The sequence below is a fragment of the Solanum dulcamara genome, chromosome 1 (assembly GCF_947179165.1).
Source record: "Solanum dulcamara chromosome 1, daSolDulc1.2, whole genome shotgun sequence".
In the NCBI taxonomy this organism is placed as follows: Eukaryota; Viridiplantae; Streptophyta; class Magnoliopsida; order Solanales; family Solanaceae; genus Solanum; species Solanum dulcamara.
The window spans coordinates 61903587-61975675 of NC_077237.1; the positions used below are offsets into that span (position 1 = coordinate 61903587).

General features: G+C 36.2%; 2 protein-coding genes and 1 long non-coding RNA gene across 6 annotated transcripts; 2 read left to right on the forward strand and 1 right to left on the reverse strand.

Annotated features, from left to right (window-relative positions):
* The first annotated feature begins 23566 nt into the window (after nt 1-23566).
* On the forward strand, nt 23567-26778 carry LOC129890469 (peptidyl-tRNA hydrolase, mitochondrial). Its single transcript, XM_055966034.1, has 8 exons — nt 23567-23975; nt 24065-24149; nt 24937-25004; nt 25091-25141; nt 25211-25284; nt 26104-26162; nt 26233-26309; nt 26406-26778. The coding sequence occupies exons 1-8, from the start codon at nt 23670-23672 to the stop codon at nt 26511-26513; spliced, it is 828 nt and encodes a 275-aa protein (XP_055822009.1). The 5' UTR covers nt 23567-23669; the 3' UTR covers nt 26514-26778.
* A 1687-nt stretch (nt 26779-28465) lies between these two features.
* Nucleotides 28466-30855, forward strand: LOC129893449 (uncharacterized). The gene is made up of 3 exons (XM_055968988.1): nt 28466-28769; nt 29352-29632; nt 30730-30855. The coding sequence occupies exons 1-3, from the start codon at nt 28466-28468 to the stop codon at nt 30853-30855; spliced, it is 711 nt and encodes a 236-aa protein (XP_055824963.1).
* Nucleotides 30856-38098: 7243 nt separating this feature from the next.
* Nucleotides 38099-47063, reverse strand: LOC129888372 (uncharacterized). 4 transcript variants are annotated; one of them, XR_008766648.1, is made up of 4 exons: nt 46443-47062; nt 39977-40089; nt 39521-39787; nt 38099-38789 (listed from the first exon to the last, which is right to left on the reverse strand). It is a non-coding gene; the product is annotated as an uncharacterized LOC129888372 (long non-coding RNA). The 4 variants fall into 4 exon arrangements; XR_008766646.1 differs by lacking the exon at nt 38099-38789 and having other exon boundaries at nt 39437-39787; nt 46443-46531; nt 46864-47063; XR_008766649.1 differs by lacking the exon at nt 38099-38789 and having other exon boundaries at nt 39437-39787; nt 46443-46531; nt 46828-47063.
* Between the last annotated feature and the right edge of the window lie 25026 nt (nt 47064-72089).

The window sequence follows — 72089 nt, forward strand, 5'->3', positions numbered from 1 at the left end:
TTATTATTATAATTATTATTGAGAAGCTCGAGGTGTGAATTACGGGCAGCCTATGATACATATTTGGGTTGCTATTATTACTACTACTATTGAGAAGCTGAAGGCATGAATTCCAAGCGCTTCATGATACTTTTGGAGGATATTGAGCCTTAGCTATGAGTTTATAGTTGTGTATTCTTTCGGTGTTTTCTTAGTTGGTACTATTGATGTACTTACATGATTGGTCAGGCTTACTTGACTACCATATCATTATTCCTGTGCCCTCTTTTCCTATATTTATAGTTAGTGCTCTTTACTTATTGTTATTAGTATCATCGTGCTGCTTATGATATATTTATTCTTTCTGAGCTTGGTCGGCCTATGATGCCTACTGGTTACCCCGTGTATTGGTACTCATACTATACTTCTATATCTTTTTGATACAGCTCCTAGTTTGAGCCACCCCCAGCGCGCGCCTGATCATCTGTAGCGGTGACAGATTCGGACTGTGGTGAGCTCTCGGTGTTTAGAGACTTGCTACATTTCCTCTTTTGCTCTGACTTGTATTTTGTATTTTGGACAATCAGATCTATATTGTATATTTATACATATTATCAGCTTTTGTACTTACTATCTCATGTATAGGTAACATCAGGTCTAGGGTTTAGTCTAGTGACAGTTCGTCATTTTTTTTATCACTATCGGGCCTTTTGTCTATTTTGTATAGTATTTACTATTTATACCTTGGCCCAACTTTTCTTTGGTTATATTCTTTTGCTTCAACCTTCTTATGTTATTAATTAATTAATTAGATGGAGATTTATTTTCCCCTTGTCTTGGGTTTGGCTTGCCTACTCGGGGGTTATAGTAGGTGTCATCATGGTCCGGATTCGGGTCGTGATATTTATGCAAGAAAAAACATGTAAAATAATCTAATGATCATAATTATATGAGGAAACTCAATCTTAATAAAAATATATAGAATTCAATGAAAGGAATCATGACTCATTAGAAAACTTTTACAAGAATTGGATCAAAACCCTAGCGTAAACTTTTATTGACTGAATTTAGATGTAAGGCATGAGGACGAACTTAGTACAATACTATGAATAGCCTTACATACCTGGAAGAATAAGATTCTTGGAGAACAAGCTCGAAACCCTAGATTTTCTCCTCTTGAAACCTTGCTCTCAGTCTTAACATTGATTATGTGAGGAAAAGGGTCGAATAGTACTGTAAAGGGACTTAATTAGGTATAAAACCATTGAGGTTTAGTCTTAGAAATGATGAAAAAAGACACAATTATCCTCATTAAATTTGACAAGGGTCATCTACAAAACTTTATACGGGTTATAGGAGCCTCTCATAGAAAGTTAGCTGAGAATCTGAAGTTTGGACTTGCGGACCCTTTCTACGGGTCATACACCTTTCTACGAACTGTTATCTACTTCCGCAGAAAAGGTGATGAGACTAGATTTCTCTTAAGTTGAGTTTACAGGACTTTCTACATTTCAAAAATTCTTCTATGGATCATAGACCACACTCATGGAAAAGTACTTGTCACGACCTGACCAAGGCCCTAGTCGTAACACGACGATCGAAACCCCGAAAGGCTCCAATCAAACCTCTTGTTCATATCATAAGCATACATAAGGTAAAGTAAAAGCAGAAACTCATAAAAGTTCAAGAAGACAAAGCATAGCTCTAGAGAATCAAGACAACATAGACTCCTTACACAATATGCCCGCATGCCTCTACATGACAACCTAGGCGGAGATTAGCACATGTTCCTAGCTCACCCTCAAAGAAAGTAATGACACCATATAGAATAGTCTTTAAACATCACCATAGTCTAAAAAATAAATAAATAAAAGAATGACTCGGATTTCCCTCGAAACATGCGGACTCACCACACTAATCTTCAATGGAACACCAACTAGCCACGGGAAGAGGATGGAATGTCCAACTCTACATTTTGATATAATATGGGAAAAAAGTATGCTTTAGTAAGTTAGAATGTACTAAGTATGTAGGCAATGCAATGCATAGAAAACCATGTTTGTGCAAATGACTATTTTAAGTAGCATCATAGGAAAAGTAGTAAAAATTTTAACTAGTCACAAGAAGGATCAATGTATAATAAGCCATAAAAGTATCATATAAAGTAAAGGATATGATTAGTCATTTAAAAAATAAAAAGGCCATACATATATGGGATAGGAACCATAACCGATAATAAGATCATGTGAGCTATAACATGGAATTCTGATATTGCCCCTACACCGAAAAAGGGGGAATCTACTTGTCAAGGTAGACTCTATCCCTCTAGGCGGGTCATAACGTACGCTATATGTGGATCTACTTGCTAGGCAAAAAAGGGAAATCCTACGGTGGCACGTAGTTATGGGACAAGAAACTTTATATAAGGACCCAATATTTCTAGCCCCCACCTCAAGTCCACATTGGGTGCTAAGTCAAATCCCACGAAATACATTCATAGCATGAGAATCGTAATGGACATATATGATAGTCATGATCATAGGTTTGAAATCATAGAGTAGCTCATTTTCATAACATAAGTGCAATGCGGGTATTGTCCTTCCACATTACAAATCATACATACATAACCATAGTTCATACTTGGAAATTTAGGGTAAAACATGAATGTATGATAAATTGACTTGAAAATATGCATGATCATATATTTTCTATCAACACATACATAATTCATAAAGATAATATCATTTGGAAGTATAAGTTAAAATACTCATAATTCACATTATGAACCCTATATATCAATATAGAAGAATTCATGGAAAAACTCTTCAATTCAATGCAATAACATCAATTTATATCAAAATAGACTCCGAATCATAATTTGAATCATAATTCATGCAATTAAAATAGAGATCATAAAACCCATAAAATCACATACTTGAATTTAATAGAAAACTTGAGAAATTGATTGGGCTTCATGGATGAAAGAATCCATGAATTAATACCGACATACCTTGAGTGAGAAGACCAAGGAATTTGGAAGAATTTAAGTGTTTTGATGGAGAGCTTGAGTGAATTTCTTTGAAGTCTTCAATGGATTCCTAGAGAGCTCTTGTAGAGAGAAATATTTAAATTGGCGAATTTGTCACGACCCAACCCCGTAGGCCGCGACTGGGGCCTGACCTGGACCCCCCGTATACCCAACTATCAGCTGTGGTCAAATTGAACTGTAAAAAAATAATATTATATAACAGAGCCCCATTGGGCGACAACATTTTTATAAACCTGTAGCCCCTTTTATTTGTATCACAACATGATAGGGCACGCAAACCTACAAGGCTTCCATAACATAATAACATATATCATATATCATGTACACCTAGCTGAATCAAACTGACATACACAACCCACATATACATGTTTGCAAACCTCTAAAAATATAAATGACAACATATGGCGGGACAGGGCCCCCGCCATACCCCCGAATGGATAACACAATGTTATACATTAGTGGACAATATCAAAAACTAGGCCCCGATACAATAGAGCCTCTTCCAGCTGAGCTGCATGGAATCCTAAGCTGACGGACTCCCAAAACCTGTATCTGTACCTGCGGGCATGAACGCAGCCCCCCGAAAAGGGGGTAAGTACGACATATGTACTAAGTATGTAAAACGTAACATAGTACAACTGGATGTATATCCAAAATAGAGAAGCAGGGGAAACAATTATCAAATTAGAAACATGTACCAGTACTCTGTGAATCACAAAAACATGCATGCTCAAATTTTCAATATAGCCGGCCCCGTCAGGGGTCCGGTGAATCATATATGTAGTATCAGTATCAAGCCCCGTGCCATCGTCACCTTATTACAACACATCATCATAGTATCAGTATCAGGCACTAGGCCATCATCACCTTATTACAACACATCATCATAGTATCAGTATCAGGCCCCAGGCCATCATATATATACATACGAATGTCGGCCCTCTAGCGAGGGACTCGGTGAACAATGCAGTGAATTGCACGAATCTGACAACCGACCCGGGACTCGGAGAAGAAGTGTTACAGTATACATGAGTAGAGTAGTGAGAAACAAAACACAGTTTAAATCATTATCTGAGACTCAGCTCTATAAGAGGACTAAGTTATTGTTTAAGAATTCGAGTAACAGTATAGTCATTCTAGTTTCCCTCTAAATGCCATTAGGGGCTACATTAATTATATGTCGAGGTTCCTAGACATATACCAAAGTAAGACTATTTACTTAAGAATTCCAGAATATTTGTCTTTGAATAGTTTTATAACTAGGAGTTTGTACATTCATACCTCTTTAACATATAAGAGTTTCCAGGGAAATAGTTTAACTACCATAGAGTTCAACATCCAGTAGTAAATTAGAGATACTTAAGAATGGAATTACCTCGGAGCTCGTATCACATTCAGCTTACAACTAGGACATGCCAACAAAAGAAAGAGAATGAGCTTTACTTACCTATGCCAAAACATGTCAAGAGAAAGCTTTACATACCTCTTTGGAGTTACTCTTTATCCTGGTCGTCTCGTCGTCCTATGAACCTATTCAATATGAAAGTAATAGGAATATCAACTACTCTTAGCTTTCCAGCATCTTAGGTTACACCTTAGTGTTAATGGAATCAATTTCCTTAGTCGTTTCCTCGATTAGTTCTTTAGTTTGTTAAGGCGTTAACGAAAATTGGGCAGCACGTCCCCTATAATGTTCCCTATCCAAATTTCCAATTAGGTCCCTAAGACCTACAGCCAACCAAAAACAACAACCTGCAGCAATTCACACCAACCATATACAACATAAACTCCAAATGACTTATTCAAAAATACGATATCAAAATAGGGTTTCTAGTTTCCATTTTTGCCAAACCTTTAACCGTACGAAGCAGGGGGTCGTGTGGATGCAACCAGCAGCTCCCCCACCTCATTTAGAACATATTTAGACCCTGCAAACACAAGCCACACCCCTACAGCAGCACCTCGCAAGAACAACACTTTATTTCGACAATAATTCAACTATAGCGACTTCAATTTAGTTTATTCCGAACGTCGAACTTTTTACGACTTTTCCCCAACTTCTAGCAGCCCACAAGGTGTTTAATAATCCCTATAATAACACCATAAATTCCAAATTTAAAGGAGAATCCTTACCTTACCCGAAATTGGCCAAAACTAGCCAAAATTGTGCCTCGGAACTTTTTCTAGCGCGACTTGAATGTCGTGGCTGCTTGCTGACCGATTTTTGCTGAACCAAGCCTTGATTTTATACTTATAATACCTCCATATCGTCGTGTTATATGCTAGATAATTAATTTACGGAATGAAATCGGGCCTTAACTAATTTCTTTCCCTTGGCCGCCCTCTTTTTCTCTCTAGCTTAGGGTTTTTAGTTCCTTTGTTGCTGCTGTAGTTTGTGATTACAAAATGAACATATTACATGATATACATGTATATTGGTGGTCCTAGGAGACGACACGTGTCATCCCCTAAGGGGGACACGTGTCCAGCCCCTATTGGGCCACCGTATCTATGCAAGCAAGGAGAGGCTGCCACGTGGCAGTGGGGCCCACCTCCCCCAAGCAGGTGGGTCACCTACTTGACCCCAAGCAGGTGGGTCATCTGCTTTCTTAGGTGCTGCCATGTTTCACCCTCCCATTGGCTGCCCCACGTAATTGTTTTTCTTCCTCGTGGGTTCATAATCTCGTTCGTAATCTCGTCTCACTTTAAGAGCCTATGAAACCCTTGCTACGTAATCTTGGTATGTAATCAAGTAAATCATGTATGTAAGACTTCTAAATTAGTAGCTTACGTAGATAAGTCGAGTCCTATGACTCGTTACTTGGCCTCCAACTCCTTTCGACTTCTCTTGACCCTATTTCCAACCTTCCCTACCATGAGGTGTCACATTCTCCCTTCTTAGAGTTGTTCAATAGGGTCGTAACTTAAGTGGCTCACATACTAGCTTCTAAGTAACTTAAGGAACCTTCCGAGTTCAAAGATGTGGGGTGTAACATCCTTCCCCCCTTTAGAACATTCATCCCCGAATGTTAAATGCAACTTCCTTTGAGACTTTATATAAATTATAGAGGGGTTCTTTTCCTTTATGCTAGCACATACATTTCCATCTATATTATTAACATACGAGTGCTCAAGAGTTGGAGTTACCTGTAGACATTGGTTACAGGTGCGAATACTTGTGTTTCATGTTCTCTTTAGTTTCCCCGGTCATCCTCTTTCTGGTTTTGGTTTTTCCACCGTATCTTAACGGAAGGCACGTCTTTAGTCTACAATCTTCCAGTTTGCCGATCTAAGAGGGCGATAGGTTTTTCCTCACGAGATTTCATCTCCTGGACCTCATCTATAGAATATACCCCGGGTGACTCGTCAGTACCCTTGCGAAGCATTCTTATCTGATGGACTGGGCGTATAGTTTCCAAATGAGGTGGTAAGCTCAACTTACCAGTCACGTTGCCCACCTTATGAGTAACTTGATACAGTCTAACATATTCTGGGTCAAGTTCCTTTTCTAGGTGACCCTATTATGAACATTCAATCATCAACTTGAACTCTGTATATCGACGTCGATTATCTATATATCATTCTATCCGACTCTGGGCTTTTAGTCAGTAGCTTGCTTAATCATGTCGAGGCCTTCTTAGCTTAGTCTTTCTAACATCTACCCATCCAATAGGGGACTTACATGTCTTACTCTACTAGTATTGTACAGAGTCATTGGGATTCCAGAGTGGTAGCCATTATGGTAGGTAAACTTAATAAGTGGTGGATGATCGTCTCAGTTATTCTTAAAGCCAACCATATTAGTTCGCAATATCTTTTCCAGTAGTTGTTTGTATGCTTAGTCTATTAAGCGGCCCGAGAAAAATGCGGTACGAAGGCCTATCTGTGCTCCCGACCTCTTCTTGGACTGAGGTCCAAACGTTAATCATAATTAAAGTCTTTCTATCTAAGATACTAGTTGGGGAAACTTCACGGAACCTTACTACTTCCTTGCCATATAACTTCACCTAGTTCTAGCTGCATAGGTAGTCTTGGTCAAAACCAAATAAGCTGATTCGTTAGCCTTCTCGCAATAACCCGTATAGTACCCTACTCTTAAAGAGTATAGAATAGGTTCATAATGACATTGTTAACTTGGGAACCGTTAGTCTCGTATCGTCCTTCTCGACTGTTTTCAAAACTTCACTGGCACTCTATCTTTTGGGTTTTGCTTTTCAATCTTTAGGGTTGGCTACTGAATAACATTATAGTCCCCTCATATAATGGCTCTCGTAGTGGTTCTGTGCTTTGTCTTGCATGATCTAGTATAATTCCGAAGGAATTTTGGCGTATATATTCACCATCCTGTATTGACCGGCTAGTTCTGCCAGTTTTGCTTAAATTCTTTCACAATTTCTCTTATCCCCGCTTGTAACCATCTAGTTGCATTATCCTGTGTCATTTTCTTCCTTACAAATTGACGAGAGGGTACAAGAAGTATCCTAGCGTTATCTCACTAGTCCTGATGTTTTACCTTGCCTTTTTCTTCCTTATCCTATATTTGATGTCGGGGGAGGTCTTTGGCCCAATCGTGGCCACATATTATTTTGCCCGTAGTATCAATTCCATCTCAATAGTTTGGCTTAACTTATCCTTGTATCTCTCGGTAGTTAATTGTAACTTAGGCTTCTCTGCCTGGTATAATAGCTATGGGGACTCCGTAAGGTCTTACCATTTCTTCATCCTATAATTTTACACCTTCTCGGCTGAGTAGGTAGCCTTTGATCAAAGGAGAAGGGGCCAATATCGTTAATCCACATGTAACATTCCCTTCAGAGTCATCTATCAATGGAGTGTGGAATAAGTCTTGTAGTCCTGGTCATATTATGGAATTTCCGACTTTAGGTATTACTTCCTGACTTCCACAATTTATATCAATTAGTACCCTTACCTTTTGGGGTTTTGCTTTTTTTTGCCCTCAGAGTTGGCTGCCAAGCGGTGTCGAAATTCCCTCGCTCACTGACCCATATAGTCATTCTATGGTTTTCCTCTCATTAACTGGTACTATGTTGAAGAGTTGTGGCATTTGAATGTGTCGTCAGTTAGCAATTAGCTAATCCTTCTTATTTTGCATAAGCCCTTGTCACAATTGCCTTAACGTAACGTATAGTATTCCAGGAACATAATCTCATGTCGTTCCTCCGCCTCTAGTTCCGATTCTTCTATCTCGCGTGATCATACCAGCACTAACACATTAAGTTCCATCAGAATTTCGAGGTTAAACGTGCTAGGGAGAGAGTAATACTGGGATGGGTGACCTCTCTGGGAAGTCTTCATGTCGCGTTTCATTGTAATCCTTGCCATAATGTGTGGGGCACTCAACTCAGCTCCAGATTTACCGTAGTGTTGTCTCGCGCGTCTTTATGTTTTGCCCTGTCCTTTCGTCTGTTATCTTGCATCCAGTATCGGCGTAGACCTTTAGCTCTAGTATCCTCTATTCACTTTGTGTTCTCCTCATTTTCTACCACGGGAGGCTTTCTATTCCTTTTTCTGTGGTTATTTATCTATCGCAACATCATTTGCGACTAACGCTATAATCAATATTTTGGCTTTTGGTCTAGCATGCTGTCATTATCCTTCGTAATGTCTCTTAAGTTGGTTGATATCCTTTCATGGTTACACTCTTTTATTTTTATACGCAGCCGCCTTCTAGTGTTATGTTGTTCAGGGTCTTGTCACAAACTTCTTAACACTACCTTATGTAGCATTCTGGCTTCCATTCAATTATTGGCGGCTTCCGGACCTTTCTAACTTGGTTCGGCAAGATATCTTAGTGAAGTTTAGACGTCCATCTCAGATATATTCCCATATCGATTGCCTTCACCTTACTCTTTCCATTTTCTCATTAACTTCCCCCCTTTAGAGGGTACTCGTACTTTCATTTGTCTGTACTTTGTTCTACATCTCTATGTCCAATCTCAATTTTTGTCCAATACCTTTCACCAATCTATTTGATACTGTATCATGTCTCCATCTATCTGCATATTTTATAACCTGACTATCCGCGTACGGAGCCTTGACTAAATTACAAAGCGATGAGAACCTTTCCATATCTAATGTGATGTCTTGTCTACTAATCGATACTTGAATAATGTGACCCAGGGGACAACTCGTCCAAGGCCACCTTCTACTTTTCCGTTTCCAAGAATTACTTAGCACCTGTAGTTGTTCCAATTCCAATTAGGCAGTGCTAATATTCCGACGATAAGGTTTTCTTGGAGTAGTAGCTTTATCCCAGCCTATATCCTGTGCTTCTTTGGGCGAATAGGAGTTGCGCCATTTATTCCTTAAGTTTGCCATCCTCGTCCCTTAAGGGTTCCACCATTTTCGGGGCGACGTTGTGTACACGCGTCATTTTTTTTGTATCTTAAGCCCCATGCTCTTACTGCGTTCTCAACGCAGGCCTTTAACTTAGTCAACGCGTACTAAGTGCGTCTTACTAGTGGTTCCACTTTGTCCCTGCATACTCGTATCACACTGTTCAATTCATACTTACATATCCCCTTTTTAATTCGTATTCGTATTCAGTCCCTGACATCTCCTTGAGATGCTTCCGTTAGGAGTTCTTTTCCCAATTAGTCGGTGGAGAACTATAAACTGTTATCACAAATCATTTTTCAATCATTGTTGAAAGAACCCAGAATCTCTGAAACATCACAGTACTCATTTTAATACTTGACCCTCCTGGTCTCATTCCGAGTTTATCTTCGAGTTATGAACAACTCATCTAATTTACAATAGGAGTTGAGGGCTTGGTATTTTTTCCAAAAAGAGTGAAACTCGTTCGCGGGACATCTTATCATTCACCCTGAGCCCTTTGTTTATATTCCTACAGTACAAATACGGCTGGAAATACCGTGGTCTGAACTTTACTACTTAAATAAGCTTTTGTTCCTCCGAAACAAATTTTCCCAAGTAAAGAGGGTGTCCCTTATCGACAACCTGAAGAGTACCTCTTATAGCTTTAATTTGGCATAATATGGGTACTCGGTATCAATTTCCAAGACATGTTATAATCTATGTTTTACTCCCTTTTTCTTGTTCTGGGAAAATTTCAACAGAGTTTCCTCTACATTTCTTACTTACCCCAAAACCTGCACGCGGAAAATACCAACAATGCCTCACAGGGCCAACATATATATATACATATCATATCACAGCCGGACAAAGCTTTCAACGTCAACAATAATATAAAAATACTGGACTTACCTCATATGTCCAACTTCAAACTGCATCTGTTGCACTTTCTGTCTGCTTTCCTTTCAAGTTTCAACTTTACATTTCAATAGTACTTCTACTTCAATACCTTACTCGACGAATATCTTCCGTGGCTTTACTTTACTTACCTGCATGCTTCGTAACTTTCCATGTCGTCAATTACTTCCTTCTATTGGTGTCGTCCTTCTGTTAAGATCCAAGGTTAGTATAAGGAATTTTTCTATGACTCGGATCTAAAGCACGATCTCAGATGTGAAGGAAAGGAAACATCCTAAATGTCCTGTAGCTTCCTGTTTATAGATGTGGTGCGCAACACTTCGATAACCAAGACTCTACTAGACACGGTCTGCAGACAATCCAAGGACGAACTACTCTGATACCACTTCTATCACGACCCAACCTCGTAGGCCGCGACTGGGGACCGACCTGGACCCCCCGCATACCCAACTATCAGCTGTGGTCAAATTGAACTGTAAATAAAACAATATTATATAACAGAGCCCCATTGGGCGACAACATTTTTATAAACCTGTAGCCCCTTTTATTTGTATCACAACATGATAGGGCACGCAAGCCGACAAGGCTTCCATAACATAATAACATATACCATATATCATGTACACCCAGCTGAATGAAACTGACATACACAACCCACATATACATGTCTGTAGACCTCTAAAAATATAAATGACAACATATGGCGGGACAGGGCCCCCTCCGTACCCCCGAATGGATAACACAATGTTATACATCAGTGGACAATATCAGAAACTAGGCCTCGATATAATGGAGCCTCTTCCAGCTGAGCTGCATGGAATCCTAAGCTGACGGACTCCCAAAACCTGTATCTGTACCTGCGGGCATGAACACAGCCCCCTGAAAAGGGGGTCAGTACGACATATATACTGAGTATGTAAAACGTAACATAGTATAACTAGAGGTATATCCAAAATAGAGAAGCAGGGGAAACAATTATCAAATCAGAAACATGTACCAGTACTCTGTGAATCACAAAAACATGCATGCTCAAATTTTCAATATAGCCGGCCCCGTCAGGGGTTCGTTGAATCATATATGTAGTATCAGTATCAGGACCTGTGCCATCGTCACCTTATTAAAACACATCATCATAGTATCAGTATCAGGCACTAGGCCATCATCACCTTATTACAACACATCATCATAGTATCAGTATCAGGCCCCAGGCCATCATATATATACATACGAATGTCGCCCTCTAGCGAGGGACTCGGTGAACAATGCAGTGAATTGCACGAATCTGACAACCGGCCCGGGACTCAGAGAAGAAGTGTTACAGTATACATGAGTAGAGTAGTGAGAAACAAAACACAATTTAAATCATTATCTGAGACTCAGCTCTATAAGAGGACTAGGTTATTGTTTAAGAATTCGAGTAACAGTATAGTCATTCTAGCTGCCCTCTAAATGCCATTAGGGGCTACATTAATTATATCTCGAGGTTCCTAGACATATACCAAAGTAAGACTATTTACTTAAGAATTCCAGAATATTTGTCTTCGAATAGTTTTATAACTAGGAGTTTGTACATTCATACCTCTTTAACATATAAGAGTTTCCAGGGAAATAGTTTAACTACCATAGAGTTCAACATCCAGTAGTAAATTAGAGATACTTAAGAATGGAATTACCTCGGAGCTCGTATCACATTCAGCTTACAACTAGGACATGCCAACAGAAGAAAGAGAATGAGCTTTACTTACCTATGCCAAAACATGTCAAGAGAAAGCTTTACATACCTCTTTGGAGTTACTCTTTATCCTGGTCGTCTCGTCATCCTATGAACCTATTCAATATGAAAGTAATAGGAATATCAACTACTCTTAGCTTTCCAGCATCTTAGGTTACACCTTAGTGTTAATGGAATCAATTTCCTTAGTCGTTTCCTCGATTAGTTCTTTAGTTTGTTAAGGCGTTAACGAAAATTGGGCAGCACGTCCCCTATAATGTTCCCTATCCAAATTTCCAATTATGTCCCTAAGACCTACAGCCAACCAAAAACAACAACCTGCAGCAATTCACACCAACCATATACAACATAAACTCCAAATGACTTATTCAAAAATACGATATCAAAATAGGGTTTCTAGTTTCCATTTTTGCCAAACCTTTAACCGTACGAAGCAGGGGGTCGTGTGGATGCAACCAGCAGCTCCCCCACCTCATTTAGAACATATTTAGACCCTGCAACCACAAGCCACACCCCTACAGCAGCACCTCGCAAGAACAACACTTTATTTCGACAATAATTCAACTATAGCGACTTCAATTTAGTTTATTCCGAACGTCGAACTTTTTACGACTTTTCCCCAACTTCTAGCAGCCCACAAGGTGTTTAATACTCCCTATAATAACACCATAAATTCCAAATTTAAAGGAGAAGCCTTACCTTACCCGAAATTGGCCAAAACTAGCCAAAATTGTGCCTCAGAACTTTTTCTAGCGCGACTTGAATGTCGTGGCTGCTTGCTGACCGATTTTTGCTGAACCAAGCCTTGATTTTATACTTATAATACCTCCATATCGTCGTGTTATATGCTAGATAATTAATTTACGGAATGAAATCGGGCCTTAACTAATTTCTTTCCCTTGGCCGCCCTCTTTTTCTCTCTAGCTTAGGGTTTTTAGTTCCTTTGTTGCTGCTGCAGTTTGTGAATACAAAATGAACATATTACATGATATACATGTATATTGGTGGTCCTAGGAGACGACACGTGTCATCCCCTAAGGGGGACACGTGTCCAGCCCCTATTGGGCCACCGTATCTATGCAAGCAAGGAGAGGCTGCCACGTGGCAGTGGGGCCCACCTCCCCCAAGCAGGTGGGTCACCTACTTGACCCCAAGCAGGTGGGTCACCTGCTTGCTTAGGTGCTGCCACGTTTCACCCTCCCATTGGCTGCCCCGCGCAATTTTTTTTTCTTCCTCGTGGGTTCATAATCTCGTTCGTAATCTCGTCTCACTTTAAGAGCCTATGAAACCCTTGCTACGTAAGCTTGGTATGTAATCAAGTAACTCATGTATGTAAGACTTCTAAATTAGTAGCTTACGTAGATAAGTCGAGTCCTATGACTCGTTACTTGGCCTCCAACTCCTTTCGACTTCTCTTGACCCTATTTCCAACCTTCCCTACCATGAGGTGTCACATTCTCCCTTCTTAGAGTTGTTTAATAGGGTCGTAACTTAAGTGGCTCACATACTAGCTTCTAAGTAACTTAAGGAACCTTCCGAGTTCAAAGATGTGGGGTGTAACAGAATTGTAGAAGAATGAATGGAATTAAGGGTTTAGGATAGTTTATAGAGTAGAATTAGGCCCTAAAATATTCAGGTTCATTAACTAACAATTAGAGAAAAGTCTAAAGTGCCCATACTTAAAAACTGAATTCGGACAAAATTTCTTATCTAGGTCCACGACGCAGAACTGCTAGTGGATAGGCCAATTTTTAGCGAACAAGATTTTGGCCCATTTTTAGCGAATGAGAGAAATTACACTACATGGAAACAAGTGGGTGACGTAGAGCTGCCGCGCACCTTACTGTTTTGTGTAATTTTTGACAAAATTCATCTTTTGGTACACAAGTCCTAAAAATCCATCGAGACCATTTTCCCACAGGGTTCGACCCCCTGATCGACATTCCAGACTTAGATTTGCCAAAAATAATAAGGATAATGTGTTACACGAGCGGCTTATTCCCAAGGCATTCTTAAGGCACTTATGAGCATTTTGAGGAATGTTACAATATTTCCCTCTTGGGAACATTCGTCCTAGAATGAGATTCAACTAATATAGGACATACATGGAAAAGGGACTAGCAACTCAACATGTACATGAGGATACTTTGAAAATGCATAGAATATGTAAACTTCATACTTCACATAAAACATGGCCTTTTTTTTTAAACAATCATTTTCATGAATCATGCATGCATATGAATGACATATGGAACTGAAATGTAGGAATTTAATCGATTTGATCATGAACAACTTAGTACCTTTAAGCTTGAGTGGAAGAAAAGAGATACGGATAACCCTTCATCATGTCCTCTTCCGCTTTCCACGTAGCACTCTCTACTTGTTGATTCCTCCATAATAATTTGGCGCATGCAACATCTTTATTTCTTAACCTCTTCACTTGCTGGTCTAAAATTTCCACCAGGACTTTCTCATAAGTCAAATTCTCTTCAACGTTCACAATTTCCAATGGCACAATATTGTTTGGATCACCCATAAATTTCCTTAACATTAACACATGAAATACCTGATGAACCATAGCCAACTCAAATGGAAAGTCTAACTCATATGGCACTTTGCCAATATGCTTCAATATCCTATAGGGTCATACATATCTAGGACTCAACTTTCCTTTCTTACCAAATTGCATCACACCTTTCATAGGTGACACCTTCAAATACACCCAATCATCCACATCAAATTTAAGCTATCTCCTTATAGTATCCGAATAGGACTTTTGATGACTTTGAGCCATCTTCAAGCTTTCTCTTATAATACTTAATTTCTCCATTGCATCAAATACTAAATCTGGACCAATAAATGTCATCTCAACATTAACACATGAAATACCTGATGAACCATAGCCAACTCAAATGGAAAGTCTAACTCATATGGCACTTTGCCAATATGCTTCAATATCCTATAGGGTCATACATATCTAGGACTCAACTTTCCTTTCTTACCAAATTGCATCACACCTTTCATAGGTGACACCTTCAAATACACCCAATCATCCACATCAAATTTAAGTTATCTCCTTTATAGTATCCGAATAGGACTTTTGATGACTTTGAGCCATCTTCAAGATTTCTCTTATAATACTTAATTTCTCCATTGCATCAAATACTAAATCTGGACCAATAAATGTCATCTCACCCACTTTAATCCATCCCACGAGAGATCTATATCTTCTCCCATACAAGGCTTTGAAAGAAGACATTTGGATGCTAGAGTAATAACTATTATTATAGGAAAACTCAATAAATAGCAAATGTTCATCCCAACTTCCTTTAAAATAAATAACACATGCCCTTAGCATATCCTCTAGAGTTTGGATCATCATTTCGGCTTGACCATCGGTTTGTAGGTGAAAATGGTACTTAACTTAACCTTTGTACCAAGACCTTTTTGAAACCATCTCTAAAAGTTTAAAGTAAATTGTGTACCTCGATCCGATATGATGGACAAGGGCACACCATGAAGTATTACAAGCTTATGTACATACAACTTAGCATAATCTTCGGTACCAGAGGGCGTCTTAGCCGGTAGAAAATTAGCCGACTTGGTCATCCGATCTACAATAGCCCAAATGGAATCATGTTGATTCTTAGTACAAGGCAAACCCGTTACAAAATCTATATTCACATCTTCCCATTTCCATGTAGGAATTTCAATAGCTTGGGCTAGACCTCCCGATCTTTGATGCTCAACTTTAACTTGTTGGCAATTTGGACACATAGCTACAAACTATGCTATGTCCTTCTTCATGCCATTCCACCAATACACTTCTCTCAAATCATGATACATCTTGATGGAACCTGGATGAATCAAATATTAGGAATTATGGTACTCATTTAATATCATCTCCCTTGAAACTCTTAATCAAGAAGTCATCAATATCCTACTACAATCACTCACATACATACAACCACACATTTAAGACTACCATTCTAACTACTTTATCTCTCTCTTGAAGTTAACATTACTTTAGGATTCTCATGTCTACCTTAGCATCTCTATATCCTCATTTGTATTAACTCCTACCAAAGGTCACACCAAATATACTCTTACCAATCTATTGAACACAATAAGGTCTTATCTAGCTCTTTCTTCACATCTATAACCTTAAATGGAATCAACATACTTCAATTGTCACAATACGGAACACCCACTCTACCCCTAATCTTCTCTAACTCATCTATCAAGAACTATGAATTTCACTCAATACCATTTATCTTAGGCCATTTACATTCAAAACTCCTAAGAAATCTTGGTAAAAAAATACTCCATCTTCCTCTTGGGAGAAAGCTTCAATTTTCTCATCAACCACCAATCTCTTATGCACTGCCAATCATAATTCTGAATCATCTCAAATAAGGACACCATCCTAATTAGGGTCACTCAAACTTACCCCTAAATATCGAATCACATCGTGGTATTAACCGAAAAAGGCCCTAGCATAATTCTGGGGAATACATCAAAATGCACAAAATATGAGATCTTTAAATTCAACTTAAAATTGGCTTCATGTGCATGTATGCATATGAAATGGTATGGAAGAGCTAAAACATAGGCTACCACTTTTATTGATACTATAACTCAACTACCTAGGTTATCAAGTCAATCATGGGACGACGAATACAAAACAAACCCTATCAATCATTACCATAACTAAAGGAAACTCATAACATACCAAATCAAGAAGCTCAAGACATCTCTCTTCCTCTTCTAGTAGCCATCGGACAATCCCTCATCTTGTGTGCCCCATATCACTACACTTGTAGAAACCCTCCTTACTGGCCATGCACTCTCCTTGATGAGTCCTACCACACCTTTCACAAAGGGAGAAGGGACGTCCTTCTTGGTTAGGCTTAGACACCTAGGCATTGCAAAAGATGAACCACTATCTGTCTGAGCCCTCTTGGACATCTCTTCCAACTTTTCTTCCTCTATTTTCTCGGCATATGTCATGAGCCTAAATATATTCATTCCCTTTAATAATATGGCCGTCTTACAATCTTTCACAACCAAATCCAAAACCCCCGATATGAACTTACTCATTTAGGTTCAAGAGTCGGACACCAAGGAGCATATTTGGACAACTTCATGAACTTGAGGGCATACTCCCTCACACTCATATCACCTTGCTTGAGATTTATGAATTCTAACACTTTTGCCTCCCTTACTTAAATTGGAAAAAAGCGATACAAGAAATCCAACCTTAAAATTTTCCCATCCGATAGGGCCTCCTTCAATCCTTTCGGCCTTCCATTAGTCAAACCACACTCGATCGACACCCCAAAGTTGATAGGCCACCATCTCCGCCTTTTCCTCCCAAGACATCCCCATAATGTTTGTAATCTTATATACCTCATACAAAAGGTTTTGGAGAACCTCATCAACCTTCGAACCATGGAACTCGGGAGGGTTCATCCTTGTGAAGTCTCTAACTCGTGAAGATGGTGTGATCACATTTGGAGGATTCATTACTCCTTGGTTGACCATCAGATGAGCTATCATAGTGATAGTGGTCCAGAACTTCATATTAGTCACTTGATCCGGTAGAGGACCATTGTCTCGAGGATCCGGGGGAGCTTGGACTTTATTAGCATTGTTTTCCCTTGGCAACACTGGTCTTCACGGAGCCATTTTTCTAAAAATCGCAAAGAACAATTATTAGGAAAAGGAAGTCTTAGAATACACTCTACCGCACGACATAGATCATGAAAGAAGTGAGAATTCCTAAAACGTCTTATAGCCTCCTATTCATAGATATGGCACGCTTCACACCCATTAATAAGACTCTACTTGACACGGTATGTTGTACACCTTAGGAAACTTGAGCCTTGTGCTCCGATACCAAGTTTGTCAATCCAACCAAGGGCCTAGTTGTAACATGGCGATCGAAACCCCGAAGGGCTTCAACCAAGCCTCTTGTTCATATTATAAGCATACATAAGGTAAAGTAAAAGCAGAAATTCATAAAAGTCTAAGGAGACAAAGGATAGCTACAGAGAATCAAGACAACATAGACTCCTTACACAATGTAACCACATACCTCTACATGACAACCTAGGCGGAGATTAGCACATGTTCCTAGCTCACCCTCAAAGAAAGTAACGACACCATATAGAATAGTATTTAAACATCACCATAGTATAAAACAACAACAAATAAAAGAATGACTTGGATTTCCCTCGAAGCATGAGGACTCACCACACTAATCTTCAATAGAACACCAACTAGCCACAGGAAGAGGATGGAGCGTCCAACTCTATATTGTGATATAATGTGGGCAAAAAGTATGCGTTAATACGAACGTACTAAGTATGTAGGCAATGCAATGCATAGAAAACCATGTTTGTGCAAATAACCCTTTTAAGTAGCATGATAGGAGAAGTAGTAAAAATTATAAGTAGTCACAAGAAAGATCAATGCATAATAAATCATGAGCGTATCATATAAAGTAAAGGATAGGATTAGTCATTTAAAACATAAAAAGGGGCCATACATATATGAGATAGGATTCATAACGGATAATAAGACCATGCGAGCTATAACATGGAATTCCGATATTGCTCCTACACTAGTAAAAGGGGAATCTACTTGCCTAGGTATACTCTATCCCTCTAGGTGGGTCATAACGTACACTATATATGAATCCACTATCTAGGCCAAAAAGGGAAATCCTACGGTGGAATGTAGTTATGGGACAAGAGACTTTATATAAGGACCCCATATTTCGAGCCTCCACCTCAAGTCCACATTGGGTGCTAAGTCAAATCCCACGGAATACAGCATAGGAATCGTAATAGACATATATCATGGTCATGTTCATAGGTTTGAAATCATAGAGTATCTTATTTTCATAATATAATTTCAATACGGGTATTGTCTTTCCACATTACAAATCATACATACATAATCATAGTTCATACTTGGAAATTTAGGGTAGAATATGAATGCATGATCAATTGACTTGGAAATCATAAAATTAACTTGAAAACATGCATGATCATATATTTTCTATTAGCCCATACATAATTCATAAAGATAATAGCGCATTTGGAAGTATAAGTGAAAATACTCATAATTCACATTATGAACCCTAGATATCAATATAGGAGAATTCATGAAAAAACTCTTCAATTCAATGCAATAACCATCAATTTATATCAAAATAGACTTATAATCATGATTTGAATCATAATTCATGCAATTGGAATAGAGATCATAAAACCCATAAAATCACATACTTGAATTTAATAGAAAACTTGAGAAATCGATTGGGCTTCATGGATGAAACAATTTATGAATCAATACTCACATACCTTGAATGAGAAGACCAAGGAATTTGGAAGAATTGAGAGTTTTGATGGAGAACTTGAGTGAATTTCTTTAAAGTCTTCAATGGATTCCTTGAGAGCTCTTGTAGAGAGAGAAATATTTGAGTAGCTGAATTATAGAAAAATGAGTGGAATTAAGGGTTTAGGGTAGTTTATAGAGTAGAATTAAGCCCTAAAAATGTTCAGGTTTATTAACTATCAATTAGGGAAAAGTCTAAAGTGTGCTTATTTAAAAACTGAATTAGGACAAAATTTCTTGTCCAAGTCTGCGACGCGGAGCTGCTCCCAGATAGGCCATTTTTTAGCAAATGAGATTTTGGCCAGATTTTGACTCAGGAAAAAATTACACTGAATGGGAACAAATGGGCGCGGAGCTGCCGCGCACCTCACTGCTTTGTGCAATTTTTGACAAAATTCATCTTTCGATATATGAATTCTAAAAATCCACTGAGACCATTTTCCCACAGGTTTTGACCCCCTGATCGACATTTCAGACTCGAATTTGCCAAAAATAATAAAGATAATGTGTTACATGAGCGACCTATTCCCAAGGCATTTTTAAGGCACTTATGAGCATTTTGAGGAATGTTACAATTTAATCTAAGGATCAAATCTACGGCTTGTACAAAGTTTCACAACCCATACACTTGGTCCAAAAATCTCAAACAGGGTTTCCTATTTTTAGGGTATTGGTTTTATGAGCCCATCTACGGTCCGTGATTACTTGTACAGGTTGTAGAACCCAACAATGTTTAGATGAACCCCACAAGAAATAGGCGAGAACTAAGCCATATGCAATTATTTACTATTAGCTACTTATTTCCAAAGAAAAGGAAAGCTTGGGGGGATTTGAATGATCCGTTGTATCAATTAGTAACTTATAACTTTCAATAATGTTAATTGAACTGAGAATTTATAAAGAGAGACTAGGATTGTGTTCACCAAGACTGTATGACTTCTTTCGAGTTAATACGGAATTTCACCTTGTAATGCTAGTATACTAGTTTATCAATATCATACTATATTTAATCATTTCTCAACTAAATTAAATGCATGTCACTTTTATTCATCCAAACTAAAAGTGTTAATCTTAAATAAATGAAATTTACGCGGAGTTGGTTAATATTGTTACAACTAAATCTTGAATCCTCGTTATTAACTCTTTTTTTCAAGATTTTACAGGTTTTTACTCAAACAAGTGAAACCTAGGACAGGTTCTAATATTTGCAACCATTAGAAATCTATTTAGACGAAAGAAATAATAAGGCATACAATCACAATACATATTTTATTCCGTATACACCCTTTTTTAAGTCAAGTCGTCATGGATTCCACAACCCTTGGTTGTGGATTTAGTCACTCATGATAATTGAAATAAGATATGTTATTGCATTCATTGAATAAGAATTTACTTACAAAAGTTAAGGCAATCTCACAAACTTTAATTTCAAAGATCATGTAAGCTCTCGATAAAACTTTCTTTGAGCGTACACTATTCTTTGCTAAAACAAAGATAACAAAATAAACCCGAGAAAATATAATTTATAGTCTCAAGAAATTTGAAATTCAAAATAAGAAATTTGTCCCTCTAAAGTTCCTTTGACGCTTCACCTGACGGTCTGTTACAAGTGTGATGGTCCATCGCTTCCACCATCATCCCACATCAGTGGATTAATTGGAAGGCCTTTAGCAACGGTTTGACTGACGTCTCGTCGCAGCTGTGACAGTCCATCAGCTGGACGGTCAGGTACCTCCCTTTTAAGACGCCACTATTTCTTGCTGACGATGGACCTGACAGCCTATTGAACTTTTGACGGTATGTCAGGTCTCCCGTCAAGGGTACCTTTTGCCAAGACTTAGCTCTATTTTGTTTTTTTTTCATTTTGAGTGATTTTCTATCTAACATAGCAGAAAACCCATTAAACGACACTATCGTTTCTTTAGAACTAGAATTTATTCATAGTTAAAAGCATTAAATGTGTCTAATGCCGGCACATCATTCAACCATCAAACAATAACTTACCTGGACCCATAAGCTTGACAAGTGTCAACCACAATTATATAATAATGAATATAATGCAACACAATCATAATAGAACAAACCACAACCTAATACACCCATACTTGTATCTATTATAGATCCCTCAATCGTAGCAACTACAACACGAATAACCTATTGCCAACAACTTGCAGCCAAGTCTACCTACTCTTGGCTCATCTTATATCACCATAGTGCCAACAGAATATTGAGACCCAGAGGCCCCACTCGCAGTTGACAACAATAATTCAAAATCGCAATACACAACCATGTAAAATCTAATGTAATTCATGTGTTATAGGTGGACACTCTGATTCCAATATCAAGGGAATAAATATATGTGGTGTAGGTGAATACCTCGGTCTCTAGCTGCAAAGGCATAAAATGGATGTGGTCTAGGAAAACGCCACAATCCCTGTCTTAAGAACATGAAATGCAATGCATATGCACCATTTGTATGTATATAGGCAAACAATAAGCAAATCGTGCCAAGACAACAATCTCAGCTGACCTAGTAGTTTATAAGAAAAGTAAGTAAATTATTATGTGGACCAACAAGACCATCATGGTATCTAAAAATATATAAATTGCTATGCATACCGACAATACCACCATGATATCTAAAGCACGTAAATCATTATGCGGGCTAACAAAATCACTATGATATTTAAGAGAAAATAAATTGTTATGCTAGCCAACAAGACCGTCGTGTTCTCTATAATAGAAAGTAAATCAAAAAGGTGCATGCATGCAAAATAGGAACCCCACGAGTAACTTGTATTTAATCATACCTCCTTCATACCACAATCATAATACCATGGTCAATCCGACCATCACAAAAATTTGATAATCATGACAATACATACAACTACCCCTTATCCCCAATTTGACATGGGACCAACATCACCCGAATATGAGTCATTAGCACTAACAATAGTTAGACGTTTATAGCCAACTCTTGATAGTATGCTAGACCTCATGAAATCTATAAACCAAGGATCATGAGGTCAAAAAAGAAAGGAAGTAGTCTCACATACCTTAATTTTGAATCTAAATATTAATTCCTTCTAGTTATCAAATATAACATCAAAGTATTTTCCTGTTAAATTCTCATTTCAACGAATAAGTTAATATATGTATATAGGATTGAAAATGTTTTCATAGAAATAGCATGATTGAAAAGCTTTTTAATTCTCACACACATATATTGGAGTCATTTGGTAACTAGTTTGGAAATGAGTTCTGCATGTATTAAATTTTGTATAAGTAATTCTACGTTCGGTAGTTGGTTAGGAGGTAAGTTATTCATGTATAGAATTAATACAATGTTTGATATGCAATTTAGAAATTATCATAACTAATACATATATAAGTTATGAAGTAATCTATGTATTATTTTATGCACGACAGAAGATCTTATGCACTTCATCATCGGTGTTTCATTACCCATTGGTGGACAGGAAAGAGTAACCTTTATTTTTTACGTGCTCCTTTTTTTCAGTTATAGGGCGGAGAGAGGGAGGCAACTGAAACTTTTAGAGTCGAATTTACGCGGAAACCTTCGTTTTTGCTGCATTCTTAAGACTTCCAAGCAAGATAGTCGGCGTCAGAAGTATGAAAGAGTTGCGGTCAATCCATCCTTCTGACGTGCGGGGGTCAGGAGTACGGTAGAACCCAGAGGTGGAAGCGGTTCTGATAGGCAGGACAAAGTACTTTCAATGGTGATGAAAGAGGGGGAAATGCCTCTAAGCCTAAGTATTCCTCAATGAACAATAGCGTACAAGTACAATTTCTGACTTAAAGACTACTAGTTGAAGTACAGCCGACTCTAACATTCGACCGACGATCCTTTGTCTTTGTGGCCACCGCCTTTTCTCCTCCTCCTCGGTAGCTAAAAGAAAAACGCTCTTTAAAGACTAATTTTTATTAGGTTTAAAAATACCTTTTGTTTACTGCTTCCTTGTTCTTTCTCTTTTGTTTTAAGTTTGTTTAAATTTTATATGTTCTTGCTTATGTTAATTATAGGGGTATTTTTTTAGCCAAATTAGTAAAAGTAGTCATTTTTTAACCAAATCATTAACGGCGAGCATTTTTTATTCTTTTACATTTTTTTAAAATATAAGGGTCACTTTTTTGAGTGAGTGGGGGAGGGGCTGTTGCAATTCCAAATTCAGCCAATCCGTTTCTGTTCTAAATTCGACTTCCAACACCTCCCTAACATATAGAAGCACAATGAAACTAGCATGTGGAATTTCTAGCACTGCATCATCGTTGACGGTCCTGTGCCGCCGTGGCCGTCCCCTTTTATCCTTCTCCTCCGTGGTTAAAACCCTAAATTCATCCTCGTATTGGAGGGGTTGGATGAGCAACACCGCCGCGACCGGCTCTTTATACCAAATATCTTGTTCAATGATTACCTCAACCTCCCCACCGGCGTTATCGGCTCCTCAGCCGGAGAAACCGAAGCCAAAGCCACAGCCATGGCTCATCGTTGGCCTTGGTAACCCTGGGAAACGATACGCTGGCACCCGTCACAACGTACGTTCTATTGATTTTTCTTCTGTGTTTTTGATGTTCCTAATGATTTTTTTATATATATGTAATGACTCAAATATTTAATTTGGCAGGTGGGTTTTGAAATGATAGATACTATAGCTGATGCTGAAGGAATATCAATGGCCAGTGTTTCCTTCAAAGCTCAATTTGGGAAAGGTTCTTTCTTTTCCTTGTTATACTTGATTCCGGAGTTCTCTTTACTGATATATACAGCTACATAGTGATCTTGTCTAACATTACAACGAATTCCGTACACAACATTATTGCATTGACTAGTCTATATGTGGTTCTAATAATTTGCATCTGTTTGCTGATTTTGTTCTAATATTCCCCAACACTGGTCTAGTGGTAACAGCGCAGCCCATGATATGTGGGGTTAGGCCCCTGTTAGGGGTTCAAACCCTGCCATATACGAAAGTCTGGTATATGTGTGTAGAAGGGTTGGGAGAGTCGATTTTCCACTGAATTTCAAATTGTGTCCACTGGCGCTCAGATTTATTGGTTATCAAATTAGGAATAATAATAGTAATCCGTTTGTTGATGATAACCTTTGCTACATAGGCAGTTCATTTGCTGTAGTCATTTCAATTATGTAGGTGCTTCCTCTACCTTCTTCAAATTGCACTAAAATTAGCAAAAGAATTTACACACGTCCCTTATGGGTTACTCCATTTAATTTAGCTAATTATTGAAGCTAGTGGGCTTGACATGTTGCATCAAGATTTTCTTTCTCATTAGACATTATACCTTTAATGCTAATATTTGGCTATTTTTTGGTGAACTGCATTGACATGCTATGTTAATAGGGAAGATTATTTAACCAAGCTTTTTCAAATCTGGACCTGGAAAGAAGGAACAAGTCTGATAAATAACTCAGTTGTTCAAATTTGCTCTTTAGTTTTTAGGATTTCTTTCATGTTTGTTGGGTTCTTTTGCTATCTAGGTTTCATTGGAGATAATCCAGTTATGCTTGCTAAGCCTCAAACTTTCATGAATGCAAGTGGTGAGTCTGTAAGTTCACTCATCTTAGCATGACCTATCTCTTGTAACTTCCATCCACAAAGTACTACAAAATTGATATTTACATTGTTTCACAGGTTGGGGCGATCGTTTCATATTATAAGATTCCACTGAAGCAAGTTCTTGTGGTAAGCTATGACAGTTTAGCATAGAACTTATCTTCGTAACAACTTCTAAGTAAAACTTTTTAACTGCAGGTTTTTGACGACTTAGATTTGCCTTTTGCAAAGTTGAGGTTATTGCCAAAAGGTGGTCATGGAGGACACAATGGGTAATTTTTATTGTTAGAAAGTTTCCTTTATCTTAGAACTTTCATCACGTGCTTATAATGATTCTGAAGTCAATTCTAGATTTCAGTTTCTGCTATTTGCTTGGATTACTTGATGCTTGAATAATGTAGATTGCTATTGATTGAAGATTTAGAAGCAAGATAATTGATGAATACCTAACATTTTATAGTTCACTCCTCATAAACTGCTTGTGGTTGATTATCAAAGTGTGTAGAAGTCGTTATGATGGATTCATGAATTTGCATAGTTTCACAAGTCAAGCGGGTCTATTGACCAAATAGTTGGGTTTTGTTAGTTTTGGCTTTCATCCTCAATTTCTCATTGTTTTACATATTTAGTTTGTAGGCTAGAGTTTTGTGGACGGAAAATTTAACATAGTCTTTGCACTCAAATTATCACCTTGAGCTGGACTCGAAACTGCTTGTTGACTGTTTTTCTCCTGGTGCACAATTCGAGCCTGTGACGTATGCCTAATCCACACATCACGCGTTGTGCTCGTAGTCTCTTACCCCTAGACGAAAGCCTTGGGGCTTGTGATACATGGATCATGAAGATACATGTGAATTTCACTCCCTAGTGAATAAAGTAAATTAAAAAAAAAATGGAGGCAATACTATTAAGACTATCTGGGAAGATTTAGATCAAGCACCATGAACAGCAAAAAAAAAGTGAAAAATGAAATAGGAAAACCTTGGTGGTCTGAAGAATTTGTTTGTACAATACTCTTAGATTAGCTATATTTCTGCACTCTCTGTTACATGAATACTGGCACGAGTAATCTCTGTTTTTTTGTTGTAAAGGATGAGGAGCATTATGAATCATCTTAAAGGGAATCGTGATTTTCTCCGTTTACGAATAGGTATTTCCTATCTTTAAGTACATCATTTCTGTATGTTATTTTAGTTTTAAAACTTTGATATTTTCTCTAGGCATTGGGAGGCCTCCTGGGAAAATGGATCCGGCAAGTTTTGTTCTTCGCGCATTTAATCGACAAGAACGCGAAGAGGTACCTTTTTTTTCTTATTATTTTAAGTAAACTTCAGGAGTACAAACAACCCAACCCCATTTGATGATGCTTTTGTTTTTATATATAAAAATGCAGTTGGACTTCACATTACAGAATGGTTTGGAAGCAGTAAGAATTTTAGTGCTCGAGGGCTTCGACAAAAGCGCCACATTTGTGAATAGTGCCAAACCCTTGACAGTTTAGGCTAGGGAATTCATTCATTTTTTCGGAGTTTGGTGATCTATGGGAGAAAGGTGCGAGATCGACTGTTTGCCTGGGTACAGAAATATAGTTCGTATACTGAAATACTTTAGTATGAGGCCATAAAATCATGTTAAATCATTTTTGGTAATGATTTTTTCAGAGTTTTATACTTATTCCTATTTTATTTTTTGGGGTTCCCCTTTGCCACGGTAAGTTTGAACTTGCATTTGTTTGTTGTAAGGTATCCAAGTGAGATGTCAATTAAGCTTGCTTCTTTTATCGTTATCCTGTTCGAAATGGGAGAAGTTGATTAATTTGGGTATGTATCTACATTTATTCCGAACGCCGCTCTTCGCACGGTTAAACTTTTTTTTGTTTTTGTAAATATAATTGGTATAATGACATAACTTTCTATAATACCATATTGAACGCAAATATATAATCTTAGGCATTGATAAAAAAAGTTTATATATAATGTATAAGCAAAACTGTATATGAAAATATAGATTAGAAAAATAAATCCTAAAAAAATTATTGCAAACCTTTCATAATTAAATGTTGGTGACAAATAGAATTACTTATTATGCTACCCAAAAAAAGAATTACTTATTGTAAATAAAATAATACAGTTGTAGGTAGGCAATCTATGCTCAAATTGATCACAAAAAAATCATACTCTGACCTTCAGAAGAAAGATTAGCGATGCCAATTTCTTGTTTGCAAAAGAGAAAAGATGAGCAAGTATTTTCGCTCTTTCCTTAGTTTTTCTTTCTTTCTGAGAAATTCATTAGTTGGGAAATGAAAAAATCAACTTGAAGGGGAGATCGGGAAAAGGTGAAGATGGGAAAAAAAATAGAAATGATATATAGTATAATATTTTCTTCACTTATTATGAAGTATATTAACATGAATTTCACGTGACCTATTATTCCTCTAAAATGAGCACCTACATAGATTTGATATGCTTATTTTCTACACATTCTTTTGCGCTATTTCCCAAACAATATAGCAAATTTTACAAATCAAAAAAACTGTTGCTCCATAAAAGTTAGAGAAAACTTACCTGGAACATTTGATGCTCCATTAACGACAGATAAAATTTGTACTTGAAAAAATCAATGCTCCATAAAAATCAAAGAAATTAAACCTTCTTACATCCGTGCTATTAAAACTTAGTGCAACAGGAAAGTTTTTTTTTTTGTTTCTTCTACAGACTTCGGTGTCTTGTCTCCAACTAGACATATACAGTAAAACCTCTTTAATGCATATTTTTGGGATCGGAAAAAATATTCATTTATCGAGATTATTAGTTTATCGATAAATGCATAAAATATTTATTTATCGATAAATAAATATTTATTATTTTAGAAAGTATTTTGTAGTATATGCCATAAGAAAGGAAAAAAATATATTTGATTAAGAATTTCAAAAGTTTAAATCTAGAAAATTAAAAAGTGTAGTCTTTGCATATTTATTATTTAAATCTAGGAAAGCTAAACGAATTTAGTGAAGTTTAATGTTTCTAATTGTATTCATGTATATAGAATATAAAGAGATTTTATGTTAACTATAAACGGAAAAACCTAGTTGTTTAAAAATCATAATCCAAGTATAATGTGTTCTCATCATTTGAAAGACGTACAAAAATCATCTTTAACCAATAAAATAAGAAATGCAATATGTGACCATAACCAATAAAATAAGAAACGCACTATGTGAGCATAAGAAAGAGAATTCAACTATTAGCCAAAAAGATTTGCAAGCATGGGTGAAACAAAAGTTTGATTTGACTATTAGTCAATCAACAATACCCCACACTCTCAAAAGGTTGGCAGATTATTTGTCAAATGAGATAAAAAAATAGCAATGCCAAGTGGCAAAAATCGAAAAAATACCCTGATTTAGAGAAAATTTTGTACGAGTGATTTCTTCAAATGCAAGAGAAAGTGAACATGTCAGGGGAAATTATCCAAGGAAAAGCAAAAAATCTTTTCCTGAAAATGTATGGTCAAACTAATCCAGAATTCAGCTTCTCTTCTGGTTGGTTAGAACGTTTCAAGTTAAGATGCAAAATCAAGTCTTATACATGTTTTGGTGAAAGTAGTTCAGTTATCATGAAGAACATTGAAAACGAATTGCCTAACATACAGTCAAAACTAGATCAGTTTGAATTGAAAGATATTTATAATATGGATGAAACTGGACTATTTTACCGATTGGAAGCTGATCATTCACTTGCTACCAAGCAGCTTGAAGGTCGCAAAAAAAGACAAAGAGAGAATTACTCTTGCTCTCTGTTGCAATGGTGATGGATTTGACAATGTACCATTGTGGATTATTGATAAGTTTGCAAATCCTAGATGCTTTAAAAATATGAACATGAACAATCTTAATTGCATGTATAGATCCAACAAGAAAGCTTGGATGACTGGCTTGCTTTTCCAAGAATATGATGGCTGGTTTGATAAGAGAATGAATGGCGGGAGGGTTTTGTTAATAGTAGACAATTGCCCAGCTCATCCAAAGATAGTTGAAGGCCTAAGAAATGTAGAGTTGTTTTCTTACCTCCTAACACAACGTCTAAGATTTAACCACGTGATGCTGGGATTATTCGAGCCTTCGAAGCTCATTATCGTCGTCGTCTTTATTTCAGCATCCTACAAGGCCTTGAGGTTGAAGCACCAAATACTGAAAGAATTAATATTTTGAATGCTATTAATTTTGCTAACTTGGCTTGAAATTTTGATGTGAAAGAAATAACAATTGCAAATTATTTTCGGCATTGTAAGATCCGATCGGAAGAAAACAATGTTCCCAAACCATAAATTGGTGAATTAGATGAAGGTATCCAAGGAATTGGTGAATTAGATGAAGGTATTCAAGAATTAAATGATGTCATCTCTAATTTAGCCTACATAAATGTGATGGATGTTGAACATCTTTTGAACTACCCTAAAGAGAATGATACAATTATGAAATCACCTATAGAGGAAGAGATTATTCAATATGTAATGAATAATGATGATGAGAATGATCCTGAACAAGATAATAGTAGCATTGTCCCACATGTATCGTCAAAGAAGGCATTTCAAGCAATGACTACATTGTCAAACTATTTGGTACAACACGAACAAAATATTTCGAAAATTGTGTTCGCTCTTCAAAAAGTTAAAGATGATATTAATTTTAGTTTTGGTGGGAAGAAAAAATAATCAACTGTAGAATCGTATTTAAAAAAAATAGTTATTGGTCTAGTATGATTGACTGATTAAATATATATAAATTCTTGATGTATTCTAGTAATTATTACTTTTTCAGGGCCTTTATACTTTATTTTTAATTGTTATCTAATGCATTTAGAAGGGGAGCCTTGGAGTAACTGGTAAAGTTGCTGCCATGTGACCAGGAGGTCACGGGTTCAAGCCTTGGAAACAGCCTCTGGCAGAAATGTAAGGTAAGGCTGCGTACAATAGACCCTTGTGGTCGGGCCCTTCCCCGGACCCTGCGCATAGCGGGAGCTTAAGTGCACCGGGCTGCCCTTTTTTTGTTATCTAATGCATTTAGCGAGAATATTACTTTAATATAACTGGCTCAAGTCGGAATCAGAGAAAAATATTTATTTAGTGAGATTATTACTTTATCGAATATTACTTTATCGAGGTTTTACTGTATGTAGGTTATTTTGTTCAATTCTATGCAAGATTTTTTACGTACCAATGTATTTAAATGTTTCCTTCCTTAATTCTGGATCTTATGACACCCTTCAGAGGTGAGACTTCGAAGAGCACCCTTCATCTCCTAGTGAAAAAAGTTTTAAAATGAAAGTCTTTGTTAAAATACTTCATGATGCTACGAAAAAAACAAGGTGGAATGGTCTAATGGACTTTTGTATTTGTATGAATTTGTATTCTGTATTCTTTTACTTGACAATTTGTCAACAGAACTTCTGAACCCATTGAAACACAATATTTTAAACACTTTTTTACTATTCAATTGTGTGTATCCCAAACACTGACACATCATTTTAATTTTTTTTATAAAATGGCACGTATGATTATAAAATGACATCTGTAAGCCACATCATTTTAGTTACACTTCTCTTTCCATTTGCCTTTGCCATCACTATCCCCATCCCCACAATCTCATTTCATTCCTCTCTCATCTTCCTTACACTATTTCCTTTTCCACCCTCGTCTACTTTCCTTCATTGAAAAAGAATATTGGTATGACTAAAGAAGACGAAGAAGACGGGTTCAACCAGGGCAATCCATCTCCGTCTCCGTCCAAGTCGAAGAAGACGGGTTTACAGCTTGAGTGGACTATGTGGCGGGAGATTGTTTGAGTTTTGTGTTGTTTTTTTTCGATTTTCAACTTATTTATGGAAGTTTTTCAATTATATTTATTTATGTATTATTTGTAGTTTAGTCTGGATTACATCTTCTCTTTGTGTCTTTGTTTGATTTGGGGGTTTTGGTCGATTTACATTGATTTTGTTAAAAGTTTTTGGGGATTTTGCTTTGTTTCGTGCCTAATGTTAGTGTAAGATGCTTTTATAGTAGTGTTATACCTTCAATGGCATGTTTCCGATTTTGATTAGATTATAGAATTCTAACAAAAATGATTTTTCACGGTGATGAAGAAGGATACAACAAGATCAACCAAAAAATTGAAACAAAAAATTTATTGAAAATGCATGGAAAAAACAGCAGTATAATGACGAGAAAAAATGGAAGGGAAATTTGGTAGGAGAAGATCGAAAAAGAGGCAAGAAAAACCTGAAATTTGTCCAACAATGGTGTTAGATGCAAATGGGAAGATGATGGCTCTATAACAAGGGTCTCACGCTCTTAATATGTGTGTATCACACGCTCTTTGACTTTATTTGCCGGATGCCAAGTCAAAAAAAGTGTTTAAAATATTGTGTTTTGATGGATTAAGAGGTTCAGTTGAGAAATAGTTAAGTAGAAGGGTTCAGAATACAAATTCAAACAAGTACACGTGAGAAATAGTTAAGTAGAAGGGTTCAGAATACAAATTCATACACGGTTCCATTATTTTGCCAAAAACAATATAAAAGAAAATCTTATCAACTAAATTAATGAAAGAAATAAATTTCCCAAGAAAAATAATGTTAATTAGTTATTCGGTAATAATAGCATCCAATCACCGGGTCAAGTTCTACTTTCATTGAGTAAAGATGCATGATCTTACGTTTTGATTTTAAGTGTATAGCTAAGGGGGGTAAAGATATTTAAAATAATACCTAGGATTTTAACTTGGAATCTCATAATGAAATTTGAACTCCTTAATTTGTAATCACTAAGTGAGTATGTAATCTTGTATTAATTAGGATATTCAAAATCTATATATATATATATGTAAAAATAAAAAATATCTTATACATACAATAATATTTTTTGTTGAAATTCGGATGAACACCTGACCCCTCTAGATCTGTCCCAAAGAGGACAACAAATAAAGACAGAAGAAGATCTCTACAACTCAACTTCAAGGGGACAAGGATTAAAGACATAAGAATTAAAAAGAAAGGGATGAGGAGTTTTACCAGAAAAGAAATAAGACTGTTGGTAGGAGTCGTATTAATGGGTTTTTAAAATGTAATGTTTGAGAAATACAGTTTAACGTCGATGCGATATAGATAAAAGAAAGAGGACGTGTCTTTTGGTTTAAGAAGAAATGTCTTTTTGGATTTGATAAATAGGAAAAATAGAATAAAAGGGAAAAAAAATGATAGAAAATAATAAATGGGTTTCTACTCAATGAGGCATGCCACATCATGGGGTCAAAGATCCTTTTTATATATATATATATACTAGGTATATTGCCCGCATCTCGCGTGGGATAAACTACCCCTAATTAGCTTATATTAGGATTGCTTATTGGGTGGATCGAACGGATTATTATGTTTAACGGTTTGACTTAACAGTTATCGTCTTTTAAAAGTACTAATCCGCTAGCCAACCTATAAGATATCGGTTGGTTTAGTATCGGATTAGCAATTATCGAACGGTTATCGGACGGTGTATCGATTAAGTATAGGTTACCAAGTAAAAGGCATTTCGAATTTATTTGTATCTTCAGAATCAACCCAAAGACAATAATTTAAAAGTTCTAGCAAATGGATATACATTATAGCCTTGCACTCTGTCAATCAAAACTTTGAGAAGTTTTGTAGCATCAGTAAAATTTTAAACGCGAAAGCAGCCTATCTATTGCCCACTATAAATCGTGGCAAGCAAGGTGGTTTCTGCTGTCAGCACACATATCACCAGGCCCCAAACTTCACAAATGAAAGAAAAACTTGTACCCAGTAGCCATCTCAAATGACCATCTCCATGGGACAATAAAGAGAAACATATTTTGACATATATTATTCATTGCTTAGACTCACCAGTACAGCAACAATTGTGTAAGGTATGCTCCAAAGCTTTTTGGACAAGTAAATTAAGAATCAAAGTGAAAAAAGTCACTACAAAGAACGAGTCTTGGGATAAATCACACTACTAAAAGCACTCCGGCACATGTCATATATCTATATTAGTAGAAACTTTACCGTATTAATAAGATCTCTAGGTGAAGGAAGGACAGCTCCAGTATGATAGTAATCAATCCCTAAACCACCACTGATATCATATCACTGAATCTTTGAAACCCCTTTTCGTGTTGAGATTTTGAACTGTTGTTATCCCTTCTCTCCCTCTATAGTGTTCATACCCAGCTTTTGAAAAGAGAATAGAGGCGGAGGTTCGACGGCCTAAGGGAAAGGAGGGGAGGTCTGGTGGAGGAGAAGAGGAGGCGATGCAACTGGGCATTAGAGAATGAGAGATGAGAGTCTGAGAGACTGAGACAGAGGCGGCAACGACAAGTAACTAAGCTTAGCCAAGTGCCCAAGTAGAAGTGTAGAACTCTGTAGAAGAGTAGAAGTAGGGTTGCTACTTTAAATGGGCTTGCCTGTTTAATTAAATGGGCTTGGCTCTTATTTTAGATTTATAAATTATAATTATCAATATTATACATATTTTATATGTTTAGGGATAAAATATATTAAAATATAATAAATTCTTAACGGATTAACGGTTTACCCAATAAAAAAATTGAGTAATCCGTCCCCCACACCGATAAGCCGTTAATTATAAAATTTAAATCCATTCCCCACTCGCTAATCCGATAACCCAATACCAATAAGCCAATAAGCCAATTTTGCGGATGGGTTATCGATAGCGGAATAATTTTGAACAGCCCTAGCTTATATGTTATTGAATTTATTATGTCGATTATAAAATTATTGAAAATACGAAAACATATCTCTCATTTGATGAAATAACGTATGATCATTTCGATTCACGATTTAAGCAAGGGAGAATATTTCACTGAAGGCCATGCACTCTGCAACTCTCTGATTTATCAAAGCTTGTCAACATGTGTCCACATTCTTAGTCTATTTGATTTAACAATTCTGAGAAGATATATACATTGAATAACTTCTTGCAACATGAGAAGGTAAGAAAACTTGTAGACAGTTAGAACTATTAGTGTATCTTTTCACTATCTTTCTATTAGGGGTGTGTAAAAACCAAACCGACCGATAAATCGAATCAAAAAGGTGTTATTGATTTATTGCAATTGAATTATTGGGTTAACGGTTATTTACTTTTTTTAAAAAAAAATTATTGGATTATCGGTTCGGTATTGGTTTTTTAATATTGAGTCATTGGGTAAACTGATAACTCCTTTAGACTATAATAATTTACTAATTTAATTTTTAGTTTTTTCACTCATACACTAATACTATCTAGTATTTAGTATTTACCCTTTAAGCTTTGCCGCTTTAGCAAGGTTCACTGTTAAGTGGCAAGGGTTTGCAAGTTGAAAGTTGCTACGACGGCGGCTCCAAGAATCGTATTTGTTTTAAAAGTATTTTCTTATTGGTTAAACCAAAAATAGAACCATTAAAGACCAAAAACCGATAAGTCAAAAACCAATCACAAATATCTTATTGATTTGGCTTTCAGTTTAGCATATTTAAAAATAAAAAACCAATAAATCGAACCGATAATACTTAAAACCGAACCGAATTGACAGATACACACCCCTACTTTCTATGAAGAGTCAAAAGAGAATTGTCAGTCACTTTTGCTTCTAGAGTATTGCATGACTTAGTCTATCTGAGCAAAACCGATTTCATTTTCATTAGAAAAATTATATAATGCCCCGTAACTTCTAAGCAAAGATATGAACCATCCTCAGTATGCATATAGACCCGAAATCAATGACTTCTAAGTTGTACATATATGTTAAGGTCCTTTCTAAGTATTCTAAGTGTATCTGATGTAGTTTAGGATCATAAGAAACCTCAAACGCCAAGCCAAGTTCAAATATTTCTATTGACTAAATTTTCGCATAAGTTCATATAAGAGTTAATTTTAAATTCCTATATATATATATATGCTTCTTTAGCAAGGTTCACTATTAAGTGGCAAGAGCTTGCAAGTTGTAAGTTATAAGTATGCAAGTTGCTACGACGGCGGCTCCAGAAATCGTATTTGTTTTAAAAGTATTTTCTTATTGGTTAAACCAAAAACCGAACCATTAAAGACCAAATACCAATAAACCAAAACCTAATCACAAATATCTTATTGGTTTGACTATTAGTTTAGCATATTTAAAAATCGAAAACCAATAAACCGAACAGATAATACAATAAAACCGAACCAAATTGACAGATACACACACCTACTTTCTATGAAGAGTAAAAATAGAATAATTGTCAGTCACTTTTGCTTCTGAGTATTACATGACTTTGTCTATCTGAGCAAAATCGATTTCATTGTCATTAAAAAAATTATGTAACGCCCCGTCATTTCTAAGCAAAGATCTGAACCATCCTCAGTATGCATATAGACCCTAACCCAATGACTTCTAAGTTGTACATATATGTTAAGGTCCTTTGTAATTATTCTAAGTGTATTTGATATAGTTTAGGGTCATAAGAAACCTCAAACGCCAAGTCAAGTTCAAAACATTTCTATTGGCTAAGTTTTTGCATGAGTTCATATAAGGGTCAATTTTAAATTCCTATATCTCTCATCATATTAAGATTTAGATGGACCATGACCTATATAATTAAAGGTATATGAGTCTTATTTCCAACGCCGCCAATTTTGAATCATTTGGAGTTCATAGTAGAAAGTTATGATTGTTTTATTGAAGCATGTCCAAATAGTCCTATTCGCCGAGCTCACTTGCCAATTTTCTGACTCGCCAAATGGCTCATCGAATAGCCGATTTAGCTCGCCAAATGGGTCTGAAACCCTTCAAACTGTGAATATTTTGGCGATCTAAATCTCCATTTTGGCGACCCGCCGAATAGGTCGGCGAGGAGACCTCTAGTTCACCGATTTGTCCGATGAAATTCATTAAAAGGTTATTTTCTTTGATTTTTATAATTTTCTTACGTTCCTAAAAGGGTATTCTTGACCTTTTACCATCAATTAACTTCCATAAGTCTATATTATAGCCTAATAACCTCTCTATTCAGATCCAAGCCTAAAAAAATATTACATTCGCACATTCTAAATTCTTTCAAGGAAGAAAAAGGGTTCTTCACCTTCAAGCCTTAGTTCAAGGCTTCAAGTCAGTATTTTCCTTCCAGGTATGTAAGGCTTCAGTGAGAGTATTCCTTCCACTCTCATGCCTAAAGTATTTTGACTATATGATGAATTATATTTAAATCTAGGATTTTACCCAATCTTTTTCAAGATATGATTTTAAAGCAAAGTTATAGTTTTTATTAAAGATTTCTCATGCATCTCACTGAATTACTATGAACTATATATTTTATTTTATGATTATGACTCTAAAAGAATGTGTCAATATTATTTATGAAGTTATCAAACCTAATTTTGAGTATTTACACGTTATGCATAATTTCAAATAAGTTGTCTCATGTTTAAAGTCATATGCATAGAAGTAAATATATATTTATGAAAGAGATATTTGAGCACTGCCTCAAAATACTTATGATTCAAGATTTGATTTTTGAGATTAGTCTCACTTATGATTTAAGATATTACTTTTGAGCTTAGTCTAACATATGATTAATATATATATATATATATATATATATATATATATATGGACAGTTTTTATACTTATGAGCATTAAAATGTATTTATGTTATTTTGGGAGGACTATTTAGCACCGAGTGAACTTTAGGGATGAAGGTTTTCATTAGCATCCGTGGACCTTTAGTAGAAATCTCTAAGTCCCATAACTATGTGCCACCATAGGACTTGAGTATAATGCTTTGTTGGAAAACTCCATATGGCTCTGAGAGGCACAGACTAGTAGCTTCACATAGATATGATATGGTTCTATATCCAAACAAAGTATAGGACAACCCTCCTAATTGGGTTAGCTGTTGGATATCATGAGTTCACATAGTTTATGTCGATTATAAGAAATTCCCAGTTATGCATTTTTATGATACAATCTTCACATATTATGGTTAATTTTAAGTATGCTATGTTATGTATATGTTTATTTGAAAGAGTTCTGAGATAGACTTATCTCTATATATGTTTTTGAAAGAAGATTTTTAATGGTATTTAGACATGAACTCCAATTGTTTTCTCTTCAAGTTCTCTCACTATGTACGTGAATTTTGAAAGCCTTATTTCACTGTCCTCATTATGCTATTTTCATGATTGTGTTAGTGTTCCTTAATTACTCAGTACATTCCACATATTGACGTATACTTTCTTTGCTACATCCTTTTATGATGTAGATTCTGACACTCGTTCTCAGACTCGTGGCTAGCAAGGTTGTAGCAGTTCTCAGTCAGCAGTTGGTGAGTCCTCCTTATTCGAGGACTTCATGGAGTAGTTTTAGTTAGTTCTTTTACTAAGTTATGGTAGTCGGGGGCTATGCCTAGAAAAAACTTATTTTTTTATTTAGATATTAGAGGCTTTTTTCAAACATTAGTTTTCAGTCTTCATGGATATGTTATCTTTCTAATAAGACTTTTTATGCCTATGTTCCATCTTCCACTTAGTTTTCTTATAATATGCTTTGATGTATTATGCCAAGGTTTAGCTTGGGACCACTCGTGGTTCTAAGTACCCTGTCTCGGCTATGAGGTTGACTCGGATCGTGACAAATTACCTCATAAGTATTCACACCCGTCAAAATTCCATGCCTAAAATTAGATTTAGTCCCTCTCAAAATGCGTGGAAATAGTAGCATATTATGTTTAAATAATAGAGATAATTTTTAAAAAATTGTCTTAATAGATGGATTCCATAGTTAAGGCACACAATTTTTCACACAAATGAGCAACCAAATAATTATTCATAAAAGTAGCTCCATGTCACGATCATCTTTGCGTCTTGTTAAAAAGTACAATACTTTTTAGCTTTGCGTATTTTATTGAAATTTTCAAGTTTGTGTACTGTGTCATTCTTGTTATATTGAGTATCTTGGGAGATAGAATTAAAAGAGACCTTTGAGTTATGTATTTGAGAATTTAGGACACAATTTTTAAAAATTAGGTAAAAGGGACTCTAGTATAATTAGAGATTAATGGGTTATGCTAATTTTAAAAAAAATATTTTTATACACCCCAAAGTTTTGCTATTTACAAACAGACCCAACATATAAGAGTTTTAGCCAAAAGGGCAACAACCAATTTCCAGCAAATCTGCTTGTTTTTTTTAGCGGGAGCAACAACCCTTTCCATATTATCTTCGTCTACTTCCATATCTTCTTCTTTTTTTCTTTTTTTTCAATCTCAACACATTTCAGCCTTCCAAACTCCTTGCTCTCTTCAAACTAGGGTTAGATTTATCTTCATTGAACAAAAATGAAATTTGCATTTGCCTTCTTCTTCATCACTAAACCAAAGATTTTTTAATTTGTGTTACTTCTCTGTTCTTGATAGTAATTTGTTAATACATTGTTTGGGAATTTGCTTCAAAGGGGATAAACATTTCATCTGTTCTTCTATATTGTTAATAAACAACTACACGTTGTTTATAAACAACTACACGTTGTTTATAAACAATATGCAGTTGTTTATAAACAACATGCAGTTGTTTATAAACAACTTCATGTTGTTTAAACAACTGGATTATGTTTACACAAATGACCTGCATTGCACAACATGGTATTTATGCTAAGAGTTTGCACTGCACATGCAGGCTCCATGTAAACAACCAAACTTTGTTTAAACAATCAAAAGTTGATTGCACTGCGAACCTGCAAATAAATTATCTATGTATTAATGGGGGACACAAGTATGACATCACATAATACAATATTTCACTGATTCAAGAGGAGGAAAACATGAAGAGGAAAAAAAAATGATGTTGATCTACCTTCAATTTTCGAATAAAGGAAAAAGAATTAGGAAAAAAAAGAGAAGAGAGGAGAACAGAGAAAATAAAAAATTGAATAAAGGAGCCCTAAATTGGAGAAAAGAAAAGAAAACAGAAGAAAAGAGAGGAGAGAAAACAGAACAGCTCATTGGAAGAAAATGAAGAGAATGAAGAAAATTTAGGATTTTATTAAAAGTTTTTGATATTTTAATTTTTTACCCTAAATTTACAAATATTTCAAATCAACCCCATTTCTTTATAATTAACCCCTAATTATATATTTATAACAGAAAAAAGAAAAAAAATACAAATCCCCTATCCTTCATTTCACTCTCAAACATTCCTTTTACCTCATTCTCCCGAGTATCTTTACATTGTTTTTGTTGCTGCTTTAGATAAAGTCACTTGACTATTTTCAATTTTCTAACCTTGTTTGCCCCCCCCCCCCCCTTTATTTTGGAGGAAATAAAAAAATTAAAAGCATGTCAATTTATGGTTGGGTGTTCATGATATCAATTGGATTCAATGTAGCAAAAAGGTCTGTTGTCCTCTTCTTATTTTACCCTCTCTCCACATTTTTCGTATAAAAGCATAGTACGTCTATCGACTTACTTTTAATGTTAAATCATTGATGAATTGACAGTGTGAGAGTGAACAATGAATTGGGAGCAGGGCATCCAAAATCAGCAACATTTTTAGAAATAGTTGTCACAGCATGCTCTTTCATCATCTCGGTAGTTTCTGCAATCCTCGTTCTCACATTGTGTAACGTCAATTGCTATGAATTTACTAGAGGAGAAGTTGTGGCTGAAGATGTTTCTTATCTTTCTCCGTTGCTCGTGCTTACCCTTGCACTTAATGGAATTCAGCCCGTCTTATCTGGCAATCGCGTAACATATATTAGAAAAGAAAGAGTGTCAAACAAAAGTTGTGGTGCGTCATTTTTTTATTTTAAAAGAACAGAAAGGGCGATTCAATAGAAGACTGTAGAAGTCAGAGTAAAGGTTAATGAGAGACTTTCATGGTACATTAGTAAAGTGAAGTGTGTGCAAGTGAGATGCAAGTTACCTGCATGATCCTTAGGGAGTGTGGTTGGCGCACTAGAGGAAGTAAAATCCTACTATGGTAAATTCTATTTTTCCACAAGTCTCCATCTCCATCTCCATCTGTACATGTATTAGCTGTACAAAATACAGTAATTCAAAAGGCGAAAGGGGAGGTTTTATTGAAGGATATTTATATAAGACAATGGTCAACAATATCATTAAAATAGTAATTCAAAAGGGTGGGTTTCAGCAGTGGAGTGAATCAAAGATGGGCTGGAGTAAAATCCCAAAGCACATTAAAAATAGATTCATAGAACACAAAGCAGACAATTAGCAGAGAGAATAATCACATAAAAGAAATGGAAGAAGTAGGAAAGCAAATTCATAACGATACAAATTAAAAGGACCTACAAACTAAACTATATAGAAAGATAAAAGAAGTAAGCAATAGAGGGAAGAATCAGGGAAAAATACCTACAAGACTCAGAAAAAAATCCTTCAGCCATCTTATACTTCTACTGACTGTATCGGATATCTAAAATCTAGAGGAAAGTTGGGTGATAAACCCTTCAAGAGATTACTGGCAACATAGAGGGACTTGAATCCGGTGATGTGGCAGCGCTTGCTCGTAGGAATAGAAATAGACAGAAGGAGTGAAGATCACAAGGATGGATAAAGGTAATGGACTAAAGCACCATATTTGAGTACAATGCGAGTAGAGGAAATAGGAGAATATATTTGAAAAGGATTAATAAATGTTTGAAGAGAGCAAAGAAGCGATGTTACGACCTTACTGGAGTTTGAAGAGGGGAAAACAAGAGACGTTACCCTCTTCACATATTATGGTTAATTTGAAGTATTCTATGTTATGTATATTTTTATGAAAGATTTCTGAAATAGACTTATCTCTATATATGCTTTTGAAAGAAGATTTTTAATGGTATTTAGACATGAACTCCATTTGTTTTTTCTACAAGTTCTCTCACTATGTACATGATTTTTGAACACTTTATTTCACTAGCCTCGTTATGCTATTTTCATGATTATGTTAGCGCTTCTTAATTACTTAGTACATTCCACATAGTGGCGCATACTTTCTCTGCTGCATTCTTTTATGATGTAGATTTCGGCACTCGTTCTCAGACTCGTGACTAGTAAAGTTGCAGAAGTTCTCAATCAGTAGTTGGTGAGTCCTCCTTATTCGAGGACTTCATGAAGTAGTTTTAGTTAGTTCTTTTACTAAGTTTTGGTAGTCTGGGGCCATGTCCCGGAAAAGTACTTATTTCTTTTGATTTTGATATTAGAGGCATGTTTCAGTCGTTAGTTTTTAGTCTTCAAGGATATGTTATCTTTCTAATAAGACCTTTTATGCATATGTTCCAACTTTCGCTTAATTTTCTTATTATAAGATTTGATGTGTTATGTCAAGGGTTAGCTTGGGACAACTCACGGTTCTAAGTACCGTGTCTTGGCTAGGATGTAGACTCGAGTCGTGACAAACTTGGTATCAGATCCCTAGGTTCAAGTGTCCTAGGATGTCTGAAAAAATGCATCTAGTAGAGTCTCTTGTATGGGTATGAAGTGTGCCACTTATAAGGGGGAGGCTACAGGATGTTTAGGAAATACTTTTCCTTCTTTCATACTCTCGATCGCGCAACAGAGCTATTCTCTTAGAAATATATGTAGATTCGTGCGTTTCTCAAATTCTTCTAACTATTCCTCATCTTCGAGGTGAGAGAAGTAGCAAAGCTTTTTTCCAACGAATAAGGTACTCTCAGATAGAACTATTAGCATTTTAGAGATTGCACAAAGGGCTTGATAGGAGCCTATTAATATGCTTTAGCCCTTCAATTCAAAATCTTATGTCCTTGTTTATGTGAATCATGTTGTTTAGCCAAACTTTGATATGTATTCAGATTTCTCTACAATCCTCCATTACATAGAACATTCATGAAAAAAGAAAAAATGTGTCCAAATTCTTGGATAGTATTGGCACCCGAAAAATAATGTGATTTTGAGATTTCATGATTTATAAGTAGTAGAATGATCTAAGATTAGAAGTGTGAATCTAGAATTGTAATAGCCAGAAGGTGAGGATAACGAAATATCAAAGTGTAGCTTATATATATATATATATATATATATATATATATATATATATATATATATAGAGAGAGAGAGAGAGAGAGAGAGAGAGAGAGAGAAGTTATGTATCCGTTATGTTAGAATGAAGTTGTTAAGTCTTCAGGTGGTAACTACTAAGGGGTAGTAAGTTAAAGTAGTTTGAGTGACAGAAGGTAGAGAAGAAGTGAGTGGTTAGAGATTGATGGATCTAGGCATTGCATTGTGATTTTGAAAAGGAACTGCTTAATGCTTGTAGAGCTATGAATATAGTTTAGATGTATGGATGGATAAGTAGTAGTGATGTGGAAAAGAAGGATATGCTAATATATTATAATTAGATAAATGGTAAGATTAAGATCATCTGTCATTACTATGAGGTTTAAGTGGACTAGTGTTCCTAAAATTTTATCCAGTAGCTGCTAAGATAGAATAGTATGTGAAGTTGGATTGTTATGCATGTTTGGTGCGAGACGCTAAGCTTGAAATATGAATGATCACCAAGGTGAAAATAAATGATAGTTTGGAGATAGTGATGCTCGTTTTACGGAATGATCTGGTAGGCTTGAAATAGTGTATGTAAGGATTTAAGTTTTTTAATTATCAATAAATTTGTCGGTGATGGTATGATATAGATCTGATTCATAGGTGAGAATGGTGACTAAGTCATTGGATAAAGGAGACCCTTAATCAATAGAAAAATAGAAGTGAACCCAAGATGATATGTAGTTGCATGATATTCTAAGATTATTAAGTGTTATGTGTTCCTAATTAGTATGTTTGAAGCTAGGTGTGGATAAAGCTAAGTATAGTATGTCTTATTGGGTGTTCTTAAGAGTTATTCTCTATTGATTTAGAGGGATATGAACTTACAGGTATGATGCCAGTAGAATTAAAAGAAAGATTCAAATTATGAGGTGTTAGAGGAATTGGTTATGTTTGCTAGTACAAGCTTAGGTTATAGGATGAAAATTATAGAAGTTAGAGGAAGTTAAGAGTGGTATCTCTGAAAGGATTATCCTAGAATGATGCTAGTATCCTCCAAATATGGTTTTTCGGGTAAGTTAAGCATTCATGTGTATATTATCGCTGATTTTAAAGGATATGCGATAGGCCCGTATACTTGAAATGTTGGACTTGATATAAGAGGGAGATGATAAGGAGAAGAATCAAATCAAGTCTTGTGAATCAAATTGCGATGCATTTCAAAAGAAGTTATAATAAGATAGCAATTCATTTCTATTGTAGAGTATTCCTCATATTTAAGTTATTATGGCATCCTACTCATCTCTTACGTGTTAGCATCGTACCCATGATCCATACTCATGAACCTCATACAGATTCATGCCCATGCTCAGGTTCTAGAATAGAAAGCAATAGCTTCAGAACATGACCCTCATATTATTCCATGAATTTATGACTTCTAGATCTATGATATACAACTCATGATGTATGTACCCATGATTTCTCAGCATACTCAGTCCTATGTACTCATAAATACATTCTTGGTGATAAGTGAAATCATAATACGTTATGTGTATTTTCAGATCAGGTTTCTTGAACAACTCATGCCTATGATTTCGTTGTTCTAAATCCTGCTCTCGTTTACCCATGATGTTGATGGATGGTTTGACATGTTCTATGCCTAGAATGCCTCTTTATGTATGCTTTATGCTTCAAGTTTATGACATACTCGTTCCCATTACACTTTTCTCTTGAGACCCTCATTTATGAGTGTCAAAGTCATGATAAGTATAAGCTATGATTTTATATTATCTCTCTTATTCTAGATCTGCATATTCTAGTTCTTTATTGATTCTTCGTATGCTATGATAGTGGTGTTGATAGAAGTTGAATGATGATTTTAGATGAGAAGATAGTTTTTCCTTATTGGGAAGATCAGGATATGCCTATTCTACTTAAGGTTATAAAAGTGGAGGGAGATCAAGGATCTATTGTATTAAATTACAAGAAAAGTGTTGGTATGGCTTTTGGTATAGTCCTTGAATATTTTAGCTTGTAAAAATGTTAGGAAAGCTAAAGACTGTTAGATGGATTGGTTACCTTGAAGTCTATAAAGTAGTTATAGTGATGGGCTTGAATATCGTGTTCATAATATGGAAGAATGCATTATGCACAAGTAGCTTCTTGATTTGAACTTGAGGTTAGTTGAATGGAATGGTAAGAAGAAGTAGTATTCTTGAGATAGAATCCCTACAGAAATGTAGGATTAGAACATTCATATTACATGTAGCACCTTGTGACTTCAGGTTAGGCTTGAGCATTGTGAGAGCATGTAGTTAGACTCAGACTTGAGTAGAAGTAGTCACATGTACCCTTGTAGGGGTTATAAGTTGCAGTAGATGAAGGGTATTATTCAAGAGGAGAAGCGTAATTTAGAAGTATTTCTAACCTTAAAAGTCATCAGTCATATTGCTTAAGGCATATTAGAACTATTTCTTTTGATTCAAATATTAGAGGCTTGTTTCAGACATTAGTTTTCAGTCTTCATGGGGACGTTATCTTTCTAATAAGATCTTTTATGCGTATCTTCCAGCTTCTGCTTTGTTTTCTTATAATATGCTTTGATTTATTATGCCAATAGTTAGCTTGGAATCACTCTTGGTTCTAAGTACCGTGTATCGATTAGGGTGTAGACTCTGATCGTGATAAATTAGCTCATAAGAATTCATACCCATCAAAATTCCCTGCCTAAAATTAGATTTAGTCTCTCTCAAAATGCAAGAAAATAGTAGCATATTACATTCAAATTGTGTTTAAATAATACAAATAATTTTAACAAATTGTCTTAATAGATGGATTCCATTGTTAATGCACACAAATTTTCACACGAATGAGCAACCAAATAGTTATTTATAAAAGCAGCTCCATGTCACGACCATCTTTGCGTCTTGTTAAGAAAGTCCAAACTTTTTTAGCTTTGTGTATTTTATTCAAAGTTTCAAGTTTATGTACTCTTTGTCATTCTTTGTCACATTGAATATCTTTACATTTGTTTTTGTTGCTGGTTTGGATAAAGTCACTTGACTATTTTCAATTTGCTAACCTTGTTGTCCCCCACCTCCTTTATTTTGGCGGAAATAAAATAATTAAAAGCATGACAATTTCTTGTTGTGTGTTCATGATATCAGTTGGATTCAATGCAGCAACAAGGTCTGTTATCTTCTTCTTATTTTTTCCTCTCTCCACATTTTTCGTATAAAAGCATAGTACGTTTATCAACTTACTTTTAATGTTAAATCATTGATGAATTGAAAATATGAGAGTGAGCAATGAATTAGGATCATCCAAAATCGACAGCATTTTCTAAAATAGTTGTCACAACATGCTCTTTCATCATCTCGGTAATTTCTGCAATCCTCGTTCTTGCATTATGTAACTTCAATTGCTATGACTTTACTGGGGGAGAAGTTATGGATGAAGCTGTCTCTGATATTTGTCCGTTGCTCGTGCTTACCTTTTTCACTTAAGGAGTGAAAAAGACAGAAGGAGTGAAGATCAGAAGGATGGCTAAAGGTAATGGTGTAAAGCGCTATATTTGAGAACAACGCGAGTAGGGGAAACAGGGGAATATATTTGAAGATGATTAGTAGATGTTTGAAGAGAGCAAAAAAGCAACGTCACGACCTTACGGGAGTTTGAAGAGGGGAAAAGAAGCGTTATGGGAGCTTTAAAGTGATGTTGAATTCTACTTTAGATGGTCTTTCATTTTATTTCAATTATTTATATGTTTGTTGATCATTGAGGCATGCCACATGGGGGGCTTAGGATCCTCTTATATATATACCTCGACTAATTTCTCATGATGTGTACTACAATCCTCTTTTGCTTAAATATTCTGTCACGTGCTCCACGTAGGAAAATAATTTCATTGTGACAATCTAAATAAATTAATATTAGAAAAAAAGTTCAGGTTAAAGGTTAAAAACTATCATTGCATAAACTAATTTATTTATGCCGTGACATCCGACATCTCCTTCTCCGCCTTCTTATATATGGTCTCATCCAAGTCGTGGTGTCGTTATCTCTGGCTTGGAAGGGGAGTGTTTAGACAAAACGCCTAGAGTGTTTGTAGACAAACATTAAGTCTAGTCAGCGTTTAGCTATATTTGCTGACCATTAGGTGATACTTTTGGTAGGAAACTCATACTACTAATAGTTCAGTTTTGAAACTCCATAAAATAGAATACTTTAAGTGTGTTTTGATCCTTTAACTCATAATTAACATACTAACAATCTGTTGCTCAATTCTAACGACATAACTTTCAAGATACCTAAAAATAATTAAAGCAAACTCTATAATAGTAAATGGAAATTCAACCAAAAAAGATTCAACACAAACAAACCTCCGAGTGTCTCTCTCTTTCTTCAAATGCATATTCCAATATATTTGAATTTTGCTCCAGCCTCATTCAATAGTTCCCATCGATTAATTCTGCAATGAGAAAGTTGCCCCAAAAAAAGACAATGAAAATAGTATGAGCCTAAGGAAAATCATATCAAAACATTCAATTAAGAAAACTGATACTAAAAGAGTTATAATACAATTAAGATATAAATGAGAACAAAGTAAAAAAACAAACCGGTCCTATGTTTTAATCAAAACTACTGACAACTAACAAATCAACAAATAGACGGAATACAATATATACATAAAACTCCAATCATGCATAAATGAAAATTTAAAAATTGTAAAGACAATCATGCATCAGCCGTTTCTTGTCCATTAACTTTAGACACGAAGAAGGCAATGAATGGAGTTTTAACTATATCTTAATCTTCTTTTATTCCAGTTCACAACTTATTAAGCATGAAGATCAAAATTGAGAGTTGGATTTAAGTAGTGGGTTTTAGAGCGGTGAAGAGAGATTTGAGAGAAAGAGGAGTAATTGATGAGGCAAAACAAACGTTACAGAGAGAGGGAAAAGCATCAAATAGAGAGTGCCGAAGCGGTATTTTATATTTTAGGGACTTTGTTTTCTCCTATAAAATTGCCAAAAAAAATTATGATAAAAGATAAATAAGAATCCTTCATTTGTGTGGTGCCACATCACAGGCCTTGAGATTCTCATTTATATATATAAGATAAGATTGGTTGGTTACCCGTAGCTTGTTCAATTCACTCAAGCCGTTCAATCTTCACGAAGGGCTTATAATGAATTTGTACCCTTTGTATAAGAAGACAAATAGAAAATCTAACATTTCAATTATTTTCTGATACGTACTTTGTATTTGGTTGCTTAGTACAATAGGAATCACATTTCTTTTGTTCCTGCGGAACTCAAATGTAACCAATTGCACATTCCAGAATGAATCAATTTTCATACGAATCTTACCCATGCACATTTGTGTTTAATGAAGTGGGAGTAATGTGATGACCCTCCATATTATCATGCCACCTAGCTGACACTTGAAACACCATTTTTCCAAGTGGGATGCTTACACAAAAACTAATACTAGCATTTTTGGGAAAATTGTTTAGTCATGAGGATTTTCCTTGGAAAGACTTTATATTCTTATGAAATATCTAGGAAGATTTTCTTGAAAGGTCTTATAACATTCTGAAGAGGAGACCTACTTGTAAATGTGGATTATGGCCAGTAAATTGTAGATGCATCAGGCAAATCTATCAAGTTTTCTCTTATACAAAAATGTCTTTTAAAAAATTTCGCTTGTCTTCCTTATCTACTATTCCTTTAACAATATTGAGTTTAGTAATCTAGGTTTATTTGGCATATCAATATTGTGAGCAAGTTGTGCAAGCTCGTGAATACTAAAGATGTGAAAATGCGATATAAGATTAAAGATTGTGATTAGGAAAATGACTAACAAGGGAGAAATCAACATTGTTAACACCTAAGCCAACTTCACCTAAGATGTCACTGATAAGAAGGGTCATAAAAAGAATAGGAATGTCACCAACAAGAGTTAGGAGGTATAGCCCAAGGTTGTGTCAAGCAAAATTCTTATGTTCCTGGAACCATCTGCAACTAAGGGGGCAAGGATAAAGTGGAGGTCATTCCCGAGGATGTCTCACTCAAAAAAAAGTGGATTATGAATATTGATATAGGGATGGATGCAATCGAGATGTTTGGGCAATGCTTAGGATATATGGAGGGCACACTTAGCATTCTTGAGGAGCATACTTTTGAAGAGATTGAGAACCTACAAAATGATTTTGAGGGTCATAAGAAAATGGAGTTTGAGCTAAGAAAAATTGTTACTATTTTGGAGTGTAGGCTGATAGAGACATTGGGCATTGTTCACGCCATGAAGGTAAAGGTGGAGGCACTCGAGGGACAAGTGGGTGATGGCATGGTTGAGTCATCCAAAAACATTATTGTGATGAGGAAGGCCAAGATTGAGGCTCCCAAGCCTTGGTGTTCAAAGGTGTGTGTGATGCAAAAGAAGTGGAAAACTTCCTTTGGAAAATGGAAAACTACTTTAGGAACGTCTAAGTGAAGAATAATGAGGCCAAGGTCAACACCAGTGTATTGACATATCAAATATTTTCATGCTATGGTGGATAGAGAAGATGGCTGGCGTCGAGAAAGGTTTTTGAACTATTATCACACGGATCAGTTCAAAGGTGGGTTCAAATATTAACTCTTCCCAAACAATGTCTTGTATAAATTAAGGTGCAAGCTTAAGGGTTGAAGAAGATAGAGAGCATACATAACTATTCCAAGGAGTTCACCACTCTTATGCTTCACATTCCCAACTTTACCCGCAATGACTTATTGTTTCACTTCATTGATGGGTTGTAGAATTTGGCTAAGCTGAGTTACAATGCGGGAAAGTCACATATGTGGACTACGCCATAGTGGAGAGTGAGTCTTTAATACACTTCATGCACGACAAGCACAACAAAGAAAAGGGCATATAGTCAAAAGGTTAAAATATCAAAGGCGAGGAGACTGTGGAAAAGCAAAGGGACCTACCAACAACATTCCAAGACTCTAGATGACAATAAGCCTAACAACAGGAAATTAAATAGTTGTCACGACTATGTTGAAAAGAAGGCACATGTCGAGAAAAGGGGGGTGTTACATATGCTGAGCATTTCATGACTTCAAAAATTATCCTAATTTAAAAGGCCTCAATGCAATGGTTCGTGAAAGAAAGGCACAGACACATGGAGAGAGTTTGGGAATCTCATTGAGTATTTGCGACAAGGCAACTTGATGGTGTTTGAGTATGATATTTGGCTTACCAAATTGTTCTCTTATGATAAATTTTTGATACCAAATAAAGAAGAATACATCCAAAATTTTATAAAAAACCAAAATTCATGTTTGGGTAGAGCCATGTAACACCTCAGAAGTTAAAAAGTCAAGTTGGAAAAGAAAAGTTGCAGAAAGTTATTGGTGCCAGCTCCCACAAAGCTACCTACGGACCATACAAAGGACCTACGATCCATATAATGCAGTCTTAGGTGAGTCATAACACTTGAGAAAAATGTTAAGTTTAAGAAGTGGGTCTATGAGCCAACCTATGGACTGTACAGGGTCCTACGGTCTGTAGAAGGCCATTGTAGAAGAGATCCTGAAAGATGAAAAATGTTAACTTTCATAAGGTTTTATATGGACAACAGAACGGTCTATAGATGGGTTATATGACCCGTATGATGGATCGTAGAATGAGATTCACAGAATTTTTTTTTTGGGTTTAACGGGATGAGAGGTCCTACGGACCGTAAGAAGTGGTTCATAGGTGGGGCTTCAAAATTGGTAAAATATTTGAGAGCAGAGGTTCTACGATTGACCTATGACCTGTAGAGAGGTCTACAGATCGTAAGGAGTGTTCTGGGTCTTTATTCATAAAGTTGGGTCTCAATATATCGACCTACGGACAAACAGGATGGTCCATAGGTAGGGTTCGTAGAGTCCCTCCACCACTTAATTCTCAGGGTTTTTTCAGTCATTTTCTACTCTTTTAATGCCTAAGCTCTGTCATTTTGAGCTCATTCCTAAGACATATAACTACCTTTACCTTTCAAATTTTTCTCATTCTCTCTTGTTTAGTCAATAACCCTAAGGCTCTCAAGAAATTCTCGCTCAAGGTCTTCTTCATCAAAAAATCTAGGGTTTCAAGGATTCAAGTCCCCTCTTTTAGTTTAAAGGCTAGAATTCATTGAGATATGTGATAATTCATCATGGAACCTTTCCATCCTTTGAGTACAGAAGATTTGTCTATTTCTTCCATGAATTGCAATCTCAAATTCTAGGGATTTGATGATTATTTATTGGGTTCAATCAATTATGATTTTATTCATTATCAATGATCTTATTATACATGTTTGATTTAAATTGCATGTTTTCAATGGTTTTCTCATGAAATCATGCATTATGCCTATTCTATGATTATGAACTATGCTGTGAGATTATGCATGCATCATGATTTAAGAAACTTTGATTTAAGAATGCTTTTAGATAAACTATCAACATGAATTTTATGATAACAAGGTTGCTTCGAATTGAAGTGCTCTCATCATGAAGGATTTCCATTATTTAGCCACTTTCTAATTAAAGTGTGATTTTTTATACAAAGATTATGATGATTAGGATGCTTTAGATAATCGTCTTTTATGAATTTACTATGTTATGAATCATGATATGTTGAAATAAGCTATTCTTATGATTTCAAGTATTTAATGATGAACTTGGTGTTACTAGATTCTTACCATTTTCAAAGACTATCATATGTTCATGATTATGACTATTCTTATTGAGAGTATTACCTAGGATCAAGATGAATTAGGGATGAAGGCTCACTCGTTAGTAGAGGCGGAGTTCCTTAGTAGCAAAATCTATATCCCATAACTATGTACCGCCATAGGATGTCCTAATGGGACAAATTAGCTTAAGCTAGTGGATCACAAATAGCTCATATTCATGGTCCTTACTTGGCAAGTAGGACAACCTTTTTCAATGTGGGAAAAATACTGGACTCTAAATTATAGCTTATATAGTTATGTCAGTTAACGGTATCTCTCACAAAGACTTATGATTCTCACTTATATTATGAATATTATTATTTTATGATCACTGCGTTGACCATGTACTATGGTTTCTACACAGATTCATCAAATTATGTCATATTTTAGCTTGGTCATTGCATTATCATATTTTCACATTCATCATGCTATGTTTCTCATAATCATGCATCTTTCCTCATGCTCAATCTATTTCAAGTACTTACCACATACTTTTTGCTATATTATTTTATAATATAGGTCATGACGCTTCTCATTAGGGCCGTGATTGTACATACTCTTATCAACTTTACAGTATCGGTGACTCCTCATATTCTGAGGACATTTATATTAGAATCCATTTAGAGTTTTATTTGGTTTTTCTTATGTTAGATATAGCTAGAGACTTGTTCTAGCATCTCATCTTTGATAGAGGCTTTTTAGACATTAGATAATTTCGCGTATGTTGAGTCATATCTGATTCTCCTATTATGCTATATCATATTATGTTGAGACTTATATACCAATTTTTAATTCATTTGTTTATCTTAATTGTCTTAGGGTCATATTTATGTTAAGTGGCTCATTCAAGGTCTTTCAGGATCCCATTCGCCATGTCACTTCTAGAGGGTAGCTTGGGCGTGACAAACATAATATTGAAAGTAATGGGTTTTTAAATAGTCCTTGGTGTCTAACAAGCCGCGTTAAGTAGAGTCTTGCTCATTGGTGTAAAGTGTGCCACATCTATGAATAAGATACAATGAGACATTTACGAAACTTCACTTATTCCATCATCCTTAAGTCATGTGATAAAGTTGAACTCTACATGATTTCCTTCTATCTCATATTCTATGCATTTTAGAATCATGCCTCCAAGAAGAGCTCCATTAAGAAGGATCAGGAACCAATATGAGGAGCTACAAGCACCTCAAGCTTTGGTTGATCCTTTGGCCGGTCATGTCACTCATGCCGAGTTTAGGGTTGCTTTCGACGTGCTCATACAAGCCATAAAAGCTCAATATAACCATAAGGTTATATCTCCCATGAACACAAATGTGCGTATGGAAGCAACTAGGGTTTGAGATTTTACTCGGATGAATCCTCTGGAATTCCATGGTTCTAAGGTGGATGAGGATCCATAAGAGTTCATTGAGGGAATCCAAAATATCACGGAAATTATGGGTGTGACTCCGGTAGAAAAGGAAGATTTGGCTTCTTATCAAATAAAAGAGGTTGCTCAAGTGTGGTTCACTCAATGGAAGAAAGAAAGGGCCAATGATGCAGGTCCATTGAATTGGAAAAATTTCAAGGGTGCTTTCCTAGACCGGTTCTTGCTCCTTGAGATGAGCGTCTAAGGTTTAAGAGCTCATTAACTTTAATAGAGGAAATATGAGTGTAAAGGAATATGCTTTGAAATTCACTCAATTGTCCAAGTAAGCTCCGACAATGGTAGCGTATTCTGGATCTCATACGAGCAACTTTATTTTTCAGTGTCTAAAAAATTATGGTCAAAGAATTTAATGCCGTAATTGACCAAGGAGATGAATATCTCAAGATTGATGACCGATGCTCAACAAATTGAGGAAGAGAAGCTTAAGAACAGGTCTAGAATGACTAAGAGGGCAAGGACAGATAGTGGTGACTATTCTCATCTGAGGTCCGGTGGTGGTGGTCATTCCCAATTACAATAGAAATTCTCTGGCCTGACTCATCTAGTGCTCCCCTTCAGAAGTTCAACAAGGATAGGATGTCAAACCCCAAGCCTTAAGGAGTGCATCTAGTGTTCAGCATTTCCCACATGCAAAAAATGTGGCAAGAGTCACTTAGAGAAATACTTAGCTGATACAGAATGATGTTATGGTTGTGGTAAGGTTGTTCATAGTTTGAGAGATTGCCATTCACTTGATAACAAGAGTAGAGGTGGTTGACAAAAGACTCAGTCTAATTCTTTGAGTCTCCAGGCTCAATAGGGTACTTCATCTAGTTCGGGTGGGGTCAACGTCAGAACAAGTTTTATACTCTCTAGACTCAAAAAAGATCAGGAGGACTCTCTTGATTTGGTCACTAGTATTTATGAGTCTTTCAGTTTGATGTTAATGCTTTGTTAGATCCTAGACCGAATCTTTCTTTCATGACTCTTTATGTTTCTATGAAGTTTGATGTCTATCCCAAAATCCTATTAGAACCTTTCTCACTCTCTACTCCTATCGGTGATTTATTTTTAGCTAAATGGGTTTTCAAAAATTTCTCAGTCTCAGCTTTTCGGAAAATCACGTCCATTGATTTTGTAAAGTTAGGTATGATTGAATTTGATCTTATTCTTGATATGGATTGGATTCATACCTTTTATGCCATTATTAACTACAGAACCTGAGTGATTAAGTTTTAGTTTCTGAATGAATCAGTCATAGAGTGGAAGGATAATAATTCATTGTTTTAAGGGTTAGTTTATCTTGTGACTTAAAGTTAGAAAGAGGATTTCTAAAGGTTGTATATATCATCTAGTTCGGTTTAGGTATATAAATTTTGAAACCCCTACTCTTAAGTCAGTTCCAGTAGTGAATGAGTTTCCGAAAGTGTTTCCCAATGATCTTCTTGGTATTCCTCCCGCAAAGGAAAATCGACTTTGGCATAGAACTTCTTCCAGATGCCCATCCTATCTCTATTCATTCTTATACAATGAATCTGGTCAAAACTTAAGGATTTAAAAAGAGCAGTTAAAGGACCTTTTGGCTAAGAGTTTCATTAGACCAAATATCTCTCCATAGGTTGCTCTGGTTCTCTTTGTTTGGAAGAAAGATGGTTCTCTCTGTATGTGTATTGATTATCATGAATTGAAAAAGGTCACAATCAAGAATAATTATCTTATCCCAAGGATTTAATGACTTGTTCGATCAACTTCAAGACGCTAGCTTTTTTTCAATGATTGATCTTCGATCAGATTATCATCAGCTTAGATTGAGAGAATATGACATTTTAAAGATGAATTTTAGAACTCGGTATTGTCACTATGAATTATTAGTTATGTCTTTTTCACTAATAAATGATTCTGTGTCTTTTATGGATTTGATGAATATGGTGTTCAAGCAATTTTTAGACATGTTCGTCATTGTATTTATTGATGATGTTTTGATTTATTCTAGGAGTGAGAATGAGCATGCCAATGATTTCTGGATTGTCTTGCAAGTTCTCAAGGATGCTAGTTGTTTGCTAAGTTTAGTAAATGTGAGTTTTTATTGAGGTCGGTTACGTTCCTTGTCCATATTATTTTTGATGATGACATTAGAGTTGATCCTAAGAAGACTGAGGCGGTTAAGAATTCTCCTAGACCTCTTTCTCTCTCAGATAATTGAATTTTATTGGTTTTAGCCGATTTCTATAGACGGTTTGTGGAAGGATTTTCATATATTGTTTCACCTTTGACTACTTTGACTGAGAAGAAAGTGAAATTTCAATGGTCTGAAGCTTGTGAGAAGAGTTTCCAAGTGTTTAAGAATCGACTTACTTCAACCCTAGTGTTGACTTTATTGGAAGGATCAGATGATTTTGTTATGTATTATGATGCCTTGAGAATTTGTCTTGGTTGTGTTTTGATGCAAAAATATAAAGTGATATCCTATGCTTCTAGGCAACTTAAAGCTCATGAAAAGAATTATTCAACTCATGATTTAGAGTTAGCGGCGGTGGTGTTTGCTTTGAAGATATACATACACTATCTCTATGGTGTTTATGTCCATGTGTTCACCGATCATAAGAGTTTGAAATATGTATTTAAGCAAAAGGATTTAAATCTTCTCCAAAGAAGGTGGGTTGATGTCACAACCCGAGCCTAAGGCATAGACGTGACACGGCGATCGAAAACCCGAAGGATTCCAACCAAGCCATCTTAGCATATATTACATACATAAGGTAAAGGAACATGATAAGATAAGCGGAAGAATCTATTCAATAAGAAGTCAAAGGAAAGTAAACTCCAACCAATCGTCCAAAATGGACTTACATCACGTGCAAAGTCTAAACATGCCTCTAAGTCTATACTTGATGGGGGATTTAGGACAAACTCCTATCTCACCCGCATAATAAGAGAAATTCAAGGTAACAACATGAAATAAAAGTCATGTCCTCGGTGAATGATGACTCACCAACTCTTGAAAACTAAACCAACTCTAGCCACGAATGTGAGGAGCGTGAGCATCATCCGTACCTACATTATGAGACAATGTAGGCAAAATATGCGTTAGTACATAGAATGTACAAAGTATGTGACTTATGCATGAACAAGTAATAGGACATGAAAAACATGACATAGGATGCATGACCAATCATAATGAGCATGAGACAAATTAAAAGCATTTGAGATATCATGAAAACTTATGGTCAATGCATCATAAAACTTCATAGTAAACTTTTCATCTCTTCATGTAACTTATGCGGGATAAGGCCTTTAACCGACATCTTAAAACTATGCAAGCTATAACATGGAATCCGATGTAACTCCCACATAAAGAAGAGAGAGGCCACTTGCCAAGGTATACTCCGTGAGAACAACTTTAACATTGTAAGCTATACTTGGGTGCACTATCTAGGCCATCAAGGCTACCTACAGGGACAACGTAGTTTTGGGATTTTAGGTTGTTACTATGATTCCTTTGGGTAACTAAATACGTTACTGGACCGAACCCCACATAAAGTCCTCTTGATTCTTAGTCAATATCCCAACGGAATTTATTAAAAACATTAAAACATCACCATTAACTTCATCATGAAAATAATCATAGAATATCTCATTAACTTTAGTGATTCATAGAAATTCATAACTTTGGTGAGAATTGTCCTTATCACCATCTTAAACATGATTTTGTGAGAATTTTCCTCATCACACCATAATAACTTTCTTGAATCATAATTAATCATCATCATAACTTTAATCATTATATAATCAATCTCAACTTCAATCATAAAAGCTTTCTTTTGAAAATCATTAAACTCATAATCAAACTCTTGTAAAATCAACTTTGAACTTCATGAAAATCATGATTGAAAATAGATTTATGCGTAGGCATTAATAATTCAACTTAATATTATTCAATTCATATAGAAACATGCTTATAATGATCATTGATAATATCTAAGAATGAAATTGAAACATCCCAATATAATTCATCAAAACTAGGGTTTATAGACAATTGAAATTTGAAGAAAACCTATAGAAAACCTTGGGAATCCATAGGTGAAAGGAACCCATGGATCAATCCCACATACCTTGGTGAAATCAACTTAGAATTGAAGAGAGACTTTGATGAACTTGAAACCCTAGCTTGAATTTGGAGAGGAACCTTGATAGAATTCTTTGACCTTGCCTTAGAGAAATTTTGAAGAATGATTTAGAATAGAAGGATTTTTGAAGGGTTGGGTAGTTATAGGCTTGAACTTGGCCATAATTGTGTCTAGATACATTGAATTGAACTTTGGAAAAAGACAATATTGCACTTTATTAATTCTGAATTTGGACCTGCGAGTTGGTACCTACGACTCGTCTTCGAGTCGTAGTCTTGACTCGTCTTGTAGGGTATGTAAAACACTGAGACTTGAGTCTGTGAAAATGTTTCTATGAGTCATTGTTATGACTCGTCAACTGGTCTATGGGTAATAGACTCAATCCGTCTTGCAGGTTTGAAAAACCTATAAAATATTATCCTCTGAAGTTTTGTTACAAGTCATCCTTATGACTCGACCTGATGAATTGTAGGATCTCTCTGATGTTTTACCCTAAACAAGAATAAGGGCTCCCTCTACAACTCATAGAGATAAATCGTAGGAACCTTTATGAATCGTAGAGTGACTTGTGGTTCTTATAGTAAATCAACATTTTGAGAATTTCACCTTGGTCCTAACTTTCCAACTTTCGGGGTCTTACAATATCTCCCCTTGGGAACATTCATCCTCGAATGAGATTAACTTAGCATAGATAGAACACAGAGGACTAGCAACTCAACATGAGTATAATTACACCTTAAAATGCATAGAAGATGATTTTTTTTCAAACTTAACATAAATCATGGCTTAAAATCAACTTTCATGAACATGCATACATATGAATGACATAGGAGGAACTGAATACGTAGGAGTTCAATCAACTTGAATAAGAACAAATTACTACCTTAGGCTTCAGTAGAGGGAAAGAGATATTGGTAACTTTTTATCATATCCACCTCCGCTTCCCAAGTCGCACTCTCTATTTGTTGATTTCTCAACAACATCTTTACGGACAAGCCTTCTTTGTTTCTTAGCTTTTTCACTTGCCGGTCTAAGATTTACATCGGAACCTCCTCATAAGTCAAACTCTCTTCAAAACTCACATCTTCCATTGGTACAATGAAATTCATATCACCCATAAACTTTCTCAACATAGACATACAAAATACTAGGTGAACCATAGCTAACTCAAATAGAAAATCTAACTCATAAGCCATGCCAATACGCCTCAATATCTTATAAGGTCCAACATATCTAGGAATCAATTTCCCGTTCTTACCAAAACGCATTACACCCTTCATGGGTGAAACCTTCATATAGATACAATCATCTACCTCAAATTCAAGCTTCTTTTTCCTAACATCCAAATAGGAATTTTGACGATTTTGAGCCATCTTCAATCTCTGCCTTATGAGTCTTACCTTTTCCAAAGCATCTATCACCAAATCGGGACTAATCAAGGCCATCTCACCTACTTCAAACCATTCTACAGGGAACCTACATCTTCTCCCATACAATGCATTAAAAAGAGCCATTAGGATGCTAGAGTGATAACTTTTATTATAGGCAAACTCAATCAACGGTAGATGCTCATCATAACTGTCACGACCCAACCCCATAGGCCGCGACTGGGGTCCGACCTAGGCCCCCCGTATCCCTAACTATCAGCTGTGGTCCAATTGAATTATAAATAAAATAATATCATGTAACAGTGCCCTACTGGGCGATAACATTTTCATAAACCTGTAGCCCTTTTCGTTTGTATCACAATATGAAAAGGCACGCAAGCCGACAAGGCTGCCATAACATAATAACATATATCATATATCATGTAGACCCAGCTGAATGAAACTGACATACACAACCCACATATACATGTCTGCAGACCTCTAAAAATACTAACAACAACATATGGTGGGACAGGGCCCCCCGTCGTACCCCTGAATAGACAAAACAATTTTATACATTAATGGTCAGTATCAAAAACTAGGCTCCAATATAATGGAGCCTCCTCCAGCTGAGTTGAGCAAAATCCTAAGCTGATGGACTCCCAAAACCTGTACCTGTACCTGCGGGCATGAAACGCAGCCCCCGAAGAAAGGGGGTCAGTATGATATATGTACTGAGTATGTAAAACATAACATAATACAACTAGAAGCATATCTGAGATAGAGGAACAGGGGATAAGATATCAAATCAGAAACCTGTACCTGTACTTTGTGAATTATAAAAACATGCATGTTCGAATCATATCATATAGCCGGCCCTTTCGGGGGTCCGGTGAATCACCTCTGTAAAACCATCATGGCCCCAGTGCCATCACCACCTTATTACAACACAACATAATATATATATACATACGTATCCCGACCCTCTAGTGAGGGGCTCGGTGGACAATGCAGTAAATTATGCACGATTACTATTCCCGGCCTGGGACTTGGTGAAAGAAGTGCTACAGTATACACGAGTAGAGTAGTGAGCAACTATATGCAATTTAAATCATTATTGGAGACTCAATAGAATAAGAAAGTTAAGCTTTTGTTTGAGGACCCAAATAACGGTGTAGTCATCTCGAGTGTCCTCTAAATGCCATTATGGGCTGCCTTAAAAGTAATCTCAGGGACCCTAGATATGTATTAACATAGGGACAAATCATTTATGGAATCAAAAACACTTAGTCTCATATAGTCCTTAAGACTTGGAGCCTATACATTTGGTACCTTTTTAACATATAAAAGTTTCCAGGGAAATGGTTCAACTACTATCAGAGTTCGATATTCAAAAGTAAATAGGAGATATTAAGAATGGAGTTACTTCGGAGCTCACATCATATTTAACTTACAACTAAGACATGCCAGAAAAAAAAGAGAGTAAATCTATAGTCTGTACTTTCCTTCAGGTGGTTATTATATACATATTTCATACTCGGCCCATCCTGGGGCTCGGTGAACAACTATGTCATCATAATCTCATTTTCATACCAAGTACATATCAAGGTAAAGGAAAGATAGTTTCCCATACACTACTCTTTAGCACGTAGAAGCCTTAATAGGCAATGCTCAATTCTTGCAGGGGTGTCAACACCTAACTGTAGTTAGGGATTATGAGGCATACCTGGAGTTCTGGAAATGGAATTATCCCCGCATTCCACATACAATTCACTTAAGGCTAAGATTTGCAAAAAGGAAAGAAAGATAGTTGTACGTACTTATACCAAAATATGCCAAGAAAAAGCTTTACATACCTCGTACGAGTCACTCTTTGTCACATTTGCCTTGTCGTCCTTTGAACCTATTCAACCTGGAAGTAATACGAATATTAACCCTCTTGAATTTCCATCACCTTCAGTTGCACCTTAGTATTCATGGAATCTATTTCCTTGATCGTTTCCTCAACTAGTTCTTTAATTAGTTAAGGCGTTAACGAAAATTGGGCAGCACCTCCCCTATAATGTGCCCTATCTAAATTTCCAATCACACCCCTAATAACTACAGCCAACAAATAACAACAACCTGCAACATATATACAAGCAATTCACACCAACATTACACAATACAAACCCCAAACAACTCACTCAAAACTATCAAAACTTGAATTCTGGACAGCTTACTGCTTTACCTTATCGCTTTATTGCGAAGGGGTAATTGAGGAAAACAGGATTTACTTCCTCCATGAAATTTATAGAAATGTGTCTTAGGGTCGCATAAAATTTTGAATCACCCCTACATAAATTTTTTACAAAAAGATATGCCCAAAATACCAACAGCAGTCCGTGTAAGATTTCCAAAACCAATATCTGGGCAGTACCTCCTCTACACTTCATCACCTCTTTTCGAGAAGATAAAAGCAAAAATGGATTTTAAAGTCTAAATTAAAGTTATATACCTATGAAATAAATTTCCAAAACATATTGAATCACCCGAAACGAAGCTGTACACAAGAAGTTATACCAATATTACTAACAATAGTCCCTTCCAAAAACGGGTTTGTTAACTAGTTCTTAACATTTTGTCTCTTTGTTCTTTCAACTTTCGCTCAAGTTCCAAGCTGAAGAATTAATTCTGTAGACATCGTAAGATACATATATACATCTCCATGGGTTTAGGAACATCATAGATAATTAATTCATGGAGGAAAAGTGAAGAACTCACCTTTAATTCTTCTAAACCATGGCTGCCTCCTTCCCTTCTTCTTCTCCACGTTTTTCTCTCTATGTTTTGGGCTGATTTTTGGATAAATAATGACTTAAGAGTCATTAACATACATATATATGGTTCCTTAGGAAGTGACACGTTCCATCCCCTAAGGGTGACACATGTCAAGCCCTTATTAGGCCACGAATCCATACCTAGCCTCCAAGGCTGCCACGTGGTGGTGGGGGTCCACCCCTACCCCAAGAAGGTGGGTCACCTACTTGACCCCAAGCAGGTAGGTCACCTACTTGCTTGAGGTGCTTCCATGTGTCGCCTTCTCCTCTTCCTCGTGGGTTCATAATCTCGTCTTATTTTAAGAGCCTATGTAATTCGTGCTACATAAGCTTGGTATATCCTCAAGTAGCTTAGGTATGTAAGACTTCTAAGCTAGTAGATTACGTAGGTAGTTCGAGTCCTACGACTCATTTCTTGGCCTCCAACTCATTCTAGATTCCTACGATTCTATTTCCAACCTTCTCTCTCACGGGGTTCACATTCATCTTTCCTTAGAGTTGTTTGATGATGTCGTAGCGTATCCGGCTTACATGATAATGTCTAAGGAACTTGTAAGAAATTCCGAGTTTAAAAGTGTGGGGTGTAATAATAACTTCCTTTAAAATCAATAACACATGCCCTCAACATATCTTTTAAAGTTTGAATCGTTCTTTCGGCTTGACTATCGCTTTTAGGAAGTAAAGAAGTAGTTAACTTAACCTTTGTACCAAGATCCTTTTGAAACGACTTCCAAAAGTGCAAAGTGAATTGAATACCTCGATCCGATATAATGGACAGGAGAACACCATGTAGTCTTACCAACTCATGAACATATAATTTAGCATAATCTTTGGCACCATAGGAAGTCTTAACCGGTAGAAAATGAGCCGACTTATTAATTCGATCTACAATAATACAAATGGAATCAGTTTGTTTCTTAGAACGAGGCAAACCCATCACAAAGTCCATATTCACATCCTCCCACTTCCAACCAGGAATTTAAATGTATTGGGCTAAACCTCCCAATTTTTGGTGCTCAATTTTAACTTATTGACAATTTGAACACTTAGCTATAAACTCCGCTATGTCCTTCTTTATGCCACTCCACCAATATACTTCTGTAAATCACGATACATCTTGGTGGATCCTGGATGAATTGAATACCGAGAACTATGGGTCTCATTAGATATCAACTCTCTGAACCCATCAACATTAGGAACACACAAACAACCTTCGTAGCGAAGTACACCATCTCCCTTTTGGGAGAAAGCCTCAATGGATTTTTTGGCGACCAAATTCTTAAATTCAACCAACACTGAATCATTGTCTTGGTTAGCCTCAATGTCCTCTATAAGAGATAATTTTGAACCGTTATGAACAAGAATGCCTCCATCATTGGAATCGACCAACCGTACTCCTAAACGATCCAATCTATGCACATCCCTAACCAACTCTTTCTTGCCTTCCTCAACATGAGAAATACTATTCATGGACAATCTACTTAGTGCATCGGCAACCACATTAGCTTTACCTGGATGGTACAACACACTATTATCATAGTATATCAACAATTCAAGTCATCTCCTTTGCCGAAGATTCAAGTCTTTTTGCTTAAACACATATTGTAAACTCTTATGGTCGGTAAAACAATCCTCATGGACACCATAAAGATAGTTTCTCCAAATCATTAAGAAAACACAATCGCCGCTAGCTCCAAGTCATGAGTTGGATAGTTTCTGTCATGCACCTTAAGTTTCCTAGAAGCATAGGCTATTAACTTACCACATTGTATCAAAACACAACTAAGACCAACCCTTGAAATATCACAATACACAACAAAACCATCATACCCTTCCGGCAAAGTCAAAATAGGAGCAGTAGTAAGATGATCTTTCAACTTTTGAAAAGTCTTCTCACAAGCTTCCAACCATTGGAACTTTACTTTCTTTTGAGTTAACATAGTCAAAGGTTATGAAATTGAGGAAAACCCTTCCACAAACCTTCTATAATATTCAGCTAGGACCAAGAAACTTCTAATATCCGAAGGGGACAATGGTCAAGGTCAATTCTTCACCACCTCGATTTTCTAAGAATCAACTATAATTCTAAACCTCCCTAAGCCAAAAGTCACACTTATTGAATTTGGCAAATAATTGCTTGTTCCTTAGAGTTTGCAACACAATCCTTAAGTGACTAGCATGATCCTCCTCATTTCGTGAGTAAACCAAAATGTCATCAATGAACACAATTGCAAACATGTCCAAATATTATTTGAACACCCTATTCATAAAGTCCATGAATGCTATGGGAGCATTGGTCAAACCAAATGACATAACTAAAAACTCATAATGGCCATAGCTTATACGAAAAGTAATCTTGGGAACATCACACTCCCTCACCCTTAGTTGGTGATAACCGGAATGGAGGTCAATCTTAGAGAGTTAACTTTCCCCTTGCAATTGGTCAAACAAATGATCTATTCTCAAAATCAGATATTTATTCTTGATGGTTACTTTGTTCAATTGCCGATAGTCAATGCACCCTATGGGGATATACTTGGTCTAATGAAACCTTTTTCTAACAAGTATTTCAATTGATCCTTCAACTCTTTTAGTTCCCAGAGACATTTGATAAGGAGGAATAAAAATAGGTTGAGTATCGGGAAGAAAGCCTATGGAAAAGTCAATTTCCTTTTTGGGATAAACACCGGGTAGATTATTGAGAAACACATCTGGAATCTCATTAACAACAGGAACTGACTCTAGAGTAAGGGCTTCAGAATTCGTATCCCTAACCCTCACAAGATGGTAGATGAAACCTTTTGAAATCATTTTCAAGAGCTTTAAGTCATGACATGAATTGACCTTTGAACACAAAGTTATTACCCTTCCATTCTAAGAGCAGGTCATTCGGAAATTGAAACTTAACCACTCAGGTTCTGCAATAAATAGAAGCATAACATCCATATACCTAATCCATACCAAGGATAATACCAAAATTGATCATATCAAGCTCAACTAAATCACATGAGTTAACTTTGAGGAAAATCGAGACCAGACAATTTCTAGACTCTTTTAGCCATAATCAACTCATATACAAGAGTATAAGCGGATAAAGTCTCTAACAATATTTTAGGGCTAACATCGAATCTCATGGACACATAAGGAGTAAAAAAAGACAAATTTACACCCGGATCAAGCAAGGCATAAAAATCATAGTGAAAGACCCGTAACATACCAGCAATAACATTGGGAGTCTCCTCTACCTCTTACCTACCATGAAAAGCATAAAACTGATTGTTGCGTTGAGCACCCTTTGGTTGTACTTGAGGACCTTGTTGCACTTGGACTTCATGAGAAACTTGGCCTTGAGTATGATCATATTTGACCTTACACTCCTTAGCATGATGACCCAGATTTCCATATCAATAGCATACATTCAAACCCACTAGACACTCTCCCTTGTGATTCTTTCCACATTTCTTGCTTGCGGGGGTAACTTGGACTATAGGACCACCTCCTTGAGGCTTAGGATTAGGCACCCTATACTTTTAATCCTTGGAGTAGTAGCATTTGAATATCCTTGTTCGAAATACTTTTGGCAAAAATGAAAATGCCTACTACTTTCGGACATAGTATGAGAGGAATCACCACCGTCGGTCCTTGCCCTCTTAGACTCCTTAGTTTTCTCCTTTAGCTTTTCACCCTCTATTTTTTCCTCATAGGTCATAATTATAGATATGTCCATTTACTAAATCAACATGGTCATCTTACATTTCTTAAAAACTAAATCTGACACACCTGACATGAACTTGCTCATACGAACTCTTGGGTCAGCAACCATGAATGGAGTATATTTTGAAAATTGAGTGAAATTAAGGGAATACTCCCTCACACTCATACCATCTTTCTTAATATTGATGAACTCTTATATCTTACCCTCACTCAAATCAAATGGGAAAACGTGATCAAGAAATAATCCTTTAAATTACTCCTAACACACAAGATCTGCCTCTCTCAGCCTCTCACTCTTTCATTGATCAAACCAAATTCGAGAAACAACATTCAATTGATAAGTAGACAAATCTGTCCTCTATACGAGGCTAATCCCCATAATCTCCAAAATCTTATGAATGCTATTAACAAACTATTATGGATCTTCATCCACCATAGAACCTGAAAACTCTAGAGGATTTATCCTCATAAAGTAACGAACCCTTCTTGCCACCATACCAACACTTGGGTTTACGGGAGCAACCATCTCACGATTGGCTTGTGCCTTCACATATTGAGCAAGTACTTAGAAGGCCACTCGAAAGTCAGCATTGGAGACTTGGTCATTCAAGGGATCATTTAGAGCTTGTTTCTCCTCCCAGATCACATTCCTTCAAGCGGTGTGTCTTCGTGGAGGTATTTTCTGAAATTTCAAAGAACAAGCATTAGAGGAAAAGACTTAGTATACCTATCTACCATACGACATAGTTATAAATGAAGTGAGATTTTTCTAAGATGCTTTATAGACTCTTATTCATAAATTTGGTGCACTTCACACCAATCAAAGATATCCTAAATAATGTGGCATGTTAGACTCCCTAGGACGCTCCTAAACCTTGTGCTCTAATAACAACTTTGTCACGATCTGAGCCTAGGGCCTAGATGTGACACGGTGATTAAGAACCCGAAGGATCCCAAGCAAGCCATATTAGCATACATTGCATACATAAGGTAAAATAAAATGATAAGATAAGTGGAAGAATCTATTCAGCAAGAAGTCAAAGGAAAGTAAACTCCAACCAATCGTCCAAAATAGACTTACATCACTTGCAACGTCTAAACATACCTCTAAGTCTATACTTGATGGGGCATTTAGGAAAAGCTCCTATCTCACCCGAATCATAAGAGAAAGTCAAGGTAACAACATGAAATAAAAATCATGTCCTTAGTGAATTAGGACTCACCAACTCTTGAAAACTAAACCAACTCTAGACACGAATGTGAGGAGTGTGAGTATCGTCCGTCCCTATATTATGAGACAATGTAGGCAAAATATGTGTTAGTACATAGATGGTACTAAGTATGTGAGTTATGAATAAAAAAGTAATAGGACATGAACAACATGACATAGGATTTATGACCAATCATAATGAGCATGAGATAACTTAAACACATTTGAGATAACATGAAAACATATGGTTAATGCATCATAAAACTTCATAGTAAACTTTTCATTTTTTCATAACTTGTGTGGGATAAGACCTTTAACCGGCATCTTAAGACTATACGAAATACAACATAGAATCCAATGTAACTCCCACATAGAGAAGAGAGAGTCTACTTGCCAATGTAGACTCCTTGAGAACATCTTTAACTTTGTAAGCTATACGTGGATCCACTAGCTAGGCCATAAAGGTAACCTATAGGGGCAATATAGCTTTAGGACTTTAGGTTGCTACTAGGATTTTCTTGGGTAACTAACTACGTTACCGGATCGAACCCCACCTAAAATTCCTCGATTCTTAACCAATATCCCAATGGAATTCATTAAAAAATCAAAACATCACCATTAACTTCATCATGAAAATAATCATAGAATAGTTCATTAACTTTAGTGATTCATAGGAATCCATAACTTTGGTTATAATTGTCCTTATCACCATTTTAAATATGCTTGTTTGAGAATTGTCTTTATCACACCATAATAACTTTCTTGGATCATAATTGGTCATCATTATAACCTTCATCATTATATCATCAATTTCAACTTCATTCATAGAAAGCTTTCTCTTGAAAATTAGTGAACTCATAATTAAACTCATGTAAAATCATCTTTGAACTTCATAATCATGATTGAAAATAGCTTTTGGCATGAGAATTCATAATTCAACCTAAAATTATGCAATTCAAATAGAAACATGCTTATAATGATGATTGATAACATCTAAGAATGAAATTTAAATAGTCCAATGTAATTAATCAAAACTAGGGTTAATAGATAATTGAAATTTGAAGAAAATATTAAAAAAACCTTGGGACTCCATGGGTAAAAGGCACCCATGAATCAATCCCCACATAACTTGGTGAAATCAACTTAGAATTAAAGAGATACCTTGATGAACTTGAAATACTAGCTTGTAATTTGGAGAGAAACCTTGAGAGAATTCTTTGAACTTTCCTTAGAGAAATTTTGAAGATTGATTTAGAATAGAGGGAATTTTGAAGGGTTGGGTAGTTATAGGATTTAACTTGGACATAATAGTGTCTAGATACATTGAATCAAATTTTGGGAAAAGACAATACCGCCTTTCATTAATTCCAGATTTGGACCTACTAGTTGGTACCTACAACTCATCTTCGAGTTGTAGTCTTGACTTGTTTTGCACGGTATGAAAGTCCCTGAGACTTGATTCTCTTTAGATACTTCTACAAGTCATTGTTATAACTCGATCTGTCCTACAGGTCTAAAAAATTTGCAAAATATTAGCCTATGAAGTTTTGTTACGAGTCATCCTTACGACTTATTGATAGGATTATGACTCATCCTAATGAGTTATAGGATATCTCTCAAGTTTTACCCCAAACACACACAAGGGCTCCCTCTAAGACTCATCTCTACGAGTCATAGGAAGACTCATCTCTACGAGTCGTAGAAACGTCTTTGAATTGTAGAGTGACTCATGGTTCTTGAAGTCAGTCAATATTTTGAGAATTTCTCCTTGGTCCCAACTTTTAAAATTCTGGGCTCTTACACTTGAATTATTAAAAGATTATGACATGAGTGCTCTTTACCATCCAGGAAAGGCAAATATGGTTGCCGACGTCCTTAGTAGATTGTCCATGAATAGATTTTTCCATATTAAGGATGAGAAAAAGGAGTTGGTTCATGATATGCATAGACTAGCTTGTTTGGGTGTTCATTAAGTTGATTTAAAGGATGATGGTATTATTGTGCAACATGGCTCAAAATTTCCTCTTCTGTATGTGAAGGTGAAACAAGATAGTAATCCTTCTTTGGTCATATTGAAAAAAGAAGATTCAGAAAAATCTATCGAGGCTTTCTCCTATGATGGAGATGGTATAGTTTGTTATCAAGTTTGTTTATGTGTTCATGACATTGATGGTTTGAGGCAATATATTTAATCAAAATCACATAGTCCTCGATATTTAATTCACTTGGGATCTACTAAGATGTACCATGATTTGAGGGAATTCTATTGGTGGAATGTCATACAACAACAACAACAACAACCCAGTGAAATCCCACATCGTGGGGTCTGGGGAGGGTAGAGTGTACGCATACCTGACTCCTACCAATGTCATAAAGAATGATATTGCGGAATTTGTGGCTAAGTGCCCAAATTGCCAACAAGTGAAGGTTGAGCATCAAAAACTGGGAGGTTTGGCTCAAGATATTAGTATTCCTACTTAAAAGTGGGAAGATTTGAATATGAACTTCATTACATGTTTACCTCATACGCGTCCTCAACATGATTTGATTTGGGTGATTGTACACTAAATGACTAAGTCGGTGCATTTTTTTCCTATTAAGACTTCTTATTCGGCCAAGGATTATTCTAGAATTTATATTCAAGAGTTGGTTAAGTTTTATGATGTACCCCTATCAATCATTTCTGACAAAGGTACTTAGTTTACTTTTCAATTTTGTACATTATTTCAGAAGAGTCTTCGTACTCAAGTTAAGTTTAGTATAACTTTTCACCCTCACATGGTCAAGCCGAGCATACTATTCATACATTGGAAGATATGTTAAGAGCTTGTCTGATTGAATTCAAGGGTAATTGGGATGATCTTTTTTCGTTAATTGAGTTTGCCTATAATAATAATTATCACCAGAGTATTTATATAGCTCCGTTTCATGCTCTCTATGATAGGAGGTGTATGTCTCTTATTAGTTGATTTGAAGTTGGTGAGTTCGCTTTGATAGGACCCGAATTTGTTCATGAAGCTATCAAGAAAGTTTGACTTAGTAGAGAAGGATTGAGGATTGCCAAAACCCTATAAAAATCCTATGACGATGTGCGAAGAAGAGAGCTTGAATTTGAAGTTATTGATAGGATTACTTCAAAAACTTACCCATGAAGGGTGTGACGTGATTTGGTAAGAAGTGGAAGCTTAGTCTCTGTTATGTAGGCCCATATCATATTTTGAGGTGTTTCAATATGGTGGCCTATGAATTGGATTTGCCTTTATGTAACGACCCTTCAGGTCATTTTTAAATTTAAGCATTCATTATGTCGTGGAGAGTGTTCTTGTAGTGACCCCAAGTCATTTATGACTTGTTGGCACTGACTTTTCGTTCTCCTGGTTGTTCATTTGGGTTTTAGGCCCTTTTCTTATTTTGGAGCTTTTATAACTTGAAAAGTTGACTTCGGTCATAACATCAGGAAAATGACTTCAGAACAAAATTTTGACAGTCCCATCAGCTCTGGAGTGACTAAATTAGGCTATTAGCATGGTCGGTATGAGTATCGAGGCAATTGATATAAATTTAATACTATTTGGCACTTTTTCCTTTGAAATTTGTCCTACAGTTGACTTTGGTCAACGTTTATGGAAAATACGCTCGGATGAAAATTCTGACAGCGCGATAAGTTTTGGAATATTGAGTGTGGTCTAGAACGACCCTTTATTCGCTTCTCGAGGCTTTCAGTCTAATCCTTAGACCCGTAATGAAATTTGGCTCAAAATAGCTGTTACACCCTATACTTTGGTACCTTAGAATGCTTCTTAAGCTTCTCAAGTTTCTGGGAAGGCTCTTAAGTTTCTTAAAAATCGTTATGTGAGTCGGATAGTTTATAATTCTATCAAATAACTCCAAGGAAAGGAGAACGAAATGCTTCATAATAAGGAAGATTGGAAATAGGGTTATTAATATTCGAAAGGAGTTGGAGGCCGAGAAATGAGTCGTAGGACTCGATTTACCTACGTAAGCTACCAACTTAGACGTCTTACATACTTGAGTTTCTTAAGTACATACCAAGCTTACATAGCATGGATCACATAGGCTCCTAAAATATGACGAGATTACGAATCCACGAGGAAGGGGAAAAGACAACACGTGGAAGCCAATGGAGGAGTGACACATGGCAGCACCTCAAGCAAGCAGGTGACCCACCTACTTAGGGTCAAGTAGGTGACCCACCTACTTGGGAGGTGGGGCCCACAAGGACACGTGGCAGCCCCTCCTTGAAAGCATGGATCCATGGCCCAATAAGGGTTTGACACGTGTCACCCTTAGGGGATGACACGTGTCACTTCCTAAGGGACCCTATATATGTATGTTAATAACTCTTAAGTCATTTGAAGTCCAAAAATCAGCCAAATTATAGAGAGAAACGTGAGAGAAAGAGAGCTCACAACAGCAACCACAAATTGGAGGAAATTAAGGTAAGTTCTTCACTTTTCTTCCGTGAATTAATTATCTACGGAGTTCTTCAATTACGTGGAGGTGTATATATGTATATTACGATGCCTACGGAACCATATTTTCAGTTCTTCACTTGGAAAACTAAGAGAAACATAAAGAGAAAACGTTAGGGAACAGACCCGTTTTTGGAGGGGACAGTTGTTAGTAATATTGGTATAACTTCTTGTGCATAGCTTAGTTTCGGGTGATTCAATATGTTTTGGAAAGGTATTTCATAGGTATATAACCTTTATTTAGACCTTTAAATCCAGTTTTGCTTTTAGCTTCACAAAAAAGGGTGATGAAGTGTAGAGGAGGTACTGCCCAGATTTTGTTTTGGAAATCCTACACGGACAGCTGTGAGTATTTTGGGAATATACTTTCGTACAAAATTGCTGTAGGGGTAATTCAAAATTTTTTACGACCTTTATACACATGTATATAACTTTCATTGAGGTCACAAATCCCGTTTCCCTCAATTATCCCTCCGAAACTAAGCGACAATATAAGACAGTGGGCTGTCCAGATTTCGCGTTTTGATAGTTTTGGCGAGTTTGACAAGTTTAACGTAAGGTAAGGCCTTTCCTTTTAAATTGGAGTTTATGGTGTTGTTATAGAGGATATTATGTGTTGTTTAAGTTTCTGGAAATGTGAAAATATGATAAATATGCTTGACGTCCGAAATAAACCAAATTGGAATCGCTATAGTTAAATTGTAGTCGAAATGAGGCGTTGTACGTGTGGGGGATTTTTCAGGTGTGTGATGGTGTGTTGCAGGGACTAAAAGTATTCTAAAATATGTGTGGGAGCTTCCAGTTGCAGCCACATGGTCCTCCGCTTCGTACGATTAAAGGTTTTGCAAAATGGAAACTAGAAACCTTATTTTGGTATCGTGGTTTTGAGTGAGTCGTTTGGAGTTTATGTGGTATAAGATTGGTGTGAATTGTATATATATATATATGCTGAAGGTTATTGTTGTTAGTTGGATGTAGCTATTAGGAGTATAATTGGAAATTCGGATAGGGCACATTATAGGGGAGATGCTGCCCGATTTTCGTTAACCCTTTAACTAACTAAGGAACTAGTCGAGAAGGCGAGCAAGGAGATGAGTTCTATAAATATTTGTGTGTAACCTAAGGTGCTGAAAAGACTAAGGTTGTTGATACTTGTATTGATTCCATGTTACTTAGGTTTAAAGGACGACGAGACAAACAAAATAAGAAGTAACCCGTAACAGGTATATAAAGCTAACGTTTCCTTCTTTTGACATGTTTTGGTATACGTATGTAAAGATAACGTTTCCTTCTTTTGGCATGTTTTGGCATATGTATGTAAGGCTTATACTTTATTTTAGTATTTCTTTGTCATAAGTATGTAAATCTTATTCCTTATCTTAGCATGATTTGACATAAGTATATAAAGCTAATCTCCCTTTTTGGCATGGTTTTTACGAAACAAGTATATGATTTCCATATGATTCCCAAGAAGTCCTATTCTTAAAGCCACTAGGATGGCCAATTTTTCGACTTCCAAAAGATATTTTGTTATGCCTTGATACATATATATGATTCCCAGAAGTTCTATTTTGATATAGTCCATAGTGACTTTCAAAAGGTACTTGATTTGACTTTCGTCTCAATTTTGAACGAAAGCTCATTTTGATTATTCCGTCGAGTCTCAAATATGTTATAAATTGCATATAGTTTCTCACTAATCCACTCGTGGATGCCTCAATGTTTCCTTCACCGAGCCCAGGCCAGGTTTTGTTATCGTGCGTACTTCTCTGCATTATTCACCGTGCCCCGATGTGAGGGGGCAGGTACGACCTGTACATGGGTTTTGTGGAGTTATGATGTGCCATGTACACATGTGGTATGATATGATCTGATATAACCATCTGATATGATATGATCTGTTACGGAGATATTCCCTACTCTGGTGTTATGATGTGTTGTGGCGCCAGTGAAGAGGCGGCGACCATGTTTTGTATTTGTTCACTGAGTCCCTTAATGGGGCCGGATGTGGCATATGTTTTTATGCATACATTATCGGTGAATATGAAAAGTATTTTGATATTCTGGATATTTTGCTCATTTTTGCACATTCTGCTCTGGTAACGACTTTACTTATTACAGTCCATGCTTTATATACTC

Coding starts and splice junctions, on each gene's coding strand:
- LOC129893449 (XM_055968988.1), top strand. CDS start 28,466: ATGTCAGGGGAAATTATCCAAGGAAAAGCAAAAAATCTTTTCCTGAAA. Junction 28,770..29,351: donor TGCTACCAAGCAGCTTGAAG/GTCGCAAAAAAA, acceptor TTGGTGAATTAG/ATGAAGGTATCCAAGGAATT. Junction 29,633..30,729: donor CTACATTGTCAAACTATTTG/GTACAACACGAA, acceptor TCATTGAAAAAG/AATATTGGTATGACTAAAGA.
- LOC129890469 (XM_055966034.1), top strand. CDS start 23,670: ATGAAACTAGCATGTGGAATTTCTAGCACTGCATCATCGTTGACGGTC. Junction 24,150..24,936: donor CAAAGCTCAATTTGGGAAAG/GTTCTTTCTTTT, acceptor TTTGCTATCTAG/GTTTCATTGGAGATAATCCA. Junction 25,285..26,103: donor GGTCATGGAGGACACAATGG/GTAATTTTTATT, acceptor TTTGTTGTAAAG/GATGAGGAGCATTATGAATC.